Here is a 72,089-nt window from a genome sequence, read left to right as displayed (position 1 = left end):
ATATTTTTGCTCTTTTATTTTTACTTAAAGTACAATAACTTTTACCATTTTAATTTGTTTTAATAGTATATTGACAGTATAGTTTTCTTTAAAAAATCCACTTAATTTTCTTTACCCTATTATTAAAAGGGTAATTGACAAAAACAAACTACATTGTCACCAGAAGAGCAATACAAAATGTACAAGTGATAAATTAAAATCATCTTTCCAGCTTGAATTTCAATGATGCATTGGGGCAACGATTTTGTGAGAAACATCTTCACCCTTAAATAAAGATATTCTTAATTCCTTACCTGTGTGCTAATTAGATATCACATTGTTTTCACATTAAACAGACTTCCACATGAGAAAGCAGCAAGGATGCAGTGGCGTTAATGTTTCCTTGTGTCAACCCGTATTATTTCAGTAGACATTGAAATGAGGATGCATCTTGCTGCCTTTCCAATGAAGCAAATTTAATTTAGTAATAGGTTAAAAACCATCCCTACAAAGGTGTTAATCAGAGACTTGGCTTTGTGGACACTTTTAAAAGAACAAATTTGTTAGCATAAAAATAAATCCAGAAAATTAAGAGCTGTTTAATCACTCAATTGGATTTTTTTTGCCAGCATATTTCTTTTTCTCTGCAACCCACTGCTAAATTGTGCTTCCTAGCTGTTTTTATAAAATCACTGAATCAAATCTAACTCTGATTACATCAGAGAAGGCCAGGTACCCTACACCATAAGAGGGGGTTTGAAATTTTGACTTGTCTACTTAAAGATCACCAAAATCTGATAACAAGGTCAATTACGTCCCTGGGTGGGATTGAACCACCAACCTTTTGGTTTATAGCCGTACACACTAACTGATTGCACCACAGAGACACTTTGCAAAAGTACATACTGACAAAGGCTAATAAGCATTCATCTAAAACGTTTCCTAGAAAAACTTTAAAAAGTCAATAATCTGGAGAGTTTTTGTAAGATGTTTCTTCCATCCACCAACGAAGAAACACATTGGTACTTTCCCATGATGAGTGAGTGCTTCAGGATCTCTTGCACTTACATGTGCAGCAGAGTACTGCAATGGAAGCATGCTGGGCCCATAACCCAGAGGTAGGCAGATTAAAACTATCCTCTGCTATATGCATTTTTTTTGTTAATTAAAGTAATCCAAAACTGGGATTGATATTTTTGCTCTTTTATTTTTCATTAAAGTACAATAACTTTTACCATTTTAATTTGTTTTAATAGTATATTGAAAGTATTGTTTTCTTTTAAAAATCCACTTAATTTTCTTTACCCTATTATTAAAATGGTAATTGACAAAAACAAACTACATTGTCATCAGAAGAGCAATACAAAATGTACAAGTGATATATTAAAATCATCTTTCCAGCTTGAATTTCAATGATGCATTGGGGCAACGATTTTGTGAGAAACATTTTCACCCTTAAATAAAGATTTTCTTAATTCCTTACCTGTGTGCTAATTAGATATCACCTTGTTTTCACATTAAACAGACTTCCACATGAGAAAGCAGCAAGGATGCAGTGGCGTTAATGTTTCCTGGTGTCAACCTGTATTATTTCAGTAGACATTGAAATGAGGATGCATCTTGCTGCCTTTCCAATGAAGCAAGTTTAATTTAGTAATAGGTGAAAAACCATCCTTACAAAGGTGTTAATCAGAGACTTGGCTTTGTGGACACTTTTCAGAGAACAAATTTGTTAGCATAAAAATAAAGCCAGAAAATGAAGAGCTGTTTAATCACTCAATTGGATTTTTTTGCCAGCATATTTCTTTTTCTCTGCAACCCACTGCTAAACTGTGCTTCCTAGCTGTTTTTATAAAATCACTGAATCAAATCTAACTCTGATTACATCAGAGAAGGCCAGGTACCCTACACCATAAGAGGGGGTTTGAAATTTTGACTTGTCTACTTAAAGATCACCAAAATCTGATAACAAGGTCAATTACGTCCCTGGGTGGGATTGAACCACCAACCTTTTGGTTAATAGCCATATACACTAACTGATTGCGCCACAGAGACACTTTGCAAAAGTACATACTGACAAAGGCTAATAAGCATTCATCTAAAACGTTTCCTAGAAAAACTTTAAAAAGTCAATAATCTGGAGAGTTTTTGTAAGATGTTTCTTCCATCAACCAACGAAGAAACACATTGGTACTTTCCCATGATGACTGAGTGCTTCAGGATCTCTTGCACTTACATGTGCAGCAGAGTACTGCAATGGAAGCATGCTGGGCCCATAACCCAGAGGTAGGCAGAATGAAACTATCCTTTGCTATATGCATATTTTTTTGTTAATTTAAGTAATCAAAACTGGGATTGATATTTTTGCTCTTTTATTTTTACTTAAAGTACAATAACTTTTACCATTTTAATTTGTTTTAATAGTATATTGACAGTATAGTTTTCTTTAAAAAATCCACTTAATTTTCTTTACCCTATTATTAAAAGGGTAATTGACAAAAACAAACTACATTGTCACCAGAAGAGCAATACAAAATGTACAAGTGATATATTAAAATCATCTTTCCAGCTTGACTTTCAATGATGCATTGGGGCAACGATTTTGTGAGAAACATCTTCACCCTTAAATAAAGATTTTCTTAATTCCTTACCTGTGTGCTAATTAGATATCACCTTGTTTTCACATTAAATAGACTTCCACATGAGAAAGCAGCAAGGATGCAGTGGCGTTAATGTTTCCTTGTGTCAACCCGTATTATTTCAGTAGACATTGAAATGAGGATGCATCTTGCTGCCTTTCCAATGAAGCAAATTTAATTTAGTAATAGGTTAAAAACCATCCCTACAAAGGTGTTAATCAGAGACTTGGCTTTGTGGACACTTTTCAAAGAACAAATTTGTTAGCATAAAAATAAAGCCAGAAAATTAAGAGCTGTTTAATCACTCAATTGGATTTTTTTTGCCAGCATATTTCTTTTTCTCTGCAACCCACTGCTAAATTGTGCTTCCTAGCTGTTTTTATAAAATCACTGAATCAAATCTAACTCTGATTACATCAGAGAAGGCCAGGTACCCTACACCATAAGAGGGGGTTTGAAATTTTGACTTGTCTACTTAAAGATCACCAAAATCTGATAACAAGGTCAATTACGTCCCTGGGTGGGATTGAACCACCAACCTTTTGGTTTATAGCCGTACACACTAACTGATTGCGCCACAGAGACACTTTGCAAAAGTACATACTGACAAAGGCTAATAAGCATTCATCTAAAACGTTTCCTAGAAAAACTTTAAAAAGTCAATAATCTGGAGAGTTTTTGTAAAATGTTTCTTCCATCAACCAACGAGAAACACATTGGTACTTTCCCATGATGAGCGAGTGCTTCAGGATCTCTTGCACTTACATGTGCAGCAGAGTACAGCAATGGAAGCATGCTGGGCCCATAACCCAGCGGTAGGCAGATTGAAACTATCCTCTGCTATATGCATTTTTTTTTGTTAATTAAAGTAATCCAAAACTGGGATTGATATTTTGGCTCTTTTATTTTTACTTAAAGTACAATAACTTTTACCATTTTAATTTGTTTTAATAGTATATTGACAGTATTGTTTTCTTTCAAAAATCCACTTAATTTTCTTTACCCTATTATTAAAATGGTAATTGACAAAAACAAACTACATTGTCACCAGAAGAGCAATACAAAATGTACAAGTGATATATTAAAATCATCTTTCCAGCTTGAATTTCAATGATGCATTGGGGCAACGATTTTGTGAGAAACATCTTCACCCTTAAATAAAGATTTTCTTAATTCCTTACCTGTGTGCTAATTAGATATCAGCTTGTTTTCACATTAAACAGACTTCTACATGAGAAAGCAGCAAGGATGCAGTGGCGTTAATGTTTCCTTGTGTCAACCCGTATTATTTCAGTAGACATTGAAATGAGGATGCATCTTGCTGCCTTTCCAATGAAGCAAATTTAATTTAGTAATAGGTGAAAAACCATCCCTACAAAGGTGTTAATCAGAGACTTGGCTTTGTGGACACTTTTCAAAGAACAAATTTGTTAGCATAAAAATAAAGCCAGAAAATTAAGAGCTGTTTAATTACTCAATTGGATTTTTTTGCCAGCATATTTCTTTTTCTCTGCAACCCACTGCTAAATTGTGCTTCCTAGCTGTTTTTATAAAATCACTGAATCAAATCTAACTCTGATTACATCAGAGAAAGCAAGGTACCCTACACCATAAGAGGGGGTTTGAAATTTTGACTTGTCTACTTAAAGATCACCAAAATCTGATAACAAGGTCAATTACGTCCCTGGGTGGGATTGAACCACCAACCTTTTAGTTTATAGCCGTACACACTAACTGATTGCGCCTCAGAGACACTTTGCAAAAGTACATACTGACAAAGGCTAATAAGCATTCATCTAAAACGTTTCCTAGAAAAACTTTAAAAAGTCAATAATCTGGAGAGTTTTTGTAAGATGTTTCTTCCATCCACCAACGAAGAAACACATTGGTACTTTCCCATGATGAGTGAGTGCTTCAGGATCTCTTGCACTTACATGTGCAGCAGAGTACTGCAATGGAAGCATGCTGGGCCCATAACCCAGAGGTAGGCAGATTAAAACTATCCTCTGCTATATGCATTTTTTTTGTTAATTAAAGTAATCCAAAACTGGGATTGATATTTTTGATCTTTTATTTTTCATTAAAGTACAATAACTTTTACCATTTTAATTTGTTTTAATAGTATATTGAAAGTATTGTTTTCTTTAAAAAATCCACTTAATTTTCTTTACCCTATTATTAAAATGGTAATTGACAAAAACAAACTACATTGTCACCAGAAGAGCAATACAAAATGTACAAGTGATATATTAAAATCATCTTTCCAGCTTGAATTTCAATGATGCATTGGGGCAACGATTTTGTGAGAAACATTTTCACCCTTAAATAAAGATTTTCTTAATTCCTTACCTGTGTGCTAATTAGATATCACCTTGTTTTCACATTAAACAGACTTCCACATGAGAAAGCAGCAAGGATGCAGTGGCGTTAATGTTTCCTTGTGTCAACCTGTATTATTTCAGTAGACATTGAAATGAGGATGCATCTTGCTGCCTTTCCAATGAAGCAAGTTTAATTTAGTAATAGGTGAAAAACCATCCTTACAAAGGTGTTAATCAGAGACTTGGCTTTGTGGACACTTTTCAGAGAACAAATTTGTTAGCATAAAAATAAAGCCAAAAAATGAAGAGCTGTTTAATCACTCAATTGGATTTTTTTGCCAGCATATTTCTTTTTCTCTGCAACCCACTGCTAAATTGTGCTTCCTAGCTGTTTTTATAAAATCACTGAATCAAATCTAACTCTGATTACATCAGAGAAGGCCAGGTACCCTACACCATAAGAGGGGGTTTGAAATTTTGACTTGTCTACTTAAAGATCACCAAAATCTGATAACAAGGTCAATTACGTCCCTGGGTGGGATTGAACCACCAACCTTTTGGTTTATAGCCGTACACACTAACTGATTGCGCCACAGAGACACTTTGCAAAAGTACATACTGACAAAGGCTAATAAGCATTCATCTAAAACGTTTCCTAGAAAAACTTTAAAAAGTCAATAATCTGGAGAGTTTTTGTAAGATGTTTCTTCCATCCACCAACGAAGAAACACATTGGTACTTTCCCATGATGAGTGAGTGCTTCAGGATCTCTTGCACTTACATGTGCAGCAGAGTACTGCAATGGAAGCATGCTGGGCCCATAACCCAGAGGTAGGCAGATTAAAACTATCCTCTGCTATATGCATTTTTTTTGTTAATTAAAGTAATCCAAAACTGGGATTGATATTTTTGCTCTTTTATTTTTCATTAAAGTACAATAACTTTTACCATTTTAATTTGTTTTAATAGTATATTGAAAGTATTGTTTTCTTTTAAAAATCCACTTAATTTTCTTTACCCTATTATTAAAATGGTAATTGACAAAAACAAACTACATTGTCACCAGAAGAGCAATACAAAATGTACAAGTGATATATTAAAATCATCTTTCCAGCTTGAATTTCAATGATGCATTGGGGCAACGATTTTGTGAGAAACATTTTCACCCTTAAATAAAGATTTTCTTAATTCCTTACCTGTGTGCTAATTAGATATCACCTTGTTTTCACATTAAACAGACTTCCACATGAGAAAGCAGCAAGGATGCAGTGGCGTTAATGTTTCCTGGTGTCAACCTGTATTATTTCAGTAGACATTGAAATGAGGATGCATCTTGCTGCCTTTCCAATGAAGCAAGTTTAATTTAGTAATAGGTGAAAAACCATCCTTACAAAGGTGTTAATCAGAGACTTGGCTTTGTGGACACTTTTCAGAGAACAAATTTGTTAGCATAAAAATAAAGCCAGAAAATGAAGAGCTGTTTAATCACTCAATTGGATTTTTTTGCCAGCATATTTCTTTTTCTCTGCAACCCACTGCTAAATTGTGCTTCCTAGCTGTTTTTATAAAATCACTGAATCAAATCTAACTCTGATTACATCAGAGAAGGCCAGGTACCCTACACCATAAGAGGGGGTTTGAAATTTTGACTTGTCTACTTAAAGATCACCAAAATCTGATAACAAGGTCAATTACGTCCCTGGGTGGGATTGAACCACCAACCTTTTGGTTAATAGCCATATACACTAACTGATTGCGCCACAGAGACACTTAGCAAAAGTACATACTGACAAAGGCTAATAAGCATTCATCTAAAACGTTTCCTAGAAAAACTTTAAAAAGTCAATAATCTGGAGAGTTTTTGTAAGATGTTTCTTCCATCAACCAACGAAGAAACACATTGGTACTTTCCCATGATGACTGAGTGCTTCAGGATCTCTTGCACTTACATGTGCAGCAGAGTACTGCAATGGAAGCATGCTGGGCCCATAACCCAGAGGTAGGCAGATTGAAACTATCCTTTGCTATATGCATTTTTTTTTGTTAATTTAAGTAATCAAAACTGGGATTGATATTTTTGCTCTTTTATTTTTACTTAAAGTACAATAACTTTTACCATTTTAATTTGTTTTAATAGTATATTGACAGTATAGTTTTCTTTAAAAAATCCACTTAATTTTCTTTACCCTATTATTAAAAGGGTAATTGACAAAAACAAACTACATTGTCACCAGAAGAGCAATACAAAATGTACAAGTGATAAATTAAAATCATCTTTCCAGCTTGAATTTCAATGATGCATTGGGGCAACGATTTTGTGAGAAACATCTTCACCCTTAAATAAAGATTTTCTTAATTCCTTACCTGTGTGCTAATTAGATATCACCTTGTTTTCACATTAAACAGACTTCCACATGAGAAAGCAGCAAGGATGCAGTGGCGTTAATGTTTCCTTGTGTCAACCCGTATTATTTCAGTAGACATTGAAATGAGGATGCATCTTGCTGCCTTTCCAATGAAGCAAATTTAATTTAGTAATAGGTTAAAAACCATCCCTACAAAGGTGTTAATCAGAGACTTGGCTTTGTGGACACTTTTCAAAGAACAAATTTGTTAGCATAAAAATAAATCCAGAAAATTAAGAGCTGTTTAATCACTCAATTGGATTTTTTTGCCAGCATATTTCTTTTTCTCTGCAACCCACTGCTAAATTGTGCTTCCTAGCTGTTTTTATAAAATCACTGAATCAAATCTAACTCTGATTACATCAGAGAAGGCCAGGTACCCTACACCATAAGAGGGGGTTTGAAATTTTGACTTGTCTACTTAAAGATCACCAAAATCTGATAACAAGGTCAATTACGTCCCTGGGTGGGATTGAACCACCAACCTTTTGGTTTATAGCCGTACACACTAACTGATTGCGCCACAGAGACACTTTGCAAAAGTACATACTGACAAAGGCTAATAAGCATTCATCTAAAACGTTTCCTAGAAAAACTTTAAAAAGTCAATAATCTGGAGAGTTTTTGTAAGATGTTTCTTCCATCCACCAACGAAGAAACACATTGGTACTTTCCCATGATGACTGAGTGCTTCAGGATCTCTTGCACTTACATGTGCAGCAGAGTACTGCAATGGAAGCATGCTGGGCCCATAACCCAGAGGTAGGCAGATTAAAACTATCCTCTGCTATATGCATTTTTTTTGTTAATTAAAGTAATCCAAAACTGGGATTGATATTTTTGCTCTTTTATTTTTCATTAAAGTACAATAACTTTTACCATTTTAATTTGTTTTAATAGTATATTGAAAGTATTGTTTTCTTTTAAAAATCCACTTAATTTTCTTTACCCTATTATTAAAATGGTAATTGACAAAAACAAACTACATTGTCATCAGAAGAGCAATACAAAATGTACAAGTGATATATTAAAATCATCTTTCCAGCTTGAATTTCAATGATGCATTGGGGCAACGATTTTGTGAGAAACATTTTCACCCTTAAATAAAGATTTTCTTAATTCCTTACCTGTGTGCTAATTAGATATCACCTTGTTTTCACATTAAACAGACTTCCACATGAGAAAGCAGCAAGGATGCAGTGGCGTTAATGTTTCCTGGTGTCAACCTGTATTATTTCAGTAGACATTGAAATGAGGATGCATCTTGCTGCCTTTCCAATGAAGCAAGTTTAATTTAGTAATAGGTGAAAAACCATCCTTACAAAGGTGTTAATCAGAGACTTGGCTTTGTGGACACTTTTCAGAGAACAAATTTGTTAGCATAAAAATAAAGCCAGAAAATGAAGAGCTGTTTAATCACTCAATTGGATTTTTTTGCCAGCATATTTCTTTTTCTCTGCAACCCACTGCTAAATTGTGCTTCCTAGCTGTTTTTATAAAATCACTGAATCAAATCTAACTCTGATTACATCAGAGAAGGCCAGGTACCCTACACCATAAGAGGGGGTTTGAAATTTTGACTTGTCTACTTAAAGATCACCAAAATCTGATAACAAGGTCAATTACGTCCCTGGGTGGGATTGAACCACCAACCTTTTGGTTAATAGCCATATACACTAACTGATTGCGCCACAGAGACACTTTGCAAAAGTACATACTGACAAAGGCTAATAAGCATTCATCTAAAACGTTTCCTAGAAAAACTTTAAAAAGTCAATAATCTGGAGAGTTTTTGTAAGATGTTTCTTCCATCAACCAACGAAGAAACACATTGGTACTTTCCCATGATGACTGAGTGCTTCAGGATCTCTTGCACTTACATGTGCAGCAGAGTACTGCAATGGAAGCATGCTGGGCCCATAACCCAGAGGTAGGCAGAATGAAACTATCCTTTGCTATATGCATATTTTTTTGTTAATTTAAGTAATCAAAACTGGGATTGATATTTTTGCTCTTTTATTTTTACTTAAAGTACAATAACTTTTACCATTTTAATTTGTTTTAATAGTATATTGACAGTATAGTTTTCTTTAAAAAATCCACTTAATTTTCTTTACCCTATTATTAAAAGGGTAATTGACAAAAACAAACTACATTGTCACCAGAAGAGCAATACAAAATGTACAAGTGATATATTAAAATCATCTTTCCAGCTTGACTTTCAATGATGCATTGGGGCAACGATTTTGTGAGAAACATCTTCACCCTTAAATAAAGATTTTCTTAATTCCTTACCTGTGTGCTAATTAGATATCACCTTGTTTTCACATTAAACAGACTTCCACATGAGAAAGCAGCAAGGATGCAGTGGCGTTAATGTTTCCTTGTGTCAACCCGTATTATTTCAGTAGACATTGAAATGAGGATGCATCTTGCTGCCTTTCCAATGAAGCAAATTTAATTTAGTAATAGGTTAAAAACCATCCCTACAAAGGTGTTAATCAGAGACTTGGCTTTGTGGACACTTTTCAAAGAACAAATTTGTTAGCATAAAAATAAAGCCAGAAAATTAAGAGCTGTTTAATCACTCAATTGGATTTTTTTTGCCAGCATATTTCTTTTTCTCTGCAACCCACTGCTAAATTGTGCTTCCTAGCTGTTTTTATAAAATCACTGAATCAAATCTAACTCTGATTACATCAGAGAAGGCCAGGTACCCTACACCATAAGAGGGGGTTTGAAATTTTGACTTGTCTACTTAAAGATCACCAAAATCTGATAACAAGGTCAATTACGTCCCTGGGTGGGATTGAACCACCAACCTTTTGGTTAATAGCCATATACACTAACTGATTGCGCCACAGAGACACTTAGCAAAAGTACATACTGACAAAGGCTAATAAGCATTCATCTAAAACGTTTCCTAGAAAAACTTTAAAAAGTCAATAATCTGGAGAGTTTTTGTAAGATGTTTCTTCCATCAACCAACGAAGAAACACATTGGTACTTTCCCATGATGACTGAGTGCTTCAGGATCTCTTGCACTTACATGTGCAGCAGAGTACTGCAATGGAAGCATGCTGGGCCCATAACCCAGAGGTAGGCAGATTGAAACTATCCTTTGCTATATGCATTTTTTTTTGTTAATTTAAGTAATCAAAACTGGGATTGATATTTTTGCTCTTTTATTTTTACTTAAAGTACAATAACTTTTACCATTTTAATTTGTTTTAATAGTATATTGACAGTATAGTTTTCTTTAAAAAATCCACTTAATTTTCTTTACCCTATTATTAAAAGGGTAATTGACAAAAACAAACTACATTGTCACCAGAAGAGCAATACAAAATGTACAAGTGATAAATTAAAATCATCTTTCCAGCTTGAATTTCAATGATGCATTGGGGCAACGATTTTGTGAGAAACATCTTCACCCTTAAATAAAGATTTTCTTAATTCCTTACCTGTGTGCTAATTAGATATCACCTTGTTTTCACATTAAACAGACTTCCACATGAGAAAGCAGCAAGGATGCAGTGGCGTTAATGTTTCCTTGTGTCAACCCGTATTATTTCAGTAGACATTGAAATGAGGATGCATCTTGCTGCCTTTCCAATGAAGCAAATTTAATTTAGTAATAGGTTAAAAACCATCCCTACAAAGGTGTTAATCAGAGACTTGGCTTTGTGGACACTTTTCAAAGAACAAATTTGTTAGCATAAAAATAAATCCAGAAAATTAAGAGCTGTTTAATCACTCAATTGGATTTTTTTGCCAGCATATTTCTTTTTCTCTGCAACCCACTGCTAAATTGTGCTTCCTAGCTGTTTTTATAAAATCACTGAATCAAATCTAACTCTGATTACATCAGAGAAGGCCAGGTACCCTACACCATAAGAGGGGGTTTGAAATTTTGACTTGTCTACTTAAAGATCACCAAAATCTGATAACAAGGTCAATTACGTCCCTGGGTGGGATTGAACCACCAACCTTTTGGTTTATAGCCGTACACACTAACTGATTGCGCCACAGAGACACTTTGCAAAAGTACATACTGACAAAGGCTAATAAGCATTCATCTAAAACGTTTCCTAGAAAAACTTTAAAAAGTCAATAATCTGGAGAGTTTTTGTAAGATGTTTCTTCCATCCACCAACGAAGAAACACATTGGTACTTTCCCATGATGAGTGAGTGCTTCAGGATCTCTTGCACTTACATGTGCAGCAGAGTACTGCAATGGAAGCATGCTGGGCCCATAACCCAGAGGTAGGCAGATTAAAACTATCCTCTGCTATATGCATTTTTTTTGTTAATTAAAGTAATCCAAAACTGGGATTGATATTTTTGCTCTTTTATTTTTCATTAACGTACAATAACTTTTACCATTTTAATTTGTTTTAATAGTATATTGAAAGTATTGTTTTCTTTTAAAAATCCACTTAATTTTCTTTACCCTATTATTAAAATGGTAATTGACAAAAACAAACTACATTGTCATCAGAAGAGCAATACAAAATGTACAAGTGATATATTAAAATCATCTTTCCAGCTTGAATTTCAATGATGCATTGGGGCAACGATTTTGTGAGAAACATTTTCACCCTTAAATAAAGATTTTCTTAATTCCTTACCTGTGTGCAAATTAGATATCACCTTGTTTTCACATTAAACAGACTTCCACATGAGAAAGCAGCAAGGATGCAGTGGCGTTAATGTTTCCTGGTGTCAACCTGTATTATTTCAGTAGACATTGAAATGAGGATGCATCTTGCTGCCTTTCCAATGAAGCAAGTTTAATTTAGTAATAGGTGAAAAACCATCCTTACAAAGGTGTTAATCAGAGACTTGGCTTTGTGGACACTTTTCAGAGAACAAATTTGTTAGCATAAAAATAAAGCCAGAAAATGAAGAGCTGTTTAATCACTCAATTGGATTTTTTTGCCAGCATATTTCTTTTTCTCTGCAACCCACTGCTAAATTGTGCTTCTAGCTGTTTTTATAAAATCACTGAATCAAATCTAACTCTGATTACATCAGAGAAGGCCAGGTACCCTACACCATAAGAGGGGGTTTGAAATTTTGACTTGTCTACTTAAAGATCACCAAAATCTGATAACAAGGTCAATTACGTCCCTGGGTGGGATTGAACCACCAACCTTTTGGTTAATAGCCATATACACTAACTGATTGCGCCACAGAGACACTTTGCAAAAGTACATACTGACAAAGGCTAATAAGCATTCATCTAAAACGTTTCCTAGAAAAACTTTAAAAAGTCAATAATCTGGAGAGTTTTTGTAAGATGTTTCTTCCATCAACCAACGAAGAAACACATTGGTACTTTCCCATGATGACTGAGTGCTTCAGGATCTCTTGCACTTACATGTGCAGCAGAGTACTGCAATGGAAGCATGCTGGGCCCATAACCCAGAGGTAGGCAGAATGAAACTATCCTTTGCTATATGCATATTTTTTTGTTAATTTAAGTAATCAAAACTGGGATTGATATTTTTGCTCTTTTATTTTTACTTAAAGTACAATAACTTTTACCATTTTAATTTGTTTTAATAGTATATTGACAGTATAGTTTTCTTTAAAAAATCCACTTAATTTTCTTTACCCTATTATTAAAAGGGTAATTGACAAAAACAAACTACATTGTCACCAGAAGAGCAATACAAAATGTACAAGTGATATATTAAAATCATCTTTCCAGCTTGACTTTCAATGATGCATTGGGGCAACGATTTTGTGAGAAACATCTTCACCCTTAAATAAAGATTTTCTTAATTCCTTACCTGTGTGCTAATTAGATATCACCTTGTTTTCACATTAAACAGACTTCCACATGAGAAAGCAGCAAGGATGCAGTGGCGTTAATGTTTCCTTGTGTCAACCCGTATTATTTCAGTAGACATTGAAATGAGGATGCATCTTGCTGCCTTTCCAATGAAGCAAATTTAATTTAGTAATAGGTTAAAAACCATCCCTACAAAGGTGTTAATCAGAGACTTGGCTTTGTGGACACTTTTCAAAGAACAAATTTGTTAGCATAAAAATAAATCCAGAAAATTAAGAGCTGTTTAATCACTCAATTGGATTTTTTTGCCAGCATATTTCTTTTTCTCTGCAACCCACTGCTAAATTGTGCTTCCTAGCTGTTTTTATAAAATCACTGAATCAAATCTAACTCTGATTACATCAGAGAAGGCCAGGTACCCTACACCATAAGAGGGGGTTTGAAATTTTGACTTGTCTACTTAAAGATCACCAAAATCTGATAACAAGGTCAATTACGTCCCTGGGTGGGATTGAACCACCAACCTTTTGGTTTATAGCCGTACACACTAACTGATTGCGCCACAGAGACACTTTGCAAAAGTACATACTGACAAAGGCTAATAAGCATTCATCTAAAACGTTTCCTAGAAAAACTTTAAAAAGTCAATAATCTGGAGAGTTTTTGTAAGATGTTTCTTCCATCCACCAACGAAGAAACACATTGGTACTTTCCCATGATGAGTGAGTGCTTCAGGATCTCTTGCACTTACATGTGCAGCAGAGTACTGCAATGGAAGCATGCTGGGCCCATAACCCAGAGGTAGGCAGATTAAAACTATCCTCTGCTATATGCATTTTTTTTGTTAATTAAAGTAATCCAAAACTGGGATTGATATTTTTGCTCTTTTATTTTTCATTAAAGTACAATAACTTTTACCATTTTAATTTGTTTTAATAGTATATTGAAAGTATTGTTTTCTTTTAAAAATCCACTTAATTTTCTTTACCCTATTATTAAAATGGTAATTGACAAAAACAAACTACATTGTCATCAGAAGAGCAATACAAAATGTACAAGTGATATATTAAAATCATCTTTCCAGCTTGAATTTCAATGATGCATTGGGGCAACGATTTTGTGAGAAACATTTTCACCCTTAAATAAAGATTTTCTTAATTCCTTACCTGTGTGCTAATTAGATATCACCTTGTTTTCACATTAAACAGACTTCCACATGAGAAAGCAGCAAGGATGCAGTGGCGTTAATGTTTCCTGGTGTCAACCTGTATTATTTCAGTAGACATTGAAATGAGGATGCATCTTGCTGCCTTTCCAATGAAGCAAGTTTAATTTAGTAATAGGTGAAAAACCATCCTTACAAAGGTGTTAATCAGAGACTTGGCTTTGTGGACACTTTTCAGAGAACAAATTTGTTAGCATAAAAATAAAGCCAGAAAATGAAGAGCTGTTTAATCACTCAATTGGATTTTTTTGCCAGCATATTTCTTTTTCTCTGCAACCCACTGCTAAATTGTGCTTCCTAGCTGTTTTTATAAAATCACTGAATCAAATCTAACTCTGATTACATCAGAGAAGGCCAGGTACCCTACACCATAAGAGGGGGTTTGAAATTTTGACTTGTCTACTTAAAGATCACCAAAATCTGATAACAAGGTCAATTACGTCCCTGGGTGGGATTGAACCACCAACCTTTTGGTTAATAGCCATATACACTAACTGATTGCGCCACAGAGACACTTTGCAAAAGTACATACTGACAAAGGCTAATAAGCATTCATCTAAAACGTTTCCTAGAAAAACTTTAAAAAGTCAATAATCTGGAGAGTTTTTGTAAGATGTTTCTTCCATCAACCAACGAAGAAACACATTGGTACTTTCCCATGATGACTGAGTGCTTCAGGATCTCTTGCACTTACATGTGCAGCAGAGTACTGCAATGGAAGCATGCTGGGCCCATAACCCAGAGGTAGGCAGAATGAAACTATCCTTTGCTATATGCATATTTTTTTGTTAATTTAAGTAATCAAAACTGGGATTGATATTTTTGCTCTTTTATTTTTACTTAAAGTACAATAACTTTTACCATTTTAATTTGTTTTAATAGTATATTGACAGTATAGTTTTCTTTAAAAAATCCACTTAATTTTCTTTACCCTATTATTAAAAGGGTAATTGACAAAAACAAACTACATTGTCACCAGAAGAGCAATACAAAATGTACAAGTGATATATTAAAATCATCTTTCCAGCTTGACTTTCAATGATGCATTGGGGCAACGATTTTGTGAGAAACATCTTCACCCTTAAATAAAGATTTTCTTAATTCCTTACCTGTGTGCTAATTAGATATCACCTTGTTTTCACATTAAACAGACTTCCACATGAGAAAGCAGCAAGGATGCAGTGGCGTTAATGTTTCCTTGTGTCAACCCGTATTATTTCAGTAGACATTGAAATGAGGATGCATCTTGCTGCCTTTCCAATGAAGCAAATTTAATTTAGTAATAGGTTAAAAACCATCCCTACAAAGGTGTTAATCAGAGACTTGGCTTTGTGGACACTTTTCAAAGAACAAATTTGTTAGCATAAAAATAAAGCCAGAAAATTAAGAGCTGTTTAATCACTCAATTGGATTTTTTTTGCCAGCATATTTCTTTTTCTCTGCAACCCACTGCTAAATTGTGCTTCCTAGCTGTTTTTATAAAATCACTGAATCAAATCTAACTCTGATTACATCAGAGAAGGCCAGGTACCCTACACCATAAGAGGGGGTTTGAAATTTTGACTTGTCTACTTAAAGATCACCAAAATCTGATAACAAGGTCAATTACGTCCCTGGGTGGGATTGAACCACCAACCTTTTGGTTTATAGCCATACACACTAACTGATTGCGCCACAGAGACACTTTGCAAAAGTACATACTGACAAAGGCTAATAAGCATTCATCTAAAATGTTTCCTAGAAAAACTTTAAAAAGTCAATAATCTGGAGAGTTTTTGTAAGATGTTTCTTCCATCCACCAACGAAGAAACACATTGGTACTTTCCCATGATGAGTGAGTGCTTCAGGATCTCTTGCACTTACATGTGCAGCAGAGTACTGCAATGGAAGCATGCTGGGCCCATAACCCAGAGGTAGGCAGATTAAAACTATCCTCTGCTATATGCATTTTTTTTGTTAATTAAAGTAATCCAAAACTGGGATTGATATTTTTGCTCTTTTATTTTTCATTAAAGTACAATAACTTTTACCATTTTAATTTGTTTTAATAGTATATTGAAAGTATTGTTTTCTTTTAAAAATCCACTTAATTTTCTTTACCCTATTATTAAAATGGTAATTGACAAAAACAAACTACATTGTCATCAGAAGAGCAATACAAAATGTACAAGTGATATATTAAAATCATCTTTCCAGCTTGAATTTCAATGATGCATTGGGGCAACGATTTTGTGAGAAACATTTTCACCCTTAAATAAAGATTTTCTTAATTCCTTACCTGTGTGCAAATTAGATATCACCTTGTTTTCACATTAAACAGACTTCCACATGAGAAAGCAGCAAGGATGCAGTGGCGTTAATGTTTCCTGGTGTCAACCTGTATTATTTCAGTAGACATTGAAATGAGGATGCATCTTGCTGCCTTTCCAATGAAGCAAGTTTAATTTAGTAATAGGTGAAAAACCATCCTTACAAAGGTGTTAATCAGAGACTTGGCTTTGTGGACACTTTTCAGAGAACAAATTTGTTAGCATAAAAATAAAGCCAGAAAATGAAGAGCTGTTTAATCACTCAATTGGATTTTTTTGCCAGCATATTTCTTTTTCTCTGCAACCCACTGCTAAATTGTGCTTCCTAGCTGTTTTTATAAAATCACTGAATCAAATCTAACTCTGATTACATCAGAGAAGGCCAGGTACCCTACACCATAAGAGGGGGTTTGAAATTTTGACTTGTCTACTTAAAGATCACCAAAATCTGATAACAAGGTCAATTACGTCCCTGGGTGGGATTGAACCACCAACCTTTTGGTTAATAGCCATATACACTAACTGATTGCGCCACAGAGACACTTTGCAAAAGTACATACTGACAAAGGCTAATAAGCATTCATCTAAAACGTTTCCTAGAAAAACTTTAAAAAGTCAATAATCTGGAGAGTTTTTGTAAGATGTTTCTTCCATCAACCAACGAAGAAACACATTGGTACTTTCCCATGATGACTGAGTGCTTCAGGATCTCTTGCACTTACATGTGCAGCAGAGTACTGCAATGGAAGCATGCTGGGCCCATAACCCAGAGGTAGGCAGATTGAAACTATCCTTTGCTATATGCATTTTTTTTTGTTAATTTAAGAAATCAAAACTGGGATTGATATTTTTGCTCTTTTATTTTTACTTAAAGTACAATAACTTTTACCATTTTAATTTGTTTTAATAGTATATTGACAGTATAGTTTTCTTTAAAAAATCCACTTAATTTTCTTTACCCTATTATTAAAAGGGTAATTGACAAAAACAAACTACATTGTCACCAGAAGAGCAATACAAAATGTACAAGTGATATATTAAAATCATCTTTCCAGCTTGAATTTCAATGATGCATTGGGGCAACGATTTTGTGAGAAACATCTTCACCCTTAAATAAAGATTTTCTTAATTCCTTACCTGTGTGCTAATTAGATATCACCTTGTTTTCACATTAAACAGACTTCCACATGAGAAAGCAGCAAGGATGCAGTGGCGTTAATGTTTCCTTGTGTCAACCCGTATTATTTCAGTAGACATTGAAATGAGGATGCATCTTGCTGCCTTTCCAATGAAGCAAATTTAATTTAGTAATAGGTGAAAAACCATCCCTACAAAGGTGTTAATCAGAGACTTGGCTTTGTGGACACTTTTCAAAGAACAAATTTGTTAGCATAAAAATAAAGCCAGAAAATTAAGAGCTGTTTAATCACTCAATTGGATTTTTTTGCCAGCATATTTCTTTTTCTCTGCAACCCACTGCTAAATTGTGCTTCCTAGCTGTTTTTATAAAATCACTGAATCAAATCTAACTCTGATTACATCAGAGAAGGCCAGGTACCCTACACCATAAGAGGGGGTTTGAAATTTTGACTTGTCTACTTAAAGATCACCAAAATCTGATAACAAGGTCAATTACGTCCCTGGGTGGGATTGAACCACCAACCTTTTGGTTTATAGCCATACACACTAACTGATTGCACCACAGAGACACTTTTCAAAAGTACATACTGACAAAGGCTAATAAGCATTCATCTAAAACGTTTCCTAGAAAAACTTTAAAAAGTCAATAATCTGGAGAGTTTTTGTAAGATGTTTCTTCCATCCACCAACGAAGAAACACATTGGTACTTTCCCATGATGAGTGAGTGCTTCAGGATCTCTTGCACTTACATGTGCAGCAGAGTACTGCAATGGAAGCATGCTGGGCCCATAACCCAGAGGTAGGCAGATTGAAACTATCCTTTGCTATATGCATTTTTTTTGTTAATTTAAGTAATCAAAACTGGGATTGATATTTTTGCTCTTTTATTTTTCATTAAAGTACAATAACTTTTACTATTTTAATTTGTTTTAATAGTATATTGAAAGTATTGTTTTCTTTTAAAAATCCACTTAATTTTCTTTACCCTATTATTAAAATGGTAATTGACAAAAACAAACTACATTGTCACCAGAAGAGCAATACAAAATGTACAAGTGATATATTAAAATCATCTTTCCAGCTTGAATTTCAATGATGCATTGGGGCAACGATTTTGTGAGAAACATTTTCACCCTTAAATAAAGATTTTCTTAATTCCTTACCTGTGTACTAATTAGATATCACCTTGTTTTCACATTAAACAGACTTCCACATGAGAAAGCAGCAAGGATGCAGTGGCGTTAATGTTTCCTGGTGTCAACCTGTATTATTTCAGTAGACATTGAAATGAGGATGCATCTTGCTGCCTTTCCAATGAAGCAAGTTTAATTTAGTAATAGGTGAAAAACCATCCTTACAAAGGTGTTAATCAGAGACTTGGCTTTGTGGACACTTTTCAGAGAACAAATTTGTTAGCATAAAAATAAAGCCAGAAAATGAAGAGCTGTTTAATCACTCAATTGGATTTTTTTGCCAGCATATTTCTTTTTCTCTGCAACCCACTGCTAAATTGTGCTTCCTAGCTGTTTTTATAAAATCACTGAATCAAATCTAACTCTGATTACATCAGAGAAGGCCAGGTACCCTACACCATAAGAGGGGGTTTGAAATGTTGACTTGTCTACTTAAAGATCACCAAAATCTGATAACAAGGTCAATTACATCCCTGGGTGGGATTGAACCACCAACCTTTTGGTTAATAGCCATACACACTAACTGATTGCGCCACAGAGACACTTTGCAAAAGTACATACTGACAAAGGCTAATAAGCATTCATCTAAAACGTTTCCTAGAAAAACTTTAAAAAGTCAATAATCTGGAGAGTTTTTGTAAGAATTTTCTTAAATCAACCAACGAAGAAACACATTGGTACTTTCCCATGATGAGTGAGTGCTTCAGGATCTCTTGCACTTACATGTGCAGCAGAGTACAGCAATGGAAGCATGCTGGGCCCATTACCCAGAGGTAGGCAGATTGAAACTATCCTCTGCTATATGCATTTTTTTTGTTAATTAAAGTAATCCAAAACTGGGATTGATATGTTAGCTATTTTATGTTTACTTAAAGTACAATAACTTTTACCATTTTAATTTGTTTTAATAGTATATTGACAATATTGTTTTCTTTCAAAAATCCACTTAATTTTCTTTACCCTATTATTAAAATGGTAATTGACAAAAACAAACTACATTGTCACCAGAAGAGCAATACAAAATGTACAAGTGATATATTAAAATCATCTTTCCAGCTTGAATTTCAATGATGCATTGGGGCAACGATTTTGTGAGAAACATTTTCACCCTTAAATAAAGATTTTCTTAATTCCTTACCTGTGTACTAATTAGATATCACCTTGTTTTCACATTAAACAGACTTCCACATGAGAAAGCAGCAAGGATGCAGTGGCGTTAATGTTTCCTGGTGTCAACCTGTATTATTTCAGTAGACATTGAAATGAGGATGCATCTTGCTGCCTTTCCAATGAAGCAAGTTTAATTTAGTAATAGGTGAAAAACCATCCTTACAAAGGTGTTAATCAGAGACTTGGCTTTGTGGACACTTTTCAGAGAACAAATTTGTTAGCATAAAAATAAAGCCAGAAAATGAAGAGCTGTTTAATCACTCAATTGGATTTTTTTGCCAGCATATTTCTTTTTCTCTGCAACCCACTGCTAAATTGTGCTTCCTAGCTGTTTTTATAAAATCACTGAATCAAATCTAACTCTGATTACATCAGAGAAGGCCAGGTACCCTACACCATAAGAGGGGGTTTGAAATTTTGACTTGTCTACTTAAAGATCACCAAAATCTGATAACAAGGTCAATCACATCCCTGGGTGGGATTGAACCACCAACCTTTTGGTTAATAGCCATACACACTAACTGATTGCGCCACAGAGACACTTTGCAAAAGTACATACTGACAAAGGCTAATAAGCATTCATCTAAAACGTTTCCTAGAAAAACTTTAAAAAGTCAATAATCTGGAGAGTTTTTGTAAGATGTTTCTTCCATCAACCAACGAAGAAACACATTGGTACTTTCCCAGGATGAGTGAGTGCTTCAGGATCTATTGCACTTACATGTGCAGCAGAGTACAGCAATGGAAGCATGCTGGGCACATAACCCAGAGGTAGGCAGATTGAAACTATCCTCTGCTATATGCATTTTTTTTTTTATTAAAGTAATCCAAAACTGGGATTGATATGTTGGCTCTTTTATTTTTACTTACAGTACAATAACTTTTACCATTTTAATTTGTTTTAATAGTATATTGACAGTATTGTTTTCTTTCAAAAATCCACTTAATTTTCTTTACCCTATTATTAAAATGGTAATTTACAAAAACAAACTACATTGTCACCAGAAGAGCAATACAAAATGTACAAGTGATATATTAAAATCATCTTTCCAGCTTGAATTTCAATGATGCATTGGGGCAACGATTTTGTGAGAAACATTTTCACCCTTAAATAAAGATTTTCTTAATTCCTTACCTGTGTGCTAATTAGATATCACCTTGTTTTCACATTAAACAGACTTCCACATGAGAAAGCAGCAAGGATGCAGTGGCGTTAATGTTTCCTGGTGTCAACCTGTATTATTTCAGTAGACATTGAAATGAGGATGCATCTTGCTGCCTTTCCAATGAAGCAAGTTTAATTTAGTAATAGGTTAAAAACCATCCTTACAAAGGTGTTAATCAGAGACTTGGCTTTGTGGACACTTTTCAGAGAACAAATTTGTTAGCATAAAAATAAAGCCAGAAAATGAAGAGCTGTTTAATCACTCAATTGGATTTTTTTTGCCAGCATATTTCTTTTTCTCTGCAACCCACTGCTGAATTGTGCTTCCTATCTGTTTTTATAAAATCACTGAATCAAATCTAACTCTGATTACATCAGAGAAGGCCAGGTACCCTACACCATAACAGGGGGTTTGAAATTTTGACTTGTCTACTTAAAGATCACCAAAATCTGATAACAAGGTCAATTACGTCCCTGGGTGGGATTGAACCACCAACCTTTTGGTTAGTAGCCAGACACACTAACCGATTGCGCCACAGAGACACTTTGTAAAAAGTACATACTGACAAAGGCTAATAAGCATACATCTTGAACGTTTCCTAGAAAAACTTTAAAAAGTCAATAATCTGGAGAGTTTTTGTAAGATGTTTCTTAGATCAACCAACGAAGAAACACATTGGTACTTTCCCATGATGAGTGAGTGCTTCAGGATCTCTTGCACTTACATGTGCAGCAGAGTACAGCAATGGAAGCATGCTGGGCCCATTACCCAGAGGTAGGCAGATTGAAACTATCCTCTGCTATATGCATTTTTTTTGTTAATTAAAGTAATCCAAAACTGGGATTGATATGTTAGCTATTTTATGTTTACTTAAAGTACAATAACTTTTACCATTTTAATTTGTTTTAATAGTATATTGACAATATTGTTTTCTTTCAAAAATCCACTTAATTTTCTTTACCCTATTATTAAAATGGTAATTGACAAAAACAAACTACATTGTCACCAGAAGAGCAATACAAAATGTACAAGTGATATATTAAAATCATCTTTCCAGCTTGAATTTCAATGATGCATTGGGGCAACGATTTTGTGAGAAACATCTTCACCCTTAAATAAAGATTTTCCTAATTCCTTACCTGTGTGCTAATTAGATATCACCTTGTTTTCACATTAAACAGACTTCCACATGAGAAAGCAGCAAGGATGCATTGGCGTTAATGTTTCCTGGTGTCAACCTGTATTATTTCAGTAGACATTGAAATGAGGATGCATCTTGCTGCCTTTCCAATGAAGCAAGTTTAATTTAGTAATAGGTGAAAAACCATCCTTACAAAGGTGTTCATCAGAGACTTGGCTTTGTGGACACTTTTCAGAGAACAAATTTGTTAGCATAAAAATAAAGCCAGAAAATGAAGAGCTGTTTAATCACTCAATTGGATTTTTCTGCCAGCATATTTTTTTTCTTTGCAACCCACTGCTAAATTGTGCTTCCTAGCTGTTTTTTATAAAATCACTTAATCAAATCTAACTCTGATTACATCAGAGAAGGCCAGGTACCCTACATCATAAGAGGGGGTTTGAAATTTTGACTTGTCCACTTAAAGATCACCAAAACCTGACCACAAGGTCACTTACATCCTTGGGTGGGATTGAACCACCAACCTTTTGGTTAGTAGCCAAACACACTAACTGATTGCACCACAGAGACACTTTGCAAAAGTGGATACTGACAAAGGCTAATAAGCATTCATCTAGAACGTTTCCTAGAAAAACTTTAAAAAGTCAATAATCTGGAGAGTTTTTGTAAGATGTTTCTTAGATCAACCAACGAAGAAACACATTGGTACTTTCCCATGATGAGTGAGTGCTTCAGGATCGCTTGCACTTACATGTGCAGCAGAGTACTGCAATGGAAGCATGCTGGGCACATAACCCAGAGGTAGGCAGATTAAAACTATCCTCTGCTATATGTATTTTTTTTTAATTAAAGTAATCCAAAACTGGGATTGATATTTTAGCTCTTTTATTTTTCATTAAAGTACAATAACTTTTACTATTTTAATTTGTTTTAATAGTATATTGAAAGTATTGTTTTCTTTTAAAAATCCACTTAATTTTCTTTACCCTATTATTAAAATGGTAATTGACAAAAACAAACTACATTGTCACCAGAAGAGCAATACAAAATGTACAAGTGATAAATTAAAATCATCTTTCCAGCTTGAATTTCAATGATGCATTGGGGCAACGATTTTGTGAGAAACATTTTCACCATTAAATAAAGATTTTCTTAATTCCTTACCTGTGTGCTAATTAGATATCACCTTGTTTTCACATTAAACAGACTTCCACATGAGAAAGCAGCAAGGATGCAGTGGCGTTAATGTTTCCTGGTGTCAACCTGTATTATTTCAGTAGACATTGAAATGAGGATGCATCTTGCTGCCTTTCCAATGAAGCAAGTTTAATTTAGTAATAGGTGAAAAACCATCCTTACAAAGGTGTTAATCAGAGACTTGGCTTTGTGGACACTTTTCAGAGAACAAATTTGTTAGCATAAAAATAAAGCCAGAAAATGAAGAGCTGTTTAATCACTCAATTGGATTTTTTTGCCAGCATATTTCTTTTTCTCTGCAACCCACTGCTAAATTGTGCTTCCTAGCTGTTGTTATAAAATCACTGAATCAAATCTAACTCTGATTACATCAGAGAAGGCCAGGTACCCTACACCATAAGAGGGGGTTTGAAATTTTGACTTGTCTACTTAAAGATCACCAAAATCTGATAACAAGGTCAATTACGTCCCTGGGTGGGATTGACCCACCAACCTTTTGGTTAGTAGCTATACACATTAACTGATTGCGCCACAGAGACACTTTGCAAAAGTACATACTGACAAAGGCTAATAAGCATTCATCTAAAACGTTTCCTAGAAAAACTTTAAAAAGTCAATAATCTGGAGAGTTTTTGTAAGATGTTTCTTCCATCAACCAACGAAGAAACACATTGGTACTTTCCCAGGATGAGTGAGTGCTTCAGGATCTATTGCACTTACATGTGCAGCAGAGTACAGCAATGGAAGCATGCTGGGCACATAACCCAGAGGTAGGCAGAGTGAAACTATCCTCTGCTATATGCATTTTTTTTTGTTAATTAAAGTAATCCAAAACTGGGATTGATATGTTGGCTCTTTTATTTTTACTTACAGTACAATAACTTTTACCATTTTAATTTGTTTTAATAGTATATTGACAGTATTGTTTTCTTTCAAAAATCCACTTAATTTTTTTTACCCTATTATTAAAATGGTAATTGACAAAAACAAACTACATTGTCACCAGAAGAGCAATACAAAATGTACAAGTGATAAATTAAAATCATCTTTCCAGCTTGAATTTCAATGATGCATTGGGGCAACGATTTTGTGAGAAACATTTTCACCATTAAATAAAGATTTTCTTAATTCCTTACCTGTGTGCTAATTAGATATCACCTTGTTTTCACATTAAACAGACTTCCACATGAGAAAGCAGCAAGGATGCAGTGGCGTTAATGTTTCCTGGTGTCAACCTGTATTATTTCAGTAGACATTGAAATGAGGATGCATCTTGCTGCCTTTCCAATGAAGCAAGTTTAATTTAGTAATAGGTGAAAAACCATCCTTACAAAGGTGTTAATCAGAGACTTGGCTTTGTGGACACTTTTCAGAGAACAAATTTGTTAGCATAAAAATAAAGCCAGAAAATGAAGAGCTGTTTAATCACTCAATTGGATTTTTTTGCCAGCATATTTCTTTTTCTCTGCAACCCACTGCTAAATTGTGCTTCCTAGCTGTTGTTATAAAATCACTGAATCAAATCTAACTCTGATTACATCAGAGAAGGCCAGGTACCCTACACCATAAGAGGGGGTTTGAAATTTTGACTTGTCTACTTAAAGATCACCAAAATCTGATAACAAGGTCAATTACGTCCCTGGGTGGGATTGACCCACCAACCTTTTGGTTAGTAGCTATACACATTAACTGATTGCGCCACAGAGACACTTTGCAAAAGTACATACTGACAAAGGCTAATAAGCATTCATCTAAAACGTTTCCTAGAAAAACTTTAAAAAGTCAATAATCTGGAGAGTTTTTGTAAGATGTTTCTTAGATCAACCAACGAAGAAACACATTGGTACTTTCCCATGATGAGTGAGTGCTTCAGGATCTCTTGCACTTACATGTGCAGCAGAGTACTGCAATGGAAGCATGCTGGGCCCATAACCCAGAGGTAGGCAGATTGAAACTATCCTTTGCTATATGCATTTTTTTTTGTTAATTTAAGTAATCAAAACTGGGATTGATATTTTTGCTCTTTTATTTTTACTTAAAGTACAATAACTTTTACCATTTTAATTTGTTTTAATAGTATATTGACAGTATAGTTTTCTTTCAAAAATCCACTTAATTTTCTTTACCCTATTATTAAAATGGTAATTGACAAAAACAAACTACATTGTCACCAGAAGAGCAATACAAAATGTACAAGTGATATATTAAAATCATCTTTCCAGCTTGAATTTCAATGATGCATTGGGGCAACGATTTTGTGAGAAACATTTTCACCCTTAAATAAAGATTTTCTTAATTCCTTACCTGTGTGCTAATTAGATATCACCTTGTTTTCACATTAAACAGACTTCCACATGAGAAAGCAGCAAGGATGCAGTGGCGTTAATGTTTCCTGGTGTCAACCTGTATTATTTCAGTAGACATTGAAATGAGGATGCATCTTGCTGCCTTTCCAATGAAGCAAGTTTAATTTAGTAATAGGTTAAAAACCATCCTTACAAAGGTGTTAATCAGAGACTTGGCTTTGTGGACACTTTTCAGAGAACAAATTTGTTAGCATAAAAATAAAGCCAGAAAATGAAGAGCTGTTTAATCACTCAATTGGATTTTTTTTGCCAGCATATTTCTTTTTCTCTGCAACCCACTGCTAAATTGTGCTTCCTAGCTGTTTTTTATAAAATCACTGAATCAAATCTAACTCTGATTACATCAGAGAAGGCCAGGTACCCTACAACATAAAAGGGGGTTTGAAATTTTGACTTGTCTACTTAAAGATCACCCAAACCTGATCACAAGGTCAATTACATCCCTGGGTGGGATTGAACCACCAACCTTTTGGTTAGTAGTCAGACACACTAACCTATTGCGCCACAGAGACACTTTGCAAAAAGTACATACTGACAAAGGCTAATAAGCATTAATCTAGAACGTTTCCTAGAAAAACTTTAAAAAGTCAATAATCTGGAGAGTTTTTGTAAGAATTTTCTTAAATCAACCAACGAAGAAACACATTGGTACTTTCCCATGATGAGTGAGTGCTTCAGGATCTCTTGCACTTACATGTGCAGCAGAGTACAGCAATGGAAGCATGCTGGGCCCATTACCCAGAGGTAGGCAGATTGAAACTATCCTCTGCTATATGCATTTTTTTTGTTAATTAAAGTAATCCAAAACTGGGATTGATATGTTAGCTATTTTATGTTTACTTAAAGTACAATAACTTTTACCATTTTAATTTGTTTTAATAGTATATTGACAATATTGTTTTCTTTCAAAAATCCACTTAATTTTCTTTACCCTATTATTAAAATGGTAATTGACAAAAACAAACTACATTGTCACCAGAAGAGCAATACAAAATGTACAAGTGATATATTAAAATCATCTTTCCAGCTTGAATTTCAATGATGCATTGGGGCAACGATTTTGTGAGAAACATCTTCACCCTTAAATAAAGATTTTCTTAATTCCTTACCTGTGTGCTAATTAGATATCACCTTGTTTTCACATTAAACAGACTTCCACATGAGAAAGCAGCAAGGATGCATTGGCGTTAATGTTTCCTGGTGTCAACCTGTATTATTTCAGTAGACATTGAAATGAGGATGCATCTTGCTGCCTTTCCAATGAAGCAAGTTTAATTTAGTAATAGGTGAAAAACCATCCTTACAAAGGTGTTCATCAGAGACTTGGCTTTGTGGACACTTTTCAGAGAACAAATTTGTTAGCATAAAAATAAAGCCAGAAAATGAAGAGCTGTTTAATCACTCAATTGGATTTTTCTGCCAGCATATTTTTTTTCTTTGCAACCCACTGCTAAATTGTGCTTCCTAGCTGTTTTTTATAAAATCACTTAATCAAATCTAACTCTGATTACATCAGAGAAGGCCAGGTACCCTACATCATAAGAGGGGGTTTGAAATTTTGACTTGTCCACTTAAAGATCACCAAAACCTGACCACAAGGTCACTTACATCCTTGGGTGGGATTGAACCACCAACCTTTTGGTTAGTAGCCAAACACACTAACTGATTGCACCACAGAGACACTTTGCAAAAGTGGATACTGACAAAGGCTAATAAGCATTCATCTAGAACGTTTCCTAGAAAAACTTTAAAAAGTCAATAATCTGGAGAGTTTTTGTAAGATGTTTCTTAGATCAACCAACGAAGAAACACATTGGTACTTTCCCATGATGAGTGAGTGCTTCAGGATCGCTTGCACTTACATGTGCAGCAGAGTACTGCAATGGAAGCATGCTGGGCACATAACCCAGAGGTAGGCAGATTAAAACTATCCTCTGCTATATGTATTTTTTTTTAATTAAAGTAATCCAAAACTGGGATTGATATTTTAGCTCTTTTATTTTTCATTAAAGTACAATAACTTTTACTATTTTAATTTGTTTTAATAGTATATTGAAAGTATTGTTTTCTTTTAAAAATCCACTTAATTTTCTTTACCCTATTATTAAAATGGTAATTGACAAAAACAAACTACATTGTCACCAGAAGAGCAATACAAAATGTACAAGTGATAAATTAAAATCATCTTTCCAGCTTGAATTTCAATGATGCATTGGGGCAACGATTTTGTGAGAAACATTTTCACCATTAAATAAAGATTTTCTTAATTCCTTACCTGTGTGCTAATTAGATATCACCTTGTTTTCACATTAAACAGACTTCCACATGAGAAAGCAGCAAGGATGCAGTGGCGTTAATGTTTCCTGGTGTCAACCTGTATTATTTCAGTAGACATTGAAATGAGGATGCATCTTGCTGCCTTTCCAATGAAGCAAGTTTAATTTAGTAATAGGTGAAAAACCATCCTTACAAAGGTGTTAATCAGAGACTTGGCTTTGTGGACACTTTTCAGAGAACAAATTTGTTAGCATAAAAATAAAGCCAGAAAATGAAGAGCTGTTTAATCACTCAATTGGATTTTTTTGCCAGCATATTTCTTTTTCTCTGCAACCCACTGCTAAATTGTGCTTCCTAGCTGTTGTTATAAAATCACTGAATCAAATCTAACTCTGATTACATCAGAGAAGGCCAGGTACCCTACACCATAAGAGGGGGTTTGAAATTTTGACTTGTCTACTTAAAGATCACCAAAATCTGATAACAAGGTCAATTACGTCCCTGGGTGGGATTGACCCACCAACCTTTTGGTTAGTAGCTATACACATTAACTGATTGCGCCACAGAGACACTTTGCAAAAGTACATACTGACAAAGGCTAATAAGCATTCATCTAAAACGTTTCCTAGAAAAACTTTAAAAAGTCAATAATCTGGAGAGTTTTTGTAAGATGTTTCTTCCATCAACCAACGAAGAAACACATTGGTACTTTCCCAGGATGAGTGAGTGCTTCAGGATCTATTGCACTTACATGTGCAGCAGAGTACAGCAATGGAAGCATGCTGGGCACATAACCCAGAGGTAGGCAGAGTGAAACTATCCTCTGCTATATGCATTTTTTTTGTTAATTAAAGTAATCCAAAACTGGGATTGATATGTTGGCTCTTTTATTTTTACTTACAGTACAATAACTTTTACCATTTTAATTTGTTTTAATAGTATATTGACAGTATTGTTTTCTTTCAAAAATCCACTTAATTTTTTTTACCCTATTATTAAAATGGTAATTGACAAAAACAAACTACATTGTCACCAGAAGAGCAATACAAAATGTACAAGTGATAAATTAAAATCATCTTTCCAGCTTGAATTTCAATGATGCATTGGGGCAACGATTTTGTGAGAAACATTTTCACCATTAAATAAAGATTTTCTTAATTCCTTACCTGTGTGCTAATTAGATATCACCTTGTTTTCACATTAAACAGACTTCCACATGAGAAAGCAGCAAGGATGCAGTGGCGTTAATGTTTCCTGGTGTCAACCTGTATTATTTCAGTAGACATTGAAATGAGGATGCATCTTGCTGCCTTTCCAATGAAGCAAGTTTAATTTAGTAATAGGTGAAAAACCATCCTTACAAAGGTGTTAATCAGAGACTTGGCTTTGTGGACACTTTTCAGAGAACAAATTTGTTAGCATAAAAATAAAGCCAGAAAATGAAGAGCTGTTTAATCACTCAATTGGATTTTTTTGCCAGCATATTTCTTTTTCTCTGCAACCCACTGCTAAATTGTGCTTCCTAGCTGTTGTTATAAAATCACTGAATCAAATCTAACTCTGATTACATCAGAGAAGGCCAGGTACCCTACACCATAAGAGGGGGTTTGAAATTTTGACTTGTCTACTTAAAGATCACCAAAATCTGATAACAAGGTCAATTACGTCCCTGGGTGGGATTGACCCACCAACCTTTTGGTTAGTAGCTATACACATTAACTGATTGCGCCACAGAGACACTTTGCAAAAGTACATACTGACAAAGGCTAATAAGCATTCATCTAAAACGTTTCCTAGAAAAACTTTAAAAAGTCAATAATCTGGAGAGTTTTTGTAAGATGTTTCTTCCATCAACCAACGAAGAAACACATTGGTACTTTCCCAGGATGAGTGAGTGCTTCAGGATCTATTGCACTTACATGTGCAGCAGAGTACAGCAATGGAAGCATGCTGGGCACATAACCCAGAGGTAGGCAGATTGAAACTATCCTCTGCTATATGCATTTTTTTTGTTAATTAAAGTAATCCAAAACTGGGATTGATATGTTGGCTCTTTTATTTTTACTTACAGTACAATAACTTTTACCATTTTAATTTGTTTTAATAGTATATTGACAGTATTGTTTTCTTTCAAAAATCCACTTAATTTTTTTTACCCTATTATTAAAATGGTAATTGACAAAAACAAACTACATTGTCACCAGAAGAGCAATACAAAATGTACAAGTGATATATTAAAATCATCTTTCCAGCTTGAATTTCAATGATGCATTGGGGCAACGATTTTGTGAGAAACATTTTCACCCTTAAATAAAGATTTTCTTAATTCCTTACCTGTGTGCTAATTAGATATCACCTTGTTTTCACATTAAACAGACTTCCACATGAGAAAGCAGCAAGGATGCAGTGGCGTTAATGTTTCCTGGTGTCAACCTGTATTATTTCAGTAGACATTGAAATGAGGATGCATCTTGCTGCCTTTCCAATGAAGCAAGTTTAATTTAGTAATAGGTTAAAAACCATCCTTACAAAGGTGTTAATCAGAGACTTGGCTTTGTGGACACTTTTCAGAGAACAAATTTGTTAGCATAAAAATAAAGCCAGAAAATTAAGAGCTGTTTAATCACTCAATTGGATTTTTTTTGCCAGCATATTTCTTTTTCTCTGCAACCCACTGCTAAATTGTGCTTCCTAGCTGTTTTTCTAAAATCACTGAATCAAATTTAACTCCATCAGAGAAGGCCACGTACCCTACACCAGAACAGGGGGTTTGAAATTTTGACTTGTCTACTTAAAGATCACCAAAATCTGATAACAAGGTCAAATACGTCCCTGGGTGGGATTGAACCACCAACCTTTTGGTTAATAGCCATGCACACTAACTGATTGCGCCACAGAGACACTTCGCAAAAGTCCATACTGACAAAGGCTAATAAGCATTCATCTAAAACGTTTCCTAGAAAAACTTTAAAAAGTCAATAATCTGGAGAGTTTTTGTAAGATGTTTCTTCCATCAACCAACGAAGAAACACATTGGTACTTTCCCATGATGAGTGAGTGCTTCAGGATCTCTTGCACTTACATGTGCAGCAGAGTACAGCAATGGAAGCATGCTGGGCCCATAACCCAACGGTAGGCAGATTGAAACTATCCTCTGCTATATGCATTTTTTTTTGTTAAAGTAATCCAAAACTGGGATTGATATTTTGGCTCTTTTATTTTTACTTAAAGTACAATAACTTTTACCATTTTAATTTGTTTTAATAGTATATTGACAGTATTGTTTTCTTTCAAAAATCCACTTAATTTTCTTTACCCTATTATTAAAATGGTAATTGACAAAAACAAACTACATTGTCACCAGAAGAGCAATACAAAATGTACAAGTGATATATTAAAATCATCTTTCCAGCTTGAATTTCAATGATGCATTGGGGCAACGATTTTGTGAGAAACATCTTCACCCTTAAATAAAGATTTTCTTAATTCCTTACCTGTGTGCTAATTAGATATCACCTTGTTTTCACATTAAACAGACTTCCACATGAGAAAGCAGCAAGGATCCAGTGGCGTTAATGTTTCCTGGTGTCAACCTGTATTATTTCAGTAGACATTGAAATGAGGATGCATCTTGCTGCCTTTCCAATGAAGCAAGTTTAATTTAGTAATAGGTGAAAAACCATCCCTACAAAGGTGTTAATCAGAGACTTGGCTTTGTGGACACTTTTCAAAGAACAAATTTGTTAGCATAAAAATAAAGCCAGAAAATGAAGAGCTGTTTAATCACTCAATTGGATTTTTTTTGCCAGCATATTTCTTTTTCTCTGCAACCCACTGCTAAATTGTGCTTCCTAGCTGTTTTTATAAAATCACTGAATCAAATCTAACTCTGATTACATCAGAGAAGGCCAGGTACCCTACACCATAACAGGGGGTTTGAAATTTTGACTTGTCTACTTAAAGATCACCAAAATCTGATAACAAGGTCAATTATGTCCCTGGTTGGGATTGAACCACCAACCTTTTTGATAGTAGCCGGACATACTAACCGATTGCGCCACAGAGACACTTTGCAAAAAGTACATACTGACAAAGTCTAATAAGCATACATCTAGAACGTATCCTAGAAAATCTTTAAAGAGTCAATAATCTGGAGAGTTTTTGTAAGATGTTTCTTCCATCAACCAATGAAGAAACACATTGGTACTTTCCCATGATGAGTGAGTGCTTCAGGATCTCTTGCACTTACATGTGCAGCAGAGTACTGCAATGGAAGCATGCTGGGCCCATAACCCAGAGGTAGGCAGATTGAAACTATCCTTTGCTATATGCATTTTTTTTGTTAATTTAAGTAATCAAAACTGGGATTGATATTTTTGCTCTTTTATTTTTACTTGAAGTACAATAACTTTTACCATTTTAATTTGTTTGAATAGTATATTGACAGTATAGTTTTCTTTAAAAAATCCACTTAATTTTCTTTACCCTATTATTAAAAGGGTAATTGACAAAAACAAACTACATTGTCACCAGAAGAGCAATACAAAATGTACAAGTGATATATTAAAATCATCTTTCCAGCTTGAATTTCAATGATGCATTGGGGCAACGATTTTGTGAGAAACATCTTCACCCTTAAATAAAGATTTTCTTAATTCCTTACCTGTGTGCTAATTAGATATCACCTTGTTTTCACATTAAACAGACTTCCACATGAGAAAGCAGCAAGGATGCAGTGGCGTTAATGTTTCCTGGTGTCAACCTGTATTATTTCAGTAGAAATTGAAATGAGGATGCATCTTGCTGCCTTTCCAATGAAGCAAGTTTAATTTAGTAATAGGATAAAAACGATCCCTACAAAGGTGTTAATCAGAGACTTGGCTTTGTGGACACTTTTCAGAGAACAAATTTGTTAGCATAAAAATAAAGCCAGAAAATGAAGAGCTGTTTAATCACTCAATTGGATTTTTTTTGCCAGCATATTTCTTTTTCTCTGCAACCCACTGCTAAATTGTGCTTCCTATCTGTTTTTATAAAATCACTGAATCAAATCTAACTCTGATTACATCAGAGAAGGCCAGGTACCCTACACCATAACAGGGGGTTTGAAATTTTGACTTGTCTACTTAAAGATCACCAAAATCTGATAACAATGTCAATTACGTCCCTGGGTGGGATTGAACCACCAACCTTTTGGTTAGTAGCCAGACACACTAACCGATTGCGCCACAGAGACACTTTGTAAAAAGTACATCCTGACAAAGGCTAATAAGCATACATCTAGAACGTTTCCTAGAAAAACTTTAAAAAGTCAATAATCTGGAGAGTTTTTGTAAGATGTTTCTCCCATCAACCAACCAAGAAACACATTGGTACTTTCCCATGATGAGTGAGTGCTTCAGGATCTCTTGCACTTACATGTGCAGCAGAGTACTGCAATGGAAGCATGCTGGGCCCATAACCCAGAGGTAGGCAGATTGAAACTATCCTTTGCTATATGCATTTTTTTTTGTTAATTTAAGTAATCAAAACTGGGATTGATATTTTTGCTCTTTTATTTTTACTTAAAGTACAATAACTTTTACCATTTTAATTTGTTTTAATAGTATATTGACAGTATAGTTTTCTTTCAAAAATCCACTTAATTTTCTTTACCCTATTATTAAAATGGTAATTGACAAAAACAAACTACATTGTCACCAGAAGAGCAATACAAAATGTACAAGTGATATATTAAAATCATCTTTCCAGCTTGAATTTCAATGATGCATTGGGGCAACGATTTTGTGAGAAACATTTTCACCCTTAAATAAAGATTTTCTTAATTCCTTACCTGTGTGCTAATTAGATATCACCTTGTTTTCACATTAAACAGACTTCCACATGAGAAAGCAGCAAGGATGCAGTGGCGTTAATGTTTCCTGGTGTCAACCTGTATTATTTCAGTAGACATTGAAATGAGGATGCATCTTGCTGCCTTTCCAATGAAGCAAGTTTAATTTAGTAATAGGTTAAAAACCATCCATACAAAGGTGTTAATCAGAGACTTGGCTTTGTGGACACTTTTCAGAGAACAAATTTGTTAGCATAAAAATAAAGCCAGAAAATTAAGAGCTGTTTAATCACTCAATTGGATTTTTTTTGCCAGCATATTTCTTTTTCTCTGCAACCCACTGCTAAATTGTGCTTCCTAGCTGTTTTTTATAAAATCACTGAATCAAATCTAACTCTGATTACATCAGAGAAGGCCAGGTACCCTACAACATAAAAGGGGGTTTGAAATTTTGACTTGTCTACTTAAAGATCACCAAAACCTGATCACAAGGTCAATTATGTCCCTGGGTGGGATTGAACCACCAACCTTTTGGTTAGTAGCCAAACACACTAACTGATTGCACCACAGAGACACTTTGCAAAAGTGGATACTGACAAAGGCTAATAAGCATTCATCTAGAACGTTTCCTAGAAAAACTTTAAAAAGTCAATAATCTGGAGAGTTTTTGTAAGATGTTTCTTAGATCAACCAACGAAGAAACACATTGGTACTTTCCCATGATGAGTGAGTGCTTCAGGATCTCTTGCACTTACATGTGCAGCAGAGTACTGCAATGGAAGCATGCTGGGCCCATAACCCAGAGGTAGGCAGATTAAAACTATCCTCTGCTATATGCATTTTTTTTTTATTAAAGTAATCCAAAACTGGGATTGATATTTTAGCTCTTTTATTTTTACTTAAAGTACAATAACTTTTACCATTTTAATTTGTTTTAATAGTGTATTGACATTATAGTTTTCTTTAAAAAATCCACTTAATTTTCTTTACCCTATTATTAAAAGGGTAATTGACAAAAACAAACTACATTGTCACCAGAAGAGCAATACAAAATGTACAAGTGATATATTAAAATCATCTTTCCAGCTTGAATTTCAATGATGCATTGGGGCAACGATTTTGTGAGAAACATCTTCACCCTTAAATAAAGATTTTCTTAATTCCTTACCTGTGTGCTAAGTAGATATCACCTTGTTTTCACATTAAACAGACTTCCACATGAGAAAGCAGCAAGGATGCAGTGGCGTTAATGTTTCCTGGTGTCAACCTGTATTATTTCAGTAGACATTGAAATGAGGATGCATCTTGCTGCCTTTCCAATGAAGCAAGTTTAATTTAGTAATAGGTTAAAAACCATCCTTACAAAGGTGTTAATCAGAGACTTGGCTTTGTGGACACTTTTCAGAGAACAAATTTGTTAGCATAAAAATAAAGCCAGAAAATTAAGAGCTGTTTAATCACTCAATTGGATTTTTTTTGCCAGCATATTTCTTTTTCTCTGCAACCCACTGCTAAATTGTGCTTCCTAGCTGTTTTTCTAAAATCACTGAATCAAATCTAACTCCATCAGAGAAGGCCACGTACCCTACACCAGAACAGGGGGTTTGAAATTTTGACTTGTCTACTTAAAGATCACCAAAATCTGATAACAAGGTCAAATACGTCCCTGGGTGGGATTGAACCACCAACCTTTTGGTTAATAGCCATGCACACTAACTGATTGCGCCACAGAGACACTTTGCAAAAGTCCATACTGACAAAGGCTAATAAGCATTCATCTAAAACGTTTCCTAGAAAAACTTTAAAAAGTCAATAATCTGGAGAGTTTTTGTAAGATGTTTCTTCCATCAACCAACGAAGAAACACATTGGTACTTTCCCATGATGAGTGAGTGCTTCAGGATCTCTTGCACTTACATGTGCAGCAGAGTACAGCAATGGAAGCATGCTGGGCCCATAACCCAACGGTAGGCAGATTGAAACTATCCTCTGCTATATGCATTTTTTTGTTGTTAAAGTAATCCAAAACTGGGATTGATATTTTGGCTCTTTTATTTTTACTTAAAGTACAATAACTTTTACCATTTTAATTTGTTTTAATAGTATATTGACAGTATTGTTTTCTTTCAAAAATCCACTTAATTTTCTTTACCCTATTATTAAAATGGTAATTGACAAAAACAAACTACATTGTCACCAGAAGAGCAATACAAAATGTACAAGTGATATATTAAAATCATCTTTCCAGCTTGAATTTCAATGATGCATTGGGGCAACGATTTTGTGAGAAACATCTTCACCCTTAAATAAAGATTTTCTTAATTCCTTACCTGTGTGCTAATTAGATATCACCTTGTTTTCACATTAAACAGACTTCCACATGAGAAAGCAGCAAGGATACAGTGGCGTTAATGTTTCCTGGTGTCAACCTGTATTATTTCAGTAGACATTGAAATGAGGATGCATCTTGCTGCCTTTCCAATGAAGCAAGTTTAATTTAGTAATAGGTGAAAAACCATCCCTACAAAGGTGTTAATCAGAGACTTGGCTTTGTGGACACTTTTCAAAGAACAAATTTGTTAGCATAAAAATAAAGCCAGAAAATGAAGAGCTGTTTAATCACTCAATTGGATTTTTTTTGCCAGCATATTTCTTTTTCTCTGCAACCCACTGCTAAATTGTGCTTCCTAGCTGTTTTTATAAAATCACTGAATCAAATCTAACTCCATCAGAGAAGGCCACGTACCCTACACCAGAACAGGGGGTTTGAAATTTTGACTTGTCTACTTAAAGATCACCAAAATCTGATAACAAGGTCAAATACGTCCCTGGGTGGGATTGAACCACCAACCTTTTGGTTAATAGCCATGCACACTAACTGATTGCGCCACAGAGACACTTTGCAAAAGTCCATACTGACAAAGGCTAATAAGCATTCATCTAAAACGTTTCCTAGAAAAACTTTAAAAAGTCAATAATCTGGAGAGTTTTTGTAAGATGTTTCTTCCATCAACCAACGAAGAAACACATTGGTACTTTCCCATGATGAGTGAGTGCTTCAGGATCTCTTGCACTTACATGTGCAGCAGAGTACAGCAATGGAAGCATGCTGGGCCCATAACCCAATGGTAGGCAGATTGAAACTATCCTCTGCTATATGCATTTTTTTTTGTTAAAGTAATCCAAAACTGGGATTGATATTTTGGCTCTTTTATTTTTACTTAAAGTACAATAACTTTTACCATTTTAATTTGTTTTAATAGTATATTGACAGTATTGTTTTCTTTCAAAAATCCACTTAATTTTCTTTACCCTATTATTAAAATGGTAATTGACAAAAACAAACTACATTGTCACCAGAAGAGCAATACAAAATGTACAAGTGATATATTAAAATCATCTTTCCAGCTTGAATTTCAATGATGCATTGGGGCAACGATTTTGTGAGAAACATCTTCACCCTTAAATAAAGATTTTCTTAATTCCTTACCTGTGTGCTAATTAGATATCACCTTGTTTTCACATTAAACAGACTTCCACATGAGAAAGCAGCAAGGATACAGTGGCGTTAATGTTTCCTGGTGTCAACCTGTATTATTTCAGTAGACATTGAAATGAGGATGCATCTTGCTGCCTTTCCAATGAAGCAAGTTTAATTTAGTAATAGGTGAAAAACCATCCCTACAAAGGTGTTAATCAGAGACTTGGCTTTGTGGACACTTTTCAAAGAACAAATTTGTTAGCATAAAAATAAAGCCAGAAAATGAAGAGCTGTTTAATCACTCAATTGGATTTTTTTTGCCAGCATATTTCTTTTTCTCTGCAACCCACTGCTAAATTGTGCTTCCTAGCTGTTTTTATAAAATCACTGAATCAAATCTAACTCTGATTACATCAGAGAAGGCCAGGTACCCTACACCATAACAGGGGGTTTGAAATTTTGACTTGTCTACTTAAAGATCACCAAAATCTGATAACAAGGTCAATTATGTCCCTGGTTGGGATTGAACCACCAACCTTTTTGATAGTAGCCGGACATACTAACCGATTGCGCCACAGAGACACTTTGCAAAAAGTACATACTGACAAAGTCTAATAAGCATACATCTAGAACGTATCCTAGAAAATCTTTAAAGAGTCAATAATCTGGAGAGTTTTTGTAAGATGTTTCTTCCATCAACCAATGAAGAAACACATTGGTACTTTCCCATGATGAGTGAGTGCTTCAGGATCTCTTGCACTTACATGTGCAGCAGAGTACTGCAATGGAAGCATGCTGGGCCCATAACCCAGAGGTAGGCAGATTGAAACTATCCTTTGCTATATGCATTTTTTTTGTTAATTTAAGTAATCAAAACTGGGATTGATATTTTTGCTCTTTTATTTTTACTTGAAGTACAATAACTTTTACCATTTTAATTTGTTTGAATAGTATATTGACAGTATAGTTTTCTTTAAAAAATCCACTTAATTTTCTTTACCCTATTATTAAAAGGGTAATTGACAAAAACAAACTACATTGTCACCAGAAGAGCAATACAAAATGTACAAGTGATATATTAAAATCATCTTTCCAGCTTGAATTTCAATGATGCATTGGGGCAACGATTTTGTGAGAAACATCTTCACCCTTAAATAAAGATTTTCTTAATTCCTTACCTGTGTGCTAATTAGATATCACCTTGTTTTCACATTAAACAGACTTCCACATGAGAAAGCAGCAAGGATGCAGTGGCGTTAATGTTTCCTGGTGTCAACCTGTATTATTTCAGTAGAAATTGAAATGAGGATGCATCTTGCTGCCTTTCCAATGAAGCAAGTTTAATTTAGTAATAGGTGAAAAACGATCCCTACAAAGGTGTTAATCAGAGACTTGGCTTTGTGGACACTTTTCAGAGAACAAATTTGTTAGCATAAAAATAAAGCCAGAAAATGAAGAGCTGTTTAATCACTCAATTGGATTTTTTTTGCCAGCATATTTCTTTTTCTCTGCAACCCACTGCTAAATTGTGCTTCCTATCTGTTTTTATAAAATCACTGAATCAAATCTAACTCTGATTACATCAGAGAAGGCCAGGTACCCTACACCATAACAGGGGGTTTGAAATTTTGACTTGTCTACTTAAAGATCACCAAAATCTGATAACAATGTCAATTACGTCCCTGGGTGGGATTGAACCACCAACCTTTTGGTTAGTAGCCAGACACACTAACCGATTGCGCCACAGAGACACTTTGTAAAAAGTACATCCTGACAAAGGCTAATAAGCATACATCTAGAACGTTTCCTAGAAAAACTTTAAAAAGTCAATAATCTGGAGAGTTTTTGTAAGATGTTTCTCCCATCAACCAACCAAGAAACACATTGGTACTTTCCCATGATGAGTGAGTGCTTCAGGATCTCTTGCACTTACATGTGCAGCAGAGTACTGCAATGGAAGCATGCTGGGCCCATAACCCAGAGGTAGGCAGATTGAAACTATCCTTTGCTATATGCATTTTTTTTTGTTAATTTAAGTAATCAAAACTGGGATTGATATTTTTGCTCTTTTATTTTTACTTAAAGTACAATAACTTTTACCATTTTAATTTGTTTTAATAGTATATTGACAGTATAGTTTTCTTTCAAAAATCCACTTAATTTTCTTTACCCTATTATTAAAATGGTAATTGACAAAAACAAACTACATTGTCACCAGAAGAGCAATACAAAATGTACAAGTGATATATTAAAATCATCTTTCCAGCTTGAATTTCAATGATGCATTGGGGCAACGATTTTGTGAGAAACATTTTCACCCTTAAATAAAGATTTTCTTAATTCCTTACCTGTGTGCTAATTAGATATCACCTTGTTTTCACATTAAACAGACTTCCACATGAGAAAGCAGCAAGGATGCAGTGGCGTTAATGTTTCCTGGTGTCAACCTGTATTATTTCAGTAGACATTGAAATGAGGATGCATCTTGCTGCCTTTCCAATGAAGCAAGTTTAATTTAGTAATAGGTTAAAAACCATCCATACAAAGGTGTTAATCAGAGACTTGGCTTTGTGGACACTTTTCAGAGAACAAATTTGTTAGCATAAAAATAAAGCCAGAAAATTAAGAGCTGTTTAATCACTCAATTGGATTTTTTTTGCCAGCATATTTCTTTTTCTCTGCAACCCACTGCTAAATCGTGCTTCCTAGCTGTTTTTTATAAAATCACTGAATCAAATCTAACTCTGATTACATCAGAGAAGGCCAGGTACCCTACAACATAAAAGGGGGTTTGAAATTTTGACTTGTCTACTTAAAGATCACCAAAACCTGATCACAAGGTCAATTATGTCCCTGGGTGGGATTGAACCACCAACCTTTTGGTTAGTAGCCAAACACACTAACTGATTGCACCACAGAGACACTTTGCAAAAGTGGATACTGACAAAGGCTAATAAGCATTCATCTAGAACGTTTCCTAGAAAAACTTTAAAAAGTCAATAATCTGGAGAGTTTTTGTAAGATGTTTCTTAGATCAACCAACGAAGAAACACATTGGTACTTTCCCATGATGAGTGAGTGCTTCAGGATCTCTTGCACTTACATGTGCAGCAGAGTACTGCAATGGAAGCATGCTGGGCCCATAACCCAGAGGTAGGCAGATTAAAACTATCCTCTGCTATATGCATTTTTTTTTTATTAAAGTAATCCAAAACTGGGATTGATATTTTAGCTCTTTTATTTTTACTTAAAGTACAATAACTTTTACCATTTTAATTTGTTTTAATAGTGTATTGACATTATAGTTTTCTTTAAAAAATCCACTTAATTTTCTTTACCCTATTATTAAAAGGGTAATTGACAAAAACAAACTACATTGTCACCAGAAGAGCAATACAAAATGTACAAGTGATATATTAAAATCATCTTTCCAGCTTGAATTTCAATGATGCATTGGGGCAACGATTTTGTGAGAAACATCTTCACCCTTAAATAAAGATTTTCTTAATTCCTTACCTGTGTGCTAAGTAGATATCACCTTGTTTTCACATTAAACAGACTTCCACATGAGAAAGCAGCAAGGATGCAGTGGCGTTAATGTTTCCTGGTGTCAACCTGTATTATTTCAGTAGACATTGAAATGAGGATGCATCTTGCTGCCTTTCCAATGAAGCAAGTTTAATTTAGTAATAGGTTAAAAACCATCCTTACAAAGGTGTTAATCAGAGACTTGGCTTTGTGGACACTTTTCAGAGAACAAATTTGTTAGCATAAAAATAAAGCCAGAAAATTAAGAGCTGTTTAATCACTCAATTGGATTTTTTTTGCCAGCATATTTCTTTTTCTCTGCAACCCACTGCTAAATTGTGCTTCCTAGCTGTTTTTCTAAAATCACTGAATCAAATCTAACTCCATCAGAGAAGGCCACGTACCCTACACCAGAACAGGGGGTTTGAAATTTTGACTTGTCTACTTAAAGATCACCAAAATCTGATAACAAGGTCAAATACGTCCCTGGGTGGGATTGAACCACCAACCTTTTGGTTAATAGCCATGCACACTAACTGATTGCGCCACAGAGACACTTTGCAAAAGTCCATACTGACAAAGGCTAATAAGCATTCATCTAAAACGTTTCCTAGAAAAACTTTAAAAAGTCAATAATCTGGAGAGTTTTTGTAAGATGTTTCTTCCATCAACCAACGAAGAAACACATTGGTACTTTCCCATGATGAGTGAGTGCTTCAGGATCTCTTGCACTTACATGTGCAGCAGAGTACAGCAATGGAAGCATGCTGGGCCCATAACCCAACGGTAGGCAGATTGAAACTATCCTCTGCTATATGCATTTTTTTGTTGTTAAAGTAATCCAAAACTGGGATTGATATTTTGGCTCTTTTATTTTTACTTAAAGTACAATAACTTTTACCATTTTAATTTGTTTTAATAGTATATTGACAGTATTGTTTTCTTTCAAAAATCCACTTAATTTTCTTTACCCTATTATTAAAATGGTAATTGACAAAAACAAACTACATTGTCACCAGAAGAGCAATACAAAATGTACAAGTGATATATTAAAATCATCTTTCCAGCTTGAATTTCAATGATGCATTGGGGCAACGATTTTGTGAGAAACATCTTCACCCTTAAATAAAGATTTTCTTAATTCCTTACCTGTGTGCTAATTAGATATCACCTTGTTTTCACATTAAACAGACTTCCACATGAGAAAGCAGCAAGGATACAGTGGCGTTAATGTTTCCTGGTGTCAACCTGTATTATTTCAGTAGACATTGAAATGAGGATGCATCTTGCTGCCTTTCCAATGAAGCAAGTTTAATTTAGTAATAGGTGAAAAACCATCCCTACAAAGGTGTTAATCAGAGACTTGGCTTTGTGGACACTTTTCAAAGAACAAATTTGTTAGCATAAAAATAAAGCCAGAAAATGAAGAGCTGTTTAATCACTCAATTGGATTTTTTTTGCCAGCATATTTCTTTTTCTCTGCAACCCACTGCTAAATTGTGCTTCCTAGCTGTTTTTATAAAATCACTGAATCAAATCTAACTCCATCAGAGAAGGCCACGTACCCTACACCAGAACAGGGGGTTTGAAATTTTGACTTGTCTACTTAAAGATCACCAAAACCTGATAACAAGGTCAAATACGTCCCTGGGTGGGATTGAACCACCAACCTTTTGGTTAATAGCCATGCACACTAACTGATTGCGCCACAGAGACACTTTGCAAAAGTCCATACTGACAAAGGCTAATAAGCATTCATCTAAAACGTTTCCTAGAAAAACTTTAAAAAGTCAATAATCTGGAGAGTTTTTGTAAGATGTTTCTTCCATCAACCAACGAAGAAACACATTGGTACTTTCCCATGATGAGTGAGTGCTTCAGGATCTCTTGCACTTACATGTGCAGCAGAGTACAGCAATGGAAGCATGCTGGGCCCATAACCCAACGGTAGGCAGATTGAAACTATCCTCTGCTATATGCATTTTTTTTTGTTAAAGTAATCCAAAACTGGGATTGATATTTTGGCTCTTTTATTTTTACTTAAAGTACAATAACTTTTACCATTTTAATTTGTTTTAATAGTATATTGACAGTATTGTTTTCTTTCAAAAATCCACTTAATTTTCTTTACCCTATTATTAAAATGGTAATTGACAAAAACAAACTACATTGTCACCAGAAGAGCAATACAAAATGTACAAGTGATATATTAAAATCATCTTTCCAGCTTGAATTTCAATGATGCATTGGGGCAACGATTTTGTGAGAAACATCTTCACCCTTAAATAAAGATTTTCTTAATTCCTTACCTGTGTGCTAATTAGATATCACCTTGTTTTCACATTAAACAGACTTCCACATGAGAAAGCAGCAAGGATACAGTGGCGTTAATGTTTCCTGGTGTCAACCTGTATTATTTCAGTAGACATTGAAATGAGGATGCATCTTGCTGCCTTTCCAATGAAGCAAGTTTAATTTAGTAATAGGTGAAAAACCATCCCTACAAAGGTGTTAATCAGAGACTTGGCTTTGTGGACACTTTTCAAAGAACAAATTTGTTAGCATAAAAATAAAGCCAGAAAATGAAGAGCTGTTTAATCACTCAATTGGATTTTTTTTGCCAGCATATTTCTTTTTCTCTGCAACCCACTGCTAAATTGTGCTTCCTAGCTGTTTTTATAAAATCACTGAATCAAATCTAACTCTGATTACATCAGAGAAGGCCAGGTACCCTACACCATAACAGGGGGTTTGAAATTTTGACTTGTCTACTTAAAGATCACCAAAATCTGATAACAAGGTCAATTATGTCCCTGGTTGGGATTGAACCACCAACCTTTTTGATAGTAGCCGGACATACTAACCGATTGCGCCACAGAGACACTTTGCAAAAAGTACATACTGACAAAGTCTAATAAGCATACATCTAGAACGTATCCTAGAAAATCTTTAAAGAGTCAATAATCTGGAGAGTTTTTGTAAGATGTTTCTTCCATCAACCAATGAAGAAACACATTGGTACTTTCCCATGATGAGTGAGTGCTTCAGGATCTCTTGCACTTACATGTGCAGCAGAGTACTGCAATGGAAGCATGCTGGGCCCATAACCCAGAGGTAGGCAGATTGAAACTATCCTTTGCTATATGCATTTTTTTTGTTAATTTAAGTAATCAAAACTGTGATTGATATTTTTGCTCTTTTATTTTTACTTGAAGTACAATAACTTTTACCATTTTAATTTGTTTGAATAGTATATTGACAGTATAGTTTTCTTTAAAAAATCCACTTAATTTTCTTTACCCTATTATTAAAAGGGTAATTGACAAAAACAAACTACATTGTCACCAGAAGAGCAATACAAAATGTACAAGTGATATATTAAAATCATCTTTCCAGCTTGAATTTCAATGATGCATTGGGGCAACGATTTTGTGAGAAACATCTTCACCCTTAAATAAAGATTTTCTTAATTCCTTACCTGTGTGCTAATTAGATATCACCTTGTTTTCACATTAAACAGACTTCCACATGAGAAAGCAGCAAGGATGCAGTGGCGTTAATGTTTCCTGGTGTCAACCTGTATTATTTCAGTAGAAATTGAAATGAGGATGCATCTTGCTGCCTTTCCAATGAAGCAAGTTTAATTTAGTAATAGGTGAAAAACGATCCCTACAAAGGTGTTAATCAGAGACTTGGCTTTGTGGACACTTTTCAGAGAACAAATTTGTTAGCATAAAAATAAAGCCAGAAAATGAAGAGCTGTTTAATCACTCAATTGGATTTTTTTTGCCAGCATATTTATTTTTCTCTGCAACCCACTGCTAAATTGTGCTTCCTATCTGTTTTTATAAAATCACTGAATCAAATCTAACTCTGATTACATCAGAGAAGGCCAGGTACCCTACACCATAACAGGGGGTTTGAAATTTTGACTTGTCTACTTAAAGATCACCAAAATCTGATAACAATGTCAATTACGTCCCTGGGTGGGATTGAACCACCAACCTTTTGGTTAGTAGCCAGACACACTAACCGATTGCGCCACAGAGACACTTTGTAAAAAGTACATCCTGACAAAGGCTAATAAGCATACATCTAGAACGTTTCCTAGAAAAACTTTAAAAAGTCAATAATCTGGAGAGTTTTTGTAAGATGTTTCTCCCATCAACCAACCAAGAAACACATTGGTACTTTCCCATGATGAGTGAGTGCTTCAGGATCTCTTGCACTTACATGTGCAGCAGAGTACTGCAATGGAAGCATGCTGGGCCCATAACCCAGAGGTAGGCAGATTGAAACTATCCTTTGCTATATGCATTTTTTTTTGTTAATTTAAGTAATCAAAACTGGGATTGATATTTTTGCTCTTTTATTTTTACTTAAAGTACAATAACTTTTACCATTTTAATTTGTTTTAATAGTATATTGACAGTATAGTTTTCTTTCAAAAATCCACTTAATTTTCTTTACCCTATTATTAAAATGGTAATTGACAAAAACAAACTACATTGTCACCAGAAGAGCAATACAAAATGTACAAGTGATATATTAAAATCATCTTTCCAGCTTGAATTTCAATGATGCATTGGGGCAACGATTTTGTGAGAAACATTTTCACCCTTAAATAAAGATTTTCTTAATTCCTTACCTGTGTGCTAATTAGATATCACCTTGTTTTCACATTAAACAGACTTCCACATGAGAAAGCAGCAAGGATGCAGTGGCGTTAATGTTTCCTGGTGTCAACCTGTATTATTTCAGTAGACATTGAAATGAGGATGCATCTTGCTGCCTTTCCAATGAAGCAAGTTTAATTTAGTAATAGGTTAAAAACCATCCATACAAAGGTGTTAATCAGAGACTTGGCTTTGTGGACACTTTTCAGAGAACAAATTTGTTAGCATAAAAATAAAGCCAGAAAATTAAGAGCTGTTTAATCACTCAATTGGATTTTTTTTGCCAGCATATTTCTTTTTCTCTGCAACCCACTGCTAAATTGTGCTTCCTAGCTGTTTTTTATAAAATCACTGAATCAAATCTAACTCTGATTACATCAGAGAAGGCCAGGTACCCTACAACATAAAAGGGGGTTTGAAATTTTGACTTGTCTACTTAAAGATCACCAAAACCTGATCACAAGGTCAATTATGTCCCTGGGTGGGATTGAACCACCAACCTTTTGGTTAGTAGCCAAACACACTAACTGATTGCACCACAGAGACACTTTGCAAAAGTGGATACTGACAAAGGCTAATAAGCATTCATCTAGAACGTTTCCTAGAAAAACTTTAAAAAGTCAATAATCTGGAGAGTTTTTGTAAGATGTTTCTTAGATCAACCAACGAAGAAACACATTGGTACTTTCCCATGATGAGTGAGTGCTTCAGGATCTCTTGCACTTACATGTGCAGCAGAGTACTGCAATGGAAGCATGCTGGGCCCATAACCCAGAGGTAGGCAGATTAAAACTATCCTCTGCTATATGCATTTTTTTTTAATTAAAGTAATCCAAAACTGGGATTGATATTTGAGCTCTTTTATTTTTACTTAAAGTACAATAACTTTTACCATTTTAATTTGTTTTAATAGTGTATTGACATTATAGTTTTCTTAAAAAAATCCACTTAATTTTCTTTACCCTATTATTAAAAGGGTAATTGACAAAAACAAACTACATTGTCACCAGAAGAGCAATACAAAATGTACAAGTGATATATTAAAATCATCTTTCCAGCTTGAATTTCAATGATGCATTGGGGCAACGATTTTGTGAGAAACATCTTCACCCTTAAATAAAGATTTTCTTAATTCCTTACCTGTGTGCTAATTAGATATCACCTTGTTTTCACATTAAACAGACTTCTACATGAGAAAGCAGCAAGGATGCAGTGGCGTTAATGTTTCCTGGTGTCAACCTGTATTATTTCAGTAGACATTGAAATGAGGATGCATCTTGCTGCCTTTCCAATGAAGCAAGTTTAATTTAGTTATAGGTGAAAAACCATCCCTACAAAGGTGTTAATCAGAGACTTGGCTTTGTGGACACTTTTAGAGAACAAATTTGTTAGCATAAAAATAAAGCCAGAAAATGAAGAGCTGTTTAATCACTCAATTGGATTTTTCTGCCAGCATATTTTTTTTCTCTGCAATCCATTGCTAAATTGTGCTTCCTAGCTGTTTTTTATAAAATCACTGAATCAAATCTAACTCTGATTACATCAGAGAAGGCCAGGTACCCTACACCATAAAATGGGGTTTGAAATTTTGACTTGTCTACTTAAAGATCACCAAAACCTGATCACAAGGTCAATTATGTCCCTGGGTGGGATTGAACCACCAACCTTTTGGTTAGTAGCCAGACACACTAACCGATTGCGCCACAGAGACACATTGCAAAAATTACATACTGACAAAGGCTAATAAGCATTCATCTAGAACGTTTCCTAGAAAAACTTTAAAAAGTCAATAATCTGGAGAGTTTTTGTAAGAATTTTCTTAAATCAACCAACGAAGAAACACATTGGTACTTTCCCATGATGAGTGAGTGCTTCAGGATCTCTTGCACTTACATGTGCAGCAGAGTACTGCAATGGAAGCATGCTGGGCCCATTACCCAGAGGTAGGCAGATTGAAACTATCCTCTGCTATATGCATTTTTTTTGTTAATTAAAGTAATCCAAAACTGGGATTGATGTTAGCTATTTTATGTTTACTTAAAGTACAATAACTTTTACCATTTTAATTTGTTTTAATAGTATATTGACAGTATTGTTTTCTTTCAAAAATCCACTTAATTTTCTTTACCCTATTATTAAAATGGTAATTGACAAAAACAAACTACATTGTCACCAGAAGAGCAATACAAAATGTACAAGTGATATATTAAAATCATCTTTCCAGCTTGAATTTCAATGATGCATTGGGGCAACGATTTTGTGAGAAACATCTTCACCCTTAAATAAAGATTTTCTTAATTCCTTACCTGTGTGCTAATTAGATATCACCTTGTTTTCACATTAAACAGACTTCCACATGAGAAAGCAGCAAGGATGCATTGGCGTTAATGTTTCCTGGTGTCAACCTGTATTATTTCAGTAGACATTGAAATGAGGATGCATCTTGCTGCCTTTCCAATGAAGCAAGTTTAATTTAGTAATAGGTGAAAAACCATCCTTACATAGGTGTTCATCAGAGACTTGGCTTTGTGGACACTTTTCAGAGAACAAATTTGTTAGCATAAAAATAAAGCCAGAAAATGAAGAGCTGTTTAATCACTCAATTGGATTTTTCTGCCAGCATATTTTTTTTCTCTGCAACCCACTGCTAAATTGTGCTTCCTAGCTGTTTTTTATAAAATCACTTAATCAAATCTAACTCTGATTACATCAGAGAAGGCCAGGTACCCTACATCATAACAGGGGGTTTGAAATTTTGACTTGTCCACTTAAAGATCACCAAAACCTGATCACAAGGTCACTTACATCCCTGGGTGGGATTGAACCACCAACCTTTTGGTTAGTAGCCAAACACACTAACTGATTGCGCCACAGAGACACTTCGCAAAAGTGGATACTGACAAAGGCTAATAAGCATTCATCTAAAACGTTTCCTAGAAAAACTTTAAAAAGTCAGTAATCTGGAGAGTTTTTGTAAGATGTTTCTTCCATCCACCAACGAAGAAACACATTGGTACTTTCCCATGATGAGTGAGTGCTTCAGGATCTCTTGCACTTACATGTGCAGCAGAGTACTGCAATGGAAGCATGCTGGGCCCATAACCCAGAGGTAGGCAGATTAAAACTATCCTCTGCTATATGCATTTTTTTTGTTAATTAAAGTAATCCAAAACTGGGATTGATATTTTTGCTCTTTTATTTTTCATTAAAGTACAATAACTTTTACCATTTTAATTTGTTTTAATAGTATATTGAAAGTATTGTTTTCTTTTAAAAAGCCACTTAATTTTCTTTACCCTATTATTAAAATGGTAATTGACAAAAACAAACTACATTGTCACCAGAAGAGCAGTACAAAATGTACAAGTGATATATTAAAATCATCTTTCCAGCTTGAATTTCAATGATGCATTGGGGCAACGATTTTGTGAGAAACATCTTCACCCTTAAATAAAGATTTTCTTAATTCCTTACCTGTGTGCTAATTAGATATCACCTTGTTTTCACATTAAACAGACTTCCACATGAGAAATCAGCAAGGATGCAGTGGCATTAATGTTTCCTGGTATCAACCCGTATTATTTCAGTAGACATTGAAATGAGGATGCATCTTGCTGCCTTTCCAATGAAGCAAGTTTAATTTAGTAATAGGTGAAAAACCATCCCTACAAAGGTGTTAATCAGAGACTTGGCTTTGTCGACACTTTTCAGAGAACAAATTTGTTAGCATAAAAATAAAGCCAGAAAATTAAGAGCTGTTTAATCACTCAATTGGATTTTTTTGCCAGCATATTTCTTTTTCTCTGCAACTCACTGCTAAATTGTGCTTCCTAGCTGTTTTTATAAAATCACTGAATCAAATCTAACTCTGATTACATCAGAGAAGGCCAGGTACTCTACACCATAAGAGGGGGTTTGAAATTTTGACTTGTCTACTTAAAGATCACCAAAATCTGATAACAAGGTCAATTATGTCCCTGGGTGGGATTGAACCACCAACCTTTTGGTTAGTAGCCAAACACACTAACTGATTGCACCACAGAGACACTTTGCAAAAGTGGGTACTGACAAAGGCTAATAAGCATTCATCTAGAACGTTTCCTAGAAAAACTTTAAAAAGTCAATAATCTGGAGAGTTTTTGTAAGATGTTTCTTCCATCAACCAATGAAGAAACACATTGGTACTTTCCCATGATGAGTGAGTGCTTCAGGATCTCTTGCACTTACATGTGCAGCAGAGTACTGCAATGGAAGCATGCTGGGCCCATAACCCAGAGGTAGGCAGATTAAAACTATCCTCTGCTATATGCATTTTTTTTTATTAAAGTAATCCAACACTGGGATTGATATTTTAGCTCTTTTATTTTTACTTAAAGTACAATAACTTTTACCATTTTAATTTGTTTTAATAGTGTATTGACAGTATAGTTTTCTTTAAAAAATCCACTTAATTTTCTTTACCCTATTATTAAAAGGGTAATTGACAAAAACAAACTACATTGTCACCAGAAGAGCAATACAAAATGTACAAGTGATATATTAAAATCATCTTTCCAGCTTGAATTTCAATGATGCATTGGAACAACGATTTTGTGAGAAACATCTTCACCCTTAAATAAAGATTTTCTTAATTCCTTACCTGTGTGCTGATTAGATATCACCTTGTTTTCACATTAAACAGACTTCTACATGAGAAAGCAGCAAGGATGCAGTGGCGTTTTATGTTTCCTGGTGTCAACCTGTATTATTTCAGTAGACATTGAAATGAGGATGCATCTTGCTGCCTTTCCAATGAAGCAAGTTTAATTTAGTTATAGGTGAAAAACCATCCCTACAAAGGTGTTAATCAGAGACTTGGCTTTGTGGACACTTTTAGAGAACAAATTTGTTAGCATAAAAATAAAGGCAGAAAATGAAGAGCTGTTTAATCACTCAATTGGATTTTTCTGCCAGCATATTTTTTTTCTCTGCAACCCATTGCTAAATTGTGCTTCCTAGCTGTTTTTTATAAAATCACTGAATCAAATCTAACTCTGATTACATCAGAGAAGGCCAGGTACCCTACACCATAAAATGGGGTTTGAAATTTTGACTTGTCTACTTAAAGATCACCAAAATCTGATCACAAGGTCAATTATGTCCCTGGGTGGGATTGAACCACCAACCTTTTGGTTAGTAGCCAGACACACTAACCGATTGCGCCACAGAGACACTTTGCAAAAAGTACATCCTGACAAAGGCTCATAAGCATTCATCTAGAACGTTTCCTAGAAAAACTTTAAAAAGTCAATAATCTGGAGAGTTTTTGTAAGAATTTTCTTAAATCAACCAACGAAGAAACACATTGGTACTTTCCCATGATGAGTGAGTGCTTCAGGATCTCTTGCACTTACATGTGCAGCAGAGTACTGCAATGGAAGCATGCTGGGCCCATTACCCAGAGGTAGGCAGATTGAAACTATCCTCTGCTATATGCATTTTTTTTGTTAATTAAAGTAATCCAAAACTGGGATTGATATGTTAGCTATTTTATGTTTACTTAAAGTACAATAACTTTTACCATTTTAATTTGTTTTAATAGTATATTGACAGTATTGTTTTCTTTCAAAAATCCACTTAATTTTCTTTACCCTATTATTAAAATGGTAATTGACAAAAACAAACTACATTGTCACCAGAAGAGCAATACAAAATGTACAAGTGATATATTAAAATCATCTTTCCAGCTTGAATTTCAATGATGCATTGGGGCAACGATTTTGTGAGAAACATCTTCACCCTTAAATAAAGATTTTCTTAATTCCTTACCTGTGTGCTAATTAGATATCACCTGGTTTTCACATTAAACAGACTTCTACATGAGAAAGCAGCAAGGATGCAGTGGCGTTAATGTTTCCTGGTGTCAACCTGTATTATTTCAGTAGACATTGAAATGAGGATGCATCTTGCTGCCTTTCCAATGAAGCAAGTTTAATTTAGTAATAGGTGAAAAACCATCCTTACATAGGTGTTCATCAGAGACTTGGCTTTGTGGACACTTTTCAGAGAACAAATTTGTTAGCATAAAAATAAAGCCAGAAAATGAAGAGCTGTTTAATCACTCAATTGGATTTTTCTGCCAGCATATTTTTTTTCTCTGCAACCCACTGCTAAATTGTGCTTCCTAGCTGTTTTTTATAAAATCACTTAATCAAATCTAACTCTGATTACATCAGAGAAGGCCAGGTACCCTACATCATAACAGGGGGTTTGAAATTTTGACTTGTCCACTTAAAGATCACCAAAACCTGATCACAAGGTCACTTACATCCCTGGGTGGGATTGAACCACCAACCTTTTGGTTAGTAGCCAAACACACTAACTGATTGCACCACAGAGACACTTTGCAAAAGTGGATACTGACAAAGGCTAATAAGCATTCATCTAAAACGTTTCCTAGAAAAACTTTAAAAAGTCAGTAATCTGGAGAGTTTTTGTAAGATGTTTCTTCCATCCACCAACGAAGAAACACATTGGTACTTTCCCATGATGAGTGAGTGCTTCAGGATCTCTTGCACTTACATGTGCAGCAGAGTACTGCAATGGAAGCATGCTGGGCCCATAACCCAGAGGTAGGCAGATTAAAACTATCCTCTGCTATATGCATTTTTTTTTGTTAATTAAAGTAATCCAAAACTGGGATTGATATTTTTGCTCTTTTATTTTTCATTAAAGTACAATAACTTTTACCATTTTAATTTGTTTTAATAGTATATTGAAAGTATTGTTTTCTTTTAAAAAGCCACTTAATTTTCTTTACCCTATTATTAAAATGGTAATTGACAAAAACAAACTACATTGTCACCAGAAGAGCAATACAAAATGTACAAGTGATATATTAAAATCATCTTTCCAGCTTGAATTTCAATGATGCATTGGGGCAACGATTTTGTGAGAAACATCTTCACCCTTAAATAAAGATTTTCTTAATTCCTTACCTATGTGCTAATTAGATATCACCTTGTTTTCACATTAAACAGACTTCCACATGAGAAATCAGCAAGGATGCAGTGGCATTAATGTTTCCTGGTATCAACCCGTATTATTTCAGTAGACATTGAAATGAGGATGCATCTTGCTGCCTTTCCAATGAAGCAAGTTTAATTTAGTAATAGGTGAAAAACCATCCCTACAAAGGTGTTAATCAGAGACTTGGCTTTGTCGACACTTTTCAGAGAACAAATTTGTTAGCATAAAAATAAAGCCAGAAAATTAAGAGCTGTTTAATCACTCAATTGGATTTTTTTGCCAGCATATTTCTTTTTCTCTGCAACTCACTGCTAAATTGTGCTTCCTAGCTGTTTTTATAAAATCACTGAATCAAATCTAACTCTGATTACATCAGAGAAGGCCAGGTACCCTACACCATAAGAGGGGGTTTGAAATTTTGACTTGTCTACTTAAAGATCACCAAAATCTGATAACAAGGTCAATTACGTCCCTGGGTGGGATTGAACCACCAACCTTTTGGTTTATAGCCGTACACACTAACTGATTGCGCCACAGAGACACTTTGCAAAAGTACATACTGACAAAGGCTAATAAGCATTCATCTAAAACGTTTCCTAGAAAAACTTTAAAAAGTCAATAATCTGGAGAGTTTTTGTAAGATGTTTCTTCCATCCACCAACGAAGAAACACATTGGTACTTTCCCATGATGAGTGAGTGCTTCAGGATCTCTTGCACTTACATGTGCAGCAGAGTACTGCAATGGAAGCATGCTGGGCCCATAACCCAGAGGTAGGCAGATTAAAACTATCCTCTGCTATATGCATTTTTTTTGTTAATTAAAGTAATCCAAAACTGGGATTGATATTTTTGCTCTTTTATTTTTCATTAAAGTACAATAACTTTTACCATTTTAATTTGTTTTAATAGTATATTGAAAGTATTGTTTTCTTTTAAAAATCCACTTAATTTTCTTTACCCTATTATTAAAATGGTAATTGACAAAAACAAACTACATTGTCACCAGAAGAGCAATACAAAATGTACAAGTGATATATTAAAATCATCTTTCCAGCTTGAATTTCAATGATGCATTGGGGCAACGATTTTGTGAGAAACATTTTCACCCTTAAATAAAGATTTTCTTAATTCCTTACCTGTGTGCTAATTAGATATCACCTTGTTTTCACATTAAACAGACTTCCACATGAGAAAGCAGCAAGGATGCAGTGGCGTTAATGTTTCCTGGTGTCAACCTGTATTATTTCAGTAGACATTGAAATGAGGATGCATCTTGCTGCCTTTCCAATGAAGCAAGTTTAATTTTATAATAGGTGAAAAACCATCCTTACAAAGGTGTTAATCAGAGACTTGGCTTTGTGGACACTTTTCAGAGAACAAATTTGTTAGCATAAAAATAAAGCCAGAAAATTAAGAGCTGTTTAATCACTCAATTGGATTTTTTTTGCCAGCATATTTCTTTTTCTCTGCAACCCACTGCTAAATTGTGCTTCCTAGCTGTTTTTATAAAATCACTGAATCAAATCTAACTCTGATTACATCAGAGAAGGCCAGGTACCCTACACCAGAACAGGGCGTTTGAAATTTTGACTTGTCTACTTAAAGATCACCAAAATCTGATAACAAAGTCAATTACGTCCCTGGGTGGGATTGAACCACCAACCTTTTGGTTAATAGCCGTGCACACTAACTGATTGCGCCACAGAGACACTTTGCAAAAGTCCATACTGACAAAGGCTAATAAGCATTCATCTAAAACGTTTCCTAGAAAAACTTTAAAAAGTCAATAATCTGGAGAGTTTTTGTAAAATGTTTCTTCCATCAACCAACGAAGAAACACATTGGTACTTTCCCATGATGAGTGAGTGCTTCAGGATCTCTTGCACTTACATGTGCAGCAGAGTACAGCAATGTAGATGATGGCCTAACAGGAGGCTTTAAAATTTTCTTTCTAGTGTCCTTCGTTTGGGAGAAAAATGCAAAGGTACAAGACAGCTTTTCCTTGCCAATATCTCTCTTTTGCAAAGAGCTGCGCATTGGAAAATTCAGGGCTATGCCGTGTAAATGATGGCCTAACAGGAGGCTTTAAAATTTTCTTTCTAGTGTCCTTCGTTTGCGAGAAAAATGCAAAGGTACAAGACAGCTTTTCCTTGCCAATATCTCTCTTTTGCAAAGAGCTACGCATTGGAAAATTCAGGGCTATACCGTGTAGATATTAGAGATGAGCGGGTTCGGTTTCTCTGAATCCGAACCCGCACGAACTTCATGTTTTTTTTCACGGGTCCGAGCGACTCGGATCTTCCCGCCTTGCTCGGTTAACCCGAGCGCGCCCGAACGTCATCATGACGCTGTCGGATTCTCGCGATACTCGGATTCTATATAAGGAGCCGCGCGTCGCCGCCATTTTCACACGTGCATTGAGATTGATAGGGAGAGGACGTGGCTGGCGTCCTCTCCATTTAGATTAGAAGAGAGAGAGAGATTGACCTGATTTACTGGAGCTTAGGAGTACTGTAGAACTGTAGAGAGTGCAGAGTTTACTAGTGACTGACCACAGTGACCACCAGACAGTGCAGTTTTATTTAATATATCCGTTCTCTGCCTGAAAAAAACGATACACAGTGACTCAGTCACATACCATATCTGTGTGCACTGCTCAGCCCAGTGTGCTGCATCATCTATGTATATATCTGACTGTGCTCAGCTCACACATCTTATAATTGTGGGGGAGACTGGGGAGCACTGCAGTGCCAGTTATAGGTTATAGCAGGAGCCAGGAGTACATATTATTAAAATTAAACAGTGCACACTTTTGCTGCAGGAGTGCCACTGCCAGTGTGACTGACCAGTGACCTGACCACACTGACCACCAGTATAGTTAGTAGTATAGTATACTATATAGTGATTGCCTGAAAAAGTTAAACACTCGTATCTGACTGTGCTCAGCTCACACATCTTATAATTGTGGGGGAGACTGGGGAGCACTGCAGTGCCAGTTATAGGTTATAGCAGGAGCCAGGAGTACATATTATTATTAAAATTAAACAGTGCACACTTTTGCTGCAGGAGTGCCACTGCCAGTGTGACTGACCAGTGACCACCTGACCACACTGACCACCAGTATAGTTAGTAGTATAGTATACTATATTGTGATTGCCTGAAAAAGTTAAACACTCGTCGTGTGACTTCACTTGTGTGGTGTTTTTTTTTTTTATTCTATAAAAAACTCATTCTGCTGACAGACAGTGTCCAGCAGGTCCGTCATTATATAATATATACCTGTCCGGCTGCAGTAGTGATATATATATATTTTTTATATAATTATTTATCATCCAGTCGCAGCAGACACAGTACGGTAGTTCACGGCTGTAGCTACCTCTGTGTCGGCACTCGGCAGTCCGTCCATAATTGTATACCACCTACCCGTGGTTTTTTTTTCTTTCTTCTTTATACATACATACTACTACTACATCTCTTTATCAACCAGTCTATATTAGCAGCAGACACAGTACAGTACGGTAGTCCACGGCTGTAGCTACCTCTGTGTCGGCACTGGGCAGTCCGTCCATAATTGTATACCACCTACCCGTGGTTTTTTTTTCTTTCTTCTTTATACATACATACTACTACTACATCTCTTTATCAACCAGTTTATATTAGCAGCAGACACAGTACAGTACGGTAGTCCACGGCTGTAGCTACCTCAGTGTCGGCACTGGGCAGTCCGTCCATAATTGTATACCACCTACCCGTGGTTTTTTTTTCTTTCTTCTTTATATTATACATACATACTACTACTACTACATCTCTTTATCAACCAGTCTATATTAGCAGCAGACACAGTACAGTACGGTAGTCCACGGCTGTAGCTACCTCTGTGTCGGCACTGGGCAGTCCGTCCATAATTGTATACCACCTACCCGTGGTTTTTTTTTCTTTCTTCTTTATACATACATACTACTACTACATCTCTTTATCAACCAGTCTATATTAGCAGCAGACACAGTACAGTACGGTAGTCCACGGCTGTAGCTACCTCTGTGTCGGCACTGGGCAGTCCGTCCATAATTGTATACCACCTACCCGTGGTTTTTTTTTTCTTTCTTCTTTATACATACATACTACTACTACATCTCTTTATCAACCAGTCTATATTAGCAGCAGACACAGTACAGTACGGTAGTCCACGGCTGTAGCTACCTCTGTGTCGGCACTCGGCAGTCCGTCCATAATTGTATACCACCTACCCGTGGTTTTTTTTTCTTTCTTCTTTATACATACATACTACTACTACATCTCTTTATCAACCAGTCTATATTAGCAGCAGACACAGTACAGTACGGTAGTCCACGGCTGTAGCTACCTCTGTGTCAGCACTGGGCAGTCCGTCCATAATTGTATACCACCTACCCGTGGTTTTTTTTTCTTTCTTCTTTATACATACATACTACTACTACATCTCTTTATCAACCAGTCTATATTAGCAGCAGACACAGTACAGTACGGTAGTCCACGGCTGTAGCTACCTCTGTGTCGGCACTCGGCAGTCCGTCCATAATTGTATACCACCTACCCGTGTTTTTTTTTTCTTTCTTCTTTATACATACATACTACTACTACATCTCTTTATCAACCAGTCTATATTAGCAGCAGACACAGTACAGTACGGTAGTCCACGGCTGTAGCTACCTCTGTGTCGGCACTGGGCAGTCCGTCCATAATTGTATACCACCTACCCGTGGTTTTTTTTTCTTTCTTCTTTATACATACATACTACTACTACATCTCTTTATCAACCAGTCTATATTAGCAGCAGACACAGTACAGTACGGTAGTCCACGGCTGTAGCTACCTCTGTGTTCGCACTCGGCAGTCCGTCCATAATTGTATACCACCTACCCATGGTTTTTTTTTCTTTCTTCTTTATACATACATACTACTACTACATCTCTTTATCAACCAGTCTATATTAGCAGCAGACACAGTACAGTACGGTAGTCCACGGCTGTAGCTACCTCTGTGTCGGCACTCGGCAGTCCATCCATAATTGTATACTAGTATCCATCCATCTCCATTGTTTACCTGAGGTGCCTTTTAGTTGTGCCTATTAAAATATGGAGAACAAAAATGTTGAGGTTCCAAAATTAGGGAAAGATCAAGATCCACTTCCACCTCGTGCTGAAGCTGCTGCCACTAGTCATGGCCGAGACGATGAAATGCCAGCAACGTCGTCTGCCAAGGCCGATGCCCAATGTCATAGTACAGAGCATGTCAAATCCAAAACACCAAATATCAGTAAAAAAAGGACTCCAAAACCTAAAATAAAATTGTCGGAGGAGAAGCGTAAACTTGCCAATATGCCATTTACCACACGGAGTGGCAAGGAACGGCTGAGGCCCTGGCCTATGTTCATGGCTAGTGGTTCAGCTTCACATGAGGATGGAGGCACTCAGCCTCTCGCTAGAAAAATGAAAAGACTCAAGCTGGCAAAAGCAGTAGCACCGCAAAGAACTGTGCGTTCTTCGAAATCCCAAATCCACAAGGAGAGTCCAATTGTGTCGGTTGCGATGCCTGACCTTCCCAACACTGGACGTGAAGAGCATGCGCCTTCCACCATTTGCACGCCCCCTGCAAGTGCTGGAAGGAGCACCCGCAGTCCAGTTCCTGATAGTCAGATTGAAGATGTCAGTGTTGAAGTACACCAGGATGAGGAGGATATGGGTGTTGCTGGCGCTGGGGAGGAAATTGACCAGGAGGATTCTGATGGTGAGGTGGTTTGTTTAAGTCAGGCACCCGGGGAGACACCTGTTGTCCGTGGGAGGAATAGGGCCGTTGACATGCCTGGTGAAAATACCAAAAAAATCAGCTCTTCGGTGTGGAAGTATTTCACCAGAAATGCGGACAACAGGTGTCAAGCCGTGTGTTCCCTTTGTCAAGCTGTAATAAGTAGGGGTAAGGACGTTAACCACCTCGGAACATCCTCCCTTATACGTCACCTGCAGCGCATTCATAATAAGTCAGTGACAAGTTCAAAAACTTGGGCCGACAGCGGAAGCAATCCACTGACCAGTAAATCCCTTCCTCTTGTAACCAAGCTCACACAAACCACCCCACCAACTCCCTCAGTGTCAATTTCCTCCTTCCCCAGGAATGCCAATAGTCCTGCAGGCCATGTCACTGGCAATTCTGACGAGTCCTCTCCTGTCTGGGATTCCTCCGATGCATCCTTGCGTGTAACGCCTACTGCTGCTGGCGCTGCTGTTGTTGCTGCTGGGAGTCGATGGTCATCCCAGAGGGGAAGTCGTAAGCCCACTTGTACTACTTCCAGTAAGCAATTGACTGTCCAACAGTCCTTTGCGAGGAAGATGAAATATCACAGCAGTCATCCTGTTGCAAAGCGGATAACTGAGTCCTTGACAACTATGTTGGTGTTAGACGTGCGTCCGGTATCCGCCGTTAGTTCACAGGGAACTAGACAATTTATTGAGGCAGTGTGCCCCCGTTACCAAATACCATCTAGGTTCCACTTCTGTAGGCAGGCGATACCGAGAATGTACACGGACGTCAGAAAAAGACTCACCAGTGTCCTAAAAAATGCAGTTGTACCCAATGTCCACTTAACCACGGACATGTGGACAAGTGGAGCAGGGCAGGGTCAGGACTATATGACTGTGACAGCCCACTGGGTAGGTGTATGGACTCCCGCCGCAAGAACAGCAGCGGCGGCACCAGTAGCAGCATCTCGCAAATGCCAACTCTTTCCTAGGCAGGCTACGCTTTGTATCACCGCTTTCCAGAATACGCACACAGCTGAAAACCTCTTACGGCAACTGAGGAAGATCATCGCAGAATGGCTTACCCCAATTGGACTCTCCTGTGGATTTGTGGCATCGGACAACGCCAGCAATATTGTGTGTGCATTAAATATGGGCAAATTCCAGCACGTCCCATGTTTTGCACATACCTTGAATTTGGTGGTGCAGAATTTTTTAAAAAACGACAGGGGCGTGCAAGAGATGCTGTCGGTGGCCAGAAGAATTGCGGGACACTTTCGGCGTACAGGCACCACGTACAGAAGACTGGAGCACCACCAAAAACTACTGAACCTGCCCTGCCATCATCTGAAGCAAGAAGTGGTAACGAGGTGGAATTCAACCCTCTATATGCTTCAGAGGTTGGAGGAGCAGCAAAAGGCCATTCAAGCCTATACAATTGAGCACGATATAGGAGGTGGAATGCACCTGTCTCAAGTGCAGTGGAGAATGATTTCAACGTTGTGCAAGGTTCTGATGCCCTTTGAACTTGCCACACGTGAAGTCAGTTCAGACACTGCCAGCCTGAGTCAGGTCATTCCCCTCATCAGGCTTTTGCAGAAGAAGCTGGAGGCATTGAAGAAGGAGCTAAAAGGGAGCGATTCCGCTAGGCATGTGGGACTTGTGGATGCAGCCCTTAATTCGCTTAACAAGGATTCACGGGTGGTCAATCTGTTGAAATCAGAGCACTACATTTTGGCCACCGTGCTCGATCCTAGATTTAAAACCTACCTTGGATCTCTCTTTCCGGCAGACACAAGTCTGCTGGGGTGCAAAGACCTGCTGGTGACAAAATTGTCAAGTCAAGCGGAACGCGACCTGTCAACATCTCCTCCTTCACATTCTCCCGCAACTGGGGGTGCGAGGAAAAGGCTCAGAATTCCGAGCCCACCCGCTGGCGGTGATGCAGGGCAGTCTGGAGCGACTGCTGATGCTGACATCTGGTCCGGACTGAAGGACCTGACAACGATTACGGACATGTCGTCTACTGTCACTGCATATGATTCTCTCAACATTGAAAGAATGGTGGAGGATTATATGAGTGACCGCATCCAAGTAGGCACGTCACACAGTCCGTACTTATACTGGCAGGAAAAAGAGGCAATTTGGAGGCCCTTGCACAAACTGGCTTTATTCTACCTAAGTTGCCCTCCCACAAGTGTGTACTCCGAAAGAGTGTTTAGTGCCGCCGCTCACCTTGTCAGCAATCGGCGTACGAGGTTACATCCAGAAAATGTGGAGAAGATGATGTTCATTAAAATGAATTATAATCAATTCCTCCGCGGAGACATTGACCAGCAGCAATTGCCTCCACAAAGTACACAGGGAGCTGAGATGGTGGATTCCAGTGGGGACGAATTGATAATCTGTGAGGAGGGGGATGTACACGGTGATATATCGGAGGATGATGATGAGGTGGACATCTTGCCTCTGTAGAGCCAGTTTGTGCAAGGAGAGATTAATTGCTTCTTTTTTGGTGGGGGTCCAAACCAACCCGTCATATCAGTCACAGTCGTGTGGCAGACCCTGTCACTGAAATGATGGGTTGGTTAAAGTGTGCATGTCCTGTTTATACAACATAAGGGTGGGTGGGAGGGCCCAAGGACAATTCCATCTTGCACCTCTTTTTTCTTTTATTTTTCTTTGCGTCATGTGCTGTTTGGGGAGGGTTTTTTGGAAGGGACATCCTGCGTGACACTGCAGTGCCACTCCTAGATGGGCCCGGTGTTTGTGTCGGCCACTAGGGTCGCTAATCTTACTCACACAGCTACCTCATTGCGCCTCTTTTTTTCTTTGCGTCATGTGCTGTTTGGGGAGGGTTTTTTGGAAGGGACATCCTGCGTGACACTGCAGTGCCACTCCTAGATGGGCCAGGTGTTTGTGTCGGGCACTTGGGTCGCTGAGCTTAGTCACACAGCTACCTCATTGCACCTCTTTTTTTCTTTGCGTCATGTGCTGTTTGGGGAGTGTTTTTTGGAAGGGCCATCCTGCGTGACACTGCAGTGCCACTCCTAGAAGGGCCAGGTGTTTGTGTCGGCCACTAGGGTCGCTTAGCTTAGTCATCCAGCGACCTCGGTGCAAATTTTAGGACTAAAAATAATATTGTGAGGTGTGAGGTATTCAGAATAGACTGAAAATGAGTGGACAAAAAAAATTCGGTGAGGTTTTGCCAAAACGCGGTCGAACCCAAAACACGGCCGCGGAACCGAACCCAAAACCAAAACACAAAACACGAAAAATTTCAGGCGCTCATCTCTAGTATATATAGCACTAACAGGAGGCTTTAAAATTTTCATTCTAGTGTCCTTCGTTTGGGAGAAAAATCCAATGGTACAAGACAGCTTTTCCTTGCCAATATCTCTCTTTTGCAAAGAGCTGCGCATTGGAAAATTCAGGGCTATGCCGTGTAGATGATGGCCTAACAGGAGGCTTTAAAATTTTCTTTCTAGTGTCCTTCGTTTGGGAGAAAAATGCAAAGGTACAAGACAGCTTTTCCTTGCCAATATCTCTCTTTTGCAAAGAGCTGCGCATTGGAAAATTCAGGGCTATGCCGTGTAGATGATGGCCTAACAGGAGGCTTTAAAATTGTCTTTCTAGTGTCCTTCGTTTGGGAGAAAAATGCAAAGGTACAAGACAGCTTTTCCTTGCCAATATCTCTCTTTTGCAAAGAGCTGCGCATTGGAAAATTCAGGGCTATGCCGTGTAGATGATGGCCTAACAGGAGGCTTTAAAATTTTCTTTCTAGTGTCCTTCGTTTGGGAGAAAAATGCAAAGGTACAAGACAGCTTTTCCTTGCCAATATCTCTCTTTTGCAAAGAGCTGCGCATTGGAAAATTCAGGGCTATGCCGTGTAGATGATGGCCTAACAGGAGGCTTTAAAATTTTCTTTCTAGTGTCCTTCGTTTGCGAGAAAAATGCAAAGGTACAAGACAGCTTTTCCTTGCCAATATCTCTCTTTTGCAAAGAGCTGCGCATTGGAAAATTCAGGGCTATGCCGTGTAGATGATGGCCTAACAGGAGGCTTTAAAATTTTCTTTCTAGTGTCCTTCGTTTGGGAGAAAAATGCAAAGGTACAAGACAGGTTTTCCTTGCCAATATCTCTCTTTTGCAAAGAGCTGCGCATTGGAAAATTCAGGGCTATGCCGTGTAGATGATGGCCTAACAGGAGGCTTTAAAATTTTCTTTCTAGTGTCCTTCGTTTGGGAGAAAAATGCAAAGGTACAAGACAGCTTTTCCTTGCCAATATCTCTCTTTTGCAAAGAGCTGCGCATTGGAAAATTCAGGGCTATGCCGTGTAGATGATGGCCTAACAGGAGGCTTTAAAATTTTCTTTCTAGTGTCCTTCGTTTGCGAGAAAAATGCAAAGGTACAAGACAGCTTTTCCTTGCCAATATCTCTCTTTTGCAAAGAGCTACGCATTGGAAAATTCAGGGCTATACCGTGTAGATATAGCACTAACAGGAGGCTTTAAAATTTTCATTCTAGTGTCCTTCGTTTGGGAGAAAAATCCAATGGTACAAGACAGCTTTTCCTTGCCAATATCTCTCTTTTGCAAAGAGCTGCGCATTGGAAAATTCAGGGCTATGCCGTGTAGATGATGGCCTAACAGGAGGCTTTAAAATTTTCTTTCTAGTGTCCTTCGTTTGGGAGAAAAATGCAAAGGTACAAGACAGCTTTTCCTTGCCAATATCTCTCTTTTGCAAAGAGCTGCGCATTGGAAAATTCAGGGCTATGCCGTGTAGATGATGGCCTAACAGGAGGCTTTAAAATTTTCTTTCTAGTGTCCTTCGTTTGGGAGAAAAATGCAAAGGTACAAGACAGCTTTTGCTTGCCAATATCTCTCTTTTGCAAAGAGCTGCGCATTGGAAAATTCAGGGCTATGCCGTGTAGATGATGGCCTAACAGGAGGCTTTAAAATTTTCTTTCTAGTGTCCTTCGTTTGCGAGAAAAATGCAAAGGTACAAGACAGCTTTTCCTTGCCAATATCTCTCTTTTGCAAAGAGCTACGCTTTGGAAAATTCAGGGCTATACCGTGTAGATATAGCACTAACAGGAGGCTTTAAAATTTTCATTCTAGTGTCCTTCGTTTGGGAGAAAAATCCAATGGTACAAGACAGCTTTTCCTTGCCAATATCTCTCTTTTGCAAAGAGCTGCGCATTGGAAAATTCAGGGCTATGCCGTGTAGATGATGGCCTAACAGGAGGCTTTAAAATTTTCTTTCTAGTGTCCTTCGTTTGGGAGAAAAATGCAAAGGTACAAGACAGCTTTTCCTTGCCAATATCTCTCTTTTGCAAAGAGCTGCGCATTGGAAAATTCAGGGCTATGCCGTGTAGATGATGGTCTAACAGGAGGCTTTAAAATTTTCTTTCTAGTGTCCTTCGTTTGGGAGAAAAATGCAAAGGTACAAGACAGCTTTTCCTTGCCAATATCTCTCTTTTGCAAAGAGCTGCGCATTGGAAAATTCAGGGCTATGCCGTGTAGATGATGGCCTAACAGGAGGCTTTAAAATTTTCTTTCTAGTGTCCTTCGTTTGGGAGAAAAATGCAAAGGTACAAGACAGGTTTTCCTTGCCAATATCTCTCTTTTGCAAAGAGCTGCGCATTGGAAATTTCAGGGCTATGCCGTGTAGATGATGGCCTAACAGGAGGCTTTAAAATTTTCTTTCTAGTGTCCTTCGTTTGCGAGAAAAATGCAAAGGTACAAGACAGCTTTTCCTTGCCAATATCTCTTTTGCAAAGAGCTACGCATTGGAAAATTCAGGGCTATACCGTGTAGATATAGCACTAACAGGAGGCTTTAAAATTTTCATTCTAGTGTCCTTCGTTTGGGAGAAAAATCCAATGGTACAAGACAGCTTTTCCTTGCCAATATCTCTCTTTTGCAAAGAGCTGCGCATTGGAAAATTCAGGGCTATGCCGTGTAGATGATGGCCTAACAGGAGGCTTTAACATTTTCTTTCTAGTGTCCTTCGTTTGGGAGAAAAATGCAAAGGTACAAGTCAGCTTTTCCTTGCCAATATCTCTCTTTTGCAAAGAGCTGCGCATTGCAAAATTCAGGGCTATGCCGTGTAGATGATGGCCTAACAGGAGGCTTTAAAATTTTCTTTCTAGTGTCCTTCGTTTGGGAGAAAAATGCAAAGGTACAAGACAGCTTTTCCTTGCCAATATCTCTCTTTTGCAAAGAGCTGCGCATTGGAAAATTCAGGGCTATGCCGTGTAGATGATGGCCTAACAGGAGGCTTTAAAATTTTCTTTCTAGTGTCCTTCGTTTGGGAGAAAAATGCAAAGGTACAAGACAGCTTTTCCTTGCCAATATCTCTCTTTTGCAAAGAGCTGCGCATTGGAAAATTCAGGGCTATGCCGTGTAGATGATGGCCTAACAGGAGGCTTTAAAATTTTCTTTCTAGTGTCCTTCGTTTGCGAGAAAAATGCAAAGGTACAAGACAGCTTTTCCTTGCCAATATCTCTCTTTTGCAAAGAGCTGCGCATTGGAAAATTCAGGGCTATGCCGTGTAGATGATGGCCTAACAGGAGGCTTTAAAATTTTCTTTCTAGTGTCCTTCGTTTGCGAGAAAAATGCAAAGGTACAAGACAGCTTTTCCTTGCCAATATCTCTCTTTTGCAAAGAGCTACGCATTGGAAAATTCAGGGCTATACCGTGTAGATATAGCACTAACAGGAGGCTTTAAAATTTTCATTCTAGTGTCCTTCGTTTGGAAGAAAAATCCAATGGTACAAGACAGCTTTTCCTTGCCAATATCTCTCTTTTGCAAAGAGCTGCGCATTGGAAAATTCAGGGCTATGCCGTGTAGATGATGGCCTAACAGGAGGCTTTAAAATTTTCTTTCTAGTGTCCTTCGTTTGCGAGAAAAATGCAAAGGTACAAGACAGCTTTTCCTTGCCAATATCTCTCTTTTGCAAAGAGCTACGCATTGGAAAATTCAGGGCTATACCGTGTAGATATAGCACTAACAGGAGGCTTTAAAATTTTCATTCTAGTGTCCTTCGTTTGGGAGAAAAATCCAATGGTACAAGACAGCTTTTCCTTGCCAATATCTCTCTTTTGCAAAGAGCTGCGCATTGGAAAATTCAGGGCTATGCCGTGTAGATGATGGCCTAACAGGAGGCTTTAAAATTTTCTTTCTAGTGTCCTTCGTTTGGGAGAAAAATGCAAAGGTACAAGACAGCTTTTCCTTGCCAATATCTCTCTTTTGCAAAGAGCTGCGCATTGGAAAATTCAGGGCTATGCCGTGTAGATGATGGCCTAACAGGAGGCTTTAAAATTTTCTTTCTAGTGTCCTTCGTTTGGGAGAAAAATGCAAAGGTACAAGACAGCTTTTGCTTGCCAATATCTCTCTTTTGCAAAGAGCTGCGCATTGGAAAATTCAGGGCTATGCCGTGTAGATGATGGCCTAACAGGAGGCTTTAAAATTTTCTTTCTAGTGTCCTTCGTTTGCGAGAAAAATGCAAAGGTACAAGACAGCTTTTCCTTGCCAATATCTCTCTTTTGCAAAGAGCTACGCTTTGGAAAATTCAGGGCTATACCGTGTAGATATAGCACTAACAGGAGGCTTTAAAATTTTCATTCTAGTGTCCTTCGTTTGGGAGAAAAATCCAATGGTACAAGACAGCTTTTCCTTGCCAATATCTCTCTTTTGCAAAGAGCTGCGCATTGGAAAATTCAGGGCTATGCCGTGTAGATGATGGCCTAACAGGAGGCTTTAAAATTTTCTTTCTAGTGTCCTTCGTTTGGGAGAAAAATGCAAAGGTACAAGACAGCTTTTCCTTGCCAATATCTCTCTTTTGCAAAGAGCTGCGCATTGGAAAATTCAGGGCTATGCCGTGTAGATGATGGTCTAACAGGAGGCTTTAAAATTTTCTTTCTAGTGTCCTTCGTTTGGGAGAAAAATGCAAAGGTACAAGACAGCTTTTCCTTGCCAATATCTCTCTTTTGCAAAGAGCTGCGCATTGGAAAATTCAGGGCTATGCCGTGTAGATGATGGCCTAACAGGAGGCTTTAAAATTTTCTTTCTAGTGTCCTTCGTTTGGGAGAAAAATGCAAAGGTACAAGACAGGTTTTCCTTGCCAATATCTCTCTTTTGCAAAGAGCTGCGCATTGGAAATTTCAGGGCTATGCCGTGTAGATGATGGCCTAACAGGAGGCTTTAAAATTTTCTTTCTAGTGTCCTTCGTTTGCGAGAAAAATGCAAAGGTACAAGACAGCTTTTCCTTGCCAATATCTCTTTTGCAAAGAGCTACGCATTGGAAAATTCAGGGCTATACCGTGTAGATATAGCACTAACAGGAGGCTTTAAAATTTTCATTCTAGTGTCCTTCGTTTGGGAGAAAAATCCAATGGTACAAGACAGCTTTTCCTTGCCAATATCTCTCTTTTGCAAAGAGCTGCGCATTGGAAAATTCAGGGCTATGCCGTGTAGATGATGGCCTAACAGGAGGCTTTAAAATTTTCTTTCTAGTGTCCTTCGTTTGGGAGAAAAATGCAAAGGTACAAGTCAGCTTTTCCTTGCCAATATCTCTCTTTTGCAAAGAGCTGCGCATTGCAAAATTCAGGGCTATGCCGTGTAGATGATGGCCTAACAGGAGGCTTTAAAATTTTCTTTCTAGTGTCCTTCGTTTGGGAGAAAAATGCAAAGGTACAAGACAGCTTTTCCTTGCCAATATCTCTCTTTTGCAAAGAGCTGCGCATTGGAAAATTCAGGGCTATGCCGTGTAGATGATGGCCTAACAGGAGGCTTTAAAATTTTCTTTCTAGTGTCCTTCGTTTGGGAGAAAAATGCAAAGGTACAAGACAGCTTTTCCTTGCCAATATCTCTCTTTTGCAAAGAGCTGCGCATTGGAAAATTCAGGGCTATGCCGTGTAGATGATGGCCTAACAGGAGGCTTTAAAATTTTCTTTCTAGTGTCCTTCGTTTGCGAGAAAAATGCAAAGGTACAAGACAGCTTTTCCTTGCCAATATCTCTCTTTTGCAAAGAGCTGCGCATTGGAAAATTCAGGGCTATGCCGTGTAGATGATGGCCTAACAGGAGGCTTTAAAATTTTCTTTCTAGTGTCCTTCGTTTGCGAGAAAAATGCAAAGGTACAAGACAGCTTTTCCTTGCCAATATCTCTCTTTTGCAAAGAGCTACGCATTGGAAAATTCAGGGCTATACCGTGTAGATATAGCACTAACAGGAGGCTTTAAAATTTTCATTCTAGTGTCCTTCGTTTGGAAGAAAAATCCAATGGTACAAGACAGCTTTTCCTTGCCAATATCTCTCTTTTGCAAAGAGCTGCGCATTGGAAAATTCAGGGCTATGCCGTGTAGATGATGGCCTAACAGGAGGCTTTAAAATTTTCTTTCTAGTGTCCTTCGTTTGGGAGAAAAATCCAATGGTACAAGACAGCTTTTCCTTGCCAATATCTCTCTTTTGCAAAGAGCTGCGTATTGGAAAATTCAGGGCTATGCCGTGTAGATGATGGCCTAACAGGAGGCTTTAAAATTTTCTTTCTAGTGTCCTTCGTTTGGGAGAAAAATGCAAAGGTACAAGACAGCTTTTCCTTGCCAATATCTCTCTTTTGCAAAGAGCTGCGCATTGGAAAATTCAGGGCTATGCCGTGTAGATGATGGCCTAACAGGAGGCTTTAAAATTTTCTTTCTAGTGTCCTTCGTTTGGGAGAAAAATGCAAAGGTACAAGACTGCTTTTCCTTGCCAATATCTCTCTTTTGCAAAGAGCTGCGCATTGGAAAATTCAGGGCTATGCCGTGTAGATGATGGCCTAACAGGAGGCTTTAAAATTTTCTTTCTAGTGTCCTTCGTTTGCGAGAAAAATGCAAAGGTACAAGACAGCTTTTCCTTGCAAATATCTCTCTTTTGCAAAGAGCCACGCATTGGAAAATTCAGGGCTATACCGTGTAGATATAGCACTAACAGGAGGCTTTAAAATTTTCATTCTAGTGTCCTTCGTTTGGAAGAAAAATCCAATGGTACAAGACAGCTTTTCCTTGCCAATATCTCTCTTTTGCAAAGAGCTGCGCATTGGAAAATTCAGGGCTATGCCGTGTAGATGATGGCCTAACAGGAGGCTTTAAAATTTTCTTTCTAGTGTCCTTCGTTTGGGAGAAAAATGCAAAGGTACAAGACAGCTTTTCCTTGCCAATATCTCTCTTTTGCAAAGAGCTGCGCATTGGAAAATTCAGGGCTATGCCGTGTAGATGATGGCCTAACAGGAGGCTTTAAAATTTTCTTTCTAGTGTCCTTCGTTTGGGAGAAAAATGCAAAGGTACAAGACAGCTTTTCCTTGCCAATATCTCTCTTTTGCAAAGAGCTGCGCATTGGAAAATTCAGGGCTATGCCGTGTAGATGATGGCCTAACAGTAGGCTTTAAAATTTTCTTTCTAGTGTCCTTCGTTTGGGAGAAAAATGCAAAGGTACAAGACAGCTTTTCCTTGCCAATATCTCTCTTTTGCAAAGAGCTGCGCATTGGAAAATTCAGGGCTATGCCGTGTAGATGATGGCTTAACAGGAGGCTTTAAAATTTTCTTTCTAGTGTCCTTCGTTTGGGAGAAAAATGCAAAGGTACAAGACAGCTTTTCCTTGCCAATATCTCTCTTTTGCAAAGAGCTGCGCATTGGAAAATTCAGGGCTATACCGTGTAGATGATGGCCTAACAGGAGGCTTTAAAATTTTCTTTCTAGTGTCCTTCGTTTGGGAGAAAAATGCAAAGGTACAAGACAGCTTTTCCTTGCCAATATCTCTCTTTTGCAAAGAGCTGCGCATTGGAAAATTCAGGGCTATGCCGTGTAGATGATGGCCTAACAGGAGGCTTTAAAATTTTCTTTCTAGTGTCCTTCGTTTGGGAGAAAAATGCAAAGGTACAAGACAGCTTTTCCTTGCCAATATCTCTCTTTTGCAAAGATCTGCGCATTGCAAAATTCAGGGCTATGCCGTGTAGATGATGGCCTAACAGGAGGCTTTAAAATTTTCTTTCTAGTGTCCTTCGTTTGGGAGAAAAATGCAAAGGTACAAGACAGCTTTTCCTTGCCAATATCTCTCTTTTGCAAATAGCTGCGCATTGGAAAATTCAGGGCTATGCCGTGTAGATGATGGCCTAACAGGAGGCTTTAAAATTTTCTTTCTAGTGTCCTTCGTTTGGGAGAAAAATGCAAAGGTACAAGACAGCTTTTCCTTGCCAATATCTCTCTTTTGCAAAGAGCTGCGCATTGGAAAATTCAGGGCTATGCCGTGTAGATGATGGCCTAACAGGAGGCTTTAAAATTTTCTTTCTAGTGTCCTTCGTTTGGGAGAAAAATGCAAAGGTACAAGACAGCTTTTCCTTGCCAATATCTCTCTTTTGCAAAGAGCTGCGCATTGGAAAATTCAGGGCTATGCCGTGTAGATGATGGCCTAACAGGAGGCTTTAAAATTTTCTTTCTAGTGTCCTTCGTTTGAGAGAAAAATGCAAAGGTACAAGACAGCTTTTCCTTGCCAATGTCTCTCTTTTGCAAAGAGCTGCGCATTGGAAAATTCAGGGCTATGCCGTGTAGATGATGGCCTAACAGGAGGCTTTAAAATTTTCTTTCTAGTGTCCTTCGTTTGGGAGAAAAATGCAAAGGTACAAGACAGCTTTTCCTTGCCAATATCTCTCTTTTGCAAAGAGCTGCGCATTGGAAAATTCAGGGCTATGCCGTGTAGATGATGGCCTAACAGGAGGCTTTAAAATTTTCTTTCTAGTGTCCTTCGTTTGCGAGAAAAATGCAAAGGTACAAGACAGCTTTTCCTTGCCAATATCTCTCTTTTGCAAAGAGCTGCGCATTGGAAAATTCAGGGCTATGCCGTGTAGATGATGGCCTAACAGGAGGCTTTAAAATTTTCTTTCTAGTGTCCTTCGTTTGCGAGAAAAATGCAAAGGTACAAGACAGCTTTTCCTTGCCAATATCTCTCTTTTGCAAAGAGCTACGCATTGGAAAATTCAGGGCTATACCGTGTAGATATAGCACTAACAGGAGGCTTTAAAATTTTCATTCTAGTGTCCTTCGTTTGGAAGAAAAATCCAATGGTACAAGACAGCTTTTCCTTGCCAATATCTCTCTTTTGCAAAGAGCTGCGCATTGGAAAATTCAGGGCTATGCCGTGTAGATGATGGCCTAACAGGAGGCTTTAAAATTTTCTTTCTAGTGTCCTTCGTTTGGGAGAAAAATGCAAAGGTACAAGACAGCTTTTCCTTGCCAATATCTCTCTTTTGCAAAGAGCTGCGCATTGGAAAATTCAGGGCTATGCCGTGTAGATGATGGCCTAACAGGAGGCTTTAAAATTTTCTTTCTAGTGTCCTTCGTTTGGGAGAAAAATGCAAAGGTACAAGACAGCTTTTCCTTGCCAATATCTCTCTTTTGCAAAGAACTGCGCATTGGAAAATTCAGGGCTATGCCGTGTAGATGATGGCCTAACAGGAGGCTTTAAAATTTTCTTTCTAGTGTCCTTCGTTTGGGAGAAAAATGCAAAGGTACAAGACAGCTTTTCCTTGCCAATATCTCTCTTTTGCAAAGAGCTGCGCATTGGAAAATTCAGGGCTATGCCGTGTAGATGATGGCTTAACAGGAGGCTTTAAAATTTTCTTTCTAGTGTCCTTCGTTTGGGAGAAAAATGCAAAGGTACAAGAGCTTTTCCTTGCCAATATCTCTCTTTTGCAAAGAGCTGCGCATTGGAAAATTCAGGGCTATACCGTGTAGATGATGGCTTAACAGGAGGCTTTAAAATTTTCTTTCTAGTGTCCTTCGTTTGGGAGAAAAATGCAAAGGTACAAGACAGCTTTTCCTTGCCAATATCTCTCTTTTGCAAAGAGCTGCGCATTGGAAAATTCAGGGCTATGCCGTGTAGATGATGGCCTAACAGGAGGCTTTAAAATTTTCTTTCTAGTGTCCTTCGTTTGGGAGAAAAATGCAAAGGTACAAGACAGCTTTTCCTTGCCAATATCTCTCTTTTGCAAAGAGCTGCGCATTGGAAAATTCAGGGCTATGCCGTGTAGATGATGGCCTAACAGGAGGCTTTAAAATTTTCTTTCTAGTGTCCTTCGTTTGGGAGAAAAATGCAAAGGTACAAGACAGCTTTTCCTTGCCAATATCTCTCTTTTGCAAAGAGCTGCGCATTGGAAAATTCAGGGCTATGCCGTGTAGATGATGGCCTAACAGGAGGCTTTAAAATTTTCTTTCTAGTGTCCTTCGTTTGAGAGAAAAATGCAAAGGTACAAGACAGCTTTTCCTTGCCAATATCTCTCTTTTGCAAAGAGCTGCGCATTGGAAAATTCAGGGCTATGCCGTGTAGATGATGGCCTAACAGGAGGCTTTAAAATTTTCTTTCTAGTGTCCTTCGTTTGGGAGAAAAATGCAAAGGTACAAGACAGCTTTTCCTTGCCAATATCTCT

General features: G+C 36.8%; 12 non-coding genes across 12 annotated transcripts; all 12 read right to left on the bottom strand.

Annotated features, from left to right (window-relative positions):
• Nucleotides 1-15,978: 15,978 nt before the first annotated feature.
• TRNAY-AUA (transfer RNA tyrosine (anticodon AUA)) lies at nucleotides 15,979-16,052 on the bottom strand. The gene has a single exon. It is a non-coding gene; the product is annotated as a tRNA-Tyr (tRNA).
• A 5,765-nt stretch (nucleotides 16,053-21,817) lies between these two features.
• On the bottom strand, nucleotides 21,818-21,891 carry TRNAS-ACU (transfer RNA serine (anticodon ACU)). The gene has a single exon. It is a non-coding gene; the product is annotated as a tRNA-Ser (tRNA).
• An 11,601-nt stretch (nucleotides 21,892-33,492) lies between these two features.
• Nucleotides 33,493-33,566, bottom strand: TRNAS-ACU (transfer RNA serine (anticodon ACU)). Its single transcript has one exon. It is a non-coding gene; the product is annotated as a tRNA-Ser (tRNA).
• Nucleotides 33,567-34,663: 1,097 nt separating this feature from the next.
• On the bottom strand, nucleotides 34,664-34,737 carry TRNAS-ACU (transfer RNA serine (anticodon ACU)). Its single transcript has one exon. It is a non-coding gene; the product is annotated as a tRNA-Ser (tRNA).
• Nucleotides 34,738-39,320: 4,583 nt separating this feature from the next.
• TRNAS-ACU (transfer RNA serine (anticodon ACU)) lies at nucleotides 39,321-39,394 on the bottom strand. Its single transcript has one exon. It is a non-coding gene; the product is annotated as a tRNA-Ser (tRNA).
• A 1,097-nt stretch (nucleotides 39,395-40,491) lies between these two features.
• On the bottom strand, nucleotides 40,492-40,565 carry TRNAS-ACU (transfer RNA serine (anticodon ACU)). Its single transcript has one exon. It is a non-coding gene; the product is annotated as a tRNA-Ser (tRNA).
• A 4,583-nt stretch (nucleotides 40,566-45,148) lies between these two features.
• On the bottom strand, nucleotides 45,149-45,222 carry TRNAS-ACU (transfer RNA serine (anticodon ACU)). The gene has a single exon. It is a non-coding gene; the product is annotated as a tRNA-Ser (tRNA).
• A 1,097-nt stretch (nucleotides 45,223-46,319) lies between these two features.
• On the bottom strand, nucleotides 46,320-46,393 carry TRNAS-ACU (transfer RNA serine (anticodon ACU)). The gene has a single exon. It is a non-coding gene; the product is annotated as a tRNA-Ser (tRNA).
• Nucleotides 46,394-47,484: 1,091 nt separating this feature from the next.
• TRNAS-ACU (transfer RNA serine (anticodon ACU)) lies at nucleotides 47,485-47,558 on the bottom strand. Its single transcript has one exon. It is a non-coding gene; the product is annotated as a tRNA-Ser (tRNA).
• A 1,093-nt stretch (nucleotides 47,559-48,651) lies between these two features.
• Nucleotides 48,652-48,725, bottom strand: TRNAS-ACU (transfer RNA serine (anticodon ACU)). The gene has a single exon. It is a non-coding gene; the product is annotated as a tRNA-Ser (tRNA).
• A 1,094-nt stretch (nucleotides 48,726-49,819) lies between these two features.
• Nucleotides 49,820-49,893, bottom strand: TRNAS-ACU (transfer RNA serine (anticodon ACU)). Its single transcript has one exon. It is a non-coding gene; the product is annotated as a tRNA-Ser (tRNA).
• Nucleotides 49,894-50,984: 1,091 nt separating this feature from the next.
• TRNAS-ACU (transfer RNA serine (anticodon ACU)) lies at nucleotides 50,985-51,058 on the bottom strand. Its single transcript has one exon. It is a non-coding gene; the product is annotated as a tRNA-Ser (tRNA).
• Between the last annotated feature and the right edge of the window lie 21,031 nt (nucleotides 51,059-72,089).

Source organism: Pseudophryne corroboree, chromosome 3, assembly GCF_028390025.1.
Source record: "Pseudophryne corroboree isolate aPseCor3 chromosome 3, aPseCor3.hap2, whole genome shotgun sequence".
Lineage (NCBI taxonomy): Eukaryota > Metazoa > Chordata > Amphibia > Anura > Myobatrachidae > Pseudophryne > Pseudophryne corroboree.
Note: the sequence above shows the minus strand (reverse complement) of the source record. Positions and strands in the feature narration are given on the sequence as shown.